This window comes from Olea europaea, chromosome 1 (genome assembly GCF_002742605.1).
Source record: "Olea europaea var. sylvestris chromosome 1, O_europaea_v1, whole genome shotgun sequence".
NCBI classification, from domain to species: Eukaryota; Viridiplantae; Streptophyta; class Magnoliopsida; order Lamiales; family Oleaceae; genus Olea; species Olea europaea.
Window position 1 is genome coordinate 33,280,561 of NC_036237.1, and position 72,089 is coordinate 33,352,649.

The window sequence follows — 72,089 nt, forward strand, 5'->3', positions numbered from 1 at the left end:
TTAAAAAAATTAAATAGGGGAAAAATTATGTTCCGTGCACAGAGTGCACATATATATATATATATATACATACACACTTTTTATTTTATTAATTTTTTGTTATTAATATTTTAATTTAAAATATCTAATTAACTAATTTACAATAATTAAATATATCTATACATTTACTTGAAAATGTTGAATTTTTTTTTTTTAAACGTATAAGTAGCTTTTAGTTTTAAATAAGTGGAAGTATTTTTTTTTTTTTACTTATAAGACTTTTTACATTCTAGATATTATAATATTTTTATTAATATTTCAATTCAAAAACTTTTTACATTTTAGAAATATTTTTTATCTTATTATTAATCGAAGTGATTTTTTTAGATAGAAATAACTTTTTATATTTTAGATAGGAATAAAGAATCACTTTTATATAAAAAAAATTATTTAAAAAAATATTATTATTAATAAAATTATATGATATAGTTGATATATAGTTTATAGCGTGAGAAAATAGAAAAAGAGTATTGTATGTCAGATTCAGATGATCAAACCAGTTCAATGTGAAAATCAGCGCGACAAAAATATTTAGATATATTTAGTTTTTTAAATTAAATATTAATAAAAAGATTACACTATCTAAAATATAAAAAATTACTTATAAGTAAAAAAAATCACTTCAAGTTATTTAAAATAAAAAAATTATAATTGTAAAAACTACTTATAGGTAAAAATCTATATTTAAAACTTGAAGTTAATATTTTTCACTTATAAGTAGCTTTTACAATTATAAGTTATTTTTACTTGTAAATAACTTTAAGAAATTATATATACTCAAAAATTTTAAGTTAACATTTTTTCACTTGTAAGTAACTTTTACAATTATAAGAGAATGAGGAATTCATATTTTTTTTTTACCTATAAGTAGATTTTACACTTATAAGTTTTTTATTATTTTATACAACTTGAAGTGATTTTTTTACTTATAAATAACTTTTTACATTTTAGATAGCGTAATCTCTTTATTAATATAATATAATTAAAAAAATAAATATATCTAAATATTTTTGTCACGCTAAAGAGAAAATTGAAAAACAATATTGTGTGTTAGATTCAAAGGACCAAACCAATTTGAAACCAGTTCAGTGAAAATCAACGTGACAAAAATATTTAGAAATATTTAGTTTATTAAATTAAATATTAATAAAAAGATACACTATCTAAAATGTAAAAAGTTACTTATAAGTAAAAAAATCACTTCAAATTATTTAAAATAAAAAAAACTTATAATTGTAAAAGCTAATTATAGATAAAAAAATATTAATTCATCATTCTCTTATAATTGCAAGAGCTACTTACATAAAAAAAAAATGTTAACTTAAATTTTTTTAAGTATAAATATTTAAATATATTTAGTTTTTAAAATTAAATATTAATAAAAAGATTATACTATCTAGAATGTAAAAAGTTACATATAAGTAAAAAAAATCACCTAAAGTTATTTAAAAGTAATAAAAAAATTGTAATTGTAAAAGTTACTTATAGGTAAAAAATATTAACTTTAACATTTTTAAGTGAGTATTTAAATATATTTAATTTTTTAAAAATAAATATTAATAAAAAATTTAAAAAAAATACGTGCATTACTTTGAACATTACTCCGTGCGCGGAGGCAAAAAAGCTCCGTTCACGGAGGTTTGCTAACATTAGTTTTTTTCTTTTTTTTTTCCTTATGTTTTTGTGTTCATTTTCAAGCTCATTACGAGATATCAAACGAAGTCAAAATTTCTTAATATCATTTTGAAGTACTCGCGGCATAATATTGCACGTCGTTAACGGTGCGTGAAATGGCTAATCGTAGCAAATGTTACGGGATGTCAAAATAGGCATTTTCAAACTATATTTCGAAATTTTCGATAACAAGCTAACTTTAAAAATTCATCGACGATTGTACGATAGTCGAATCGATAAATATTTTATATTCTCTCGAAATTTATTTTGAGAATTATATCATAAACACATCGAATGATCTAAATGAATATCGAAAATAGTTAAACGGACATTAAACTTATGTGTTAAAAAATGAGTATAAGTCGTTTTTCTTAAAAAATAAATTATTTTATTACTATTTATTATTTTTTCCCAACAATTTTCTCAATACATCATTTTGTTTAAAAAAATTATGTGGTATGACATAAATTTTTTCTCCATGCACGGAGTGAATATTTTTTTTCACATTTTATTTACAATAAGTTTTTTTATTAATATAATTTTAAAAATTTAAATATATAGGATATGATTGATAATTAATAACGTGAGAATTAAGAGAAAGAGCATGGTATGTCAGATTCAAAGTAAGGGAGAAATATTGCAGTGAATGTGACATTGCACTCAAATGGCATGTGACAAAATTTTTACAGTATTTTTGAATAAAATTTTTCCTGTTGCCAAACCAGTTCTCAAACCAGTTAAGTTAATTAAAAGTAAAAGAAGAGATTACACTATCTAAAATATAAAAAATTACTTATAAGTAAAAAAATCACTTCAAGTTATTTAAAATAAAAAAAAATTATAATTATAAAAGCTACTTATAAGTAAAAAAAATATTAAGCCCTCATTCTCTTATAATTGCAAAAACTACTTATATAAAAAAAATGTGAACTTAAAATTTTTTATGTATAGATATTTAGATATATTTAATTTTTAAAATTAAATATTAATAAAAAGATTAAACTATCTAGAATATAAAAAGTTACTTATAAATAAAAAAATCACTTCAAGTTATTTAAAAGTAATAAAAAAATTATAATTGTAAAAGTTACTTATAGGTAAAAAATATTAACTTCAACGTTTTTAAGTAAATATTTAGATATATTTAATTTTTTAAAATTAAATATTAATAAAAAAATGTACAACAAATAAAAGTAAAAAAAAAAAAAAGTGCATAAACCTCCGTGTGCGCGGTTTGCTAAATGTTAGTTTTTTTTTTTTTGTAACTTATGTTTTTGTGTTCATTTTTAGGCTCATTACATGATATCAAACGAAGTCAAAATGTTACATTCTTAATATCATTTTGAAGTACTCGCGACATAGTATTGCACATCGTTAACGGTGCGTGAAACTGCTAATCGTAGCGAATGTTACGGGACATCAAAATAAGCATTTTCAAACTATATTTCGAAATTTTCGATAATAAGCTAACTTTAAAAATTCATTGACGATTGTACGATAGTCGAATCAATAAATATTTTACATTCTCTCGAAACTCATTTCAAGAATTATATTATAAACACATCGAATGATCTAAATGAATATCGAAAATAGTTAAACGGACATTAAACATATGTGTTAAAAATGCGTATAAGTCATTTTTCTTAAAAAAAATTAATTATTTTATTACTATTTATTATTTTTTCGCAACAATTTTCTCAATACATCATTTTGCTTAAAAAAAATTATGTGATATGATGTAAATTTTTTTCTCCATGCACGGAGTGAATATATATTTTTTTTTTACATTTTATTTACAATAATTTTGTTTATTAATATAATTTTAAAAATTTAAATATATAAGATATAATTGATAGTTAATAGCGTGAGAATTAGGAGAAAAAGTATGGTGTGTCAGATTCAAAGCAAGGGAGAAATATTGCAATGGACAATGGCATGTGACAAAATTTCTACAGTATTTTTTAATAGAATTTTTCCTGTTGTCAAACCAGTTCCTAAACCAGTTAAGTGGGAAAACGAGTGTGACAAAAATGAGCAGTAAACTATCATTCTCTTTTTTTATGGTAAATCACTTCAAGTTATTTAAAATAAAAAAAACTTATAATTGTAAAAGCTACTTATAGGTAAAAAAATATATATATATATTAATCCCTCATTCTCTTATAATTGCAAAAGCTACTTATATAAAAAAAAATGTGAACTTAAAATTTTTTAAGTATAAATATTTACATATATTTAGTTTTTAAAATTAAATATTAATAAAAAGATTAAACTATCTAAAATGTAAAAAGTTACTTATAAGTAAAAAAATCACTTCAAATTATTTAAAAGTAATAAAAAAATTATAATTGTAAAAGTTATTTATAGGTAAAAGATATTAACTTCAACATTTTTAAGTAAATATTTAGATATATTTAATTTTTTTAAATTAAATATTAATAAAAAAAATACTACAAATAAAAGTTAAAAAAAAAAATTGCATAAACCTCTGTGCACGAAGGTTTGCTAAATGTTATTTTATTTTTATTTTTTTTAACATATGTTTTTGTATTCATTTTTAAGCTCATTACGAGATATCAAATGAAATATAAATATTACATTCTTAATATCATTTTGAAATATTTGCGACATAGTATTGCACATCGTTAATGGTGCGTGAAACAGCTAATCGTAGCAAATGTTACGGGACGTCAAAATAGGCATTTTTAAACTATATTTCGAAATTTTCGATAATAAGCTAACTTTAAAAATTCATTAACGATTATACGATAGTCGAATTGATAAATGTTTTACATTCTCTCAAAGCGCATTTCAAGAACTATATCATAGACACATCGAATGATTTAAGTGAATATCGAAAATAGTTAAACGGACATTAAACGTATGTGTTAAAAAATACGTATAAGTCGTTTTTCTAATAAAAAAATCAATTATTTTATTACTATTTATTATTTTTTCGCAACAATTTTCTCAATACATCATTTTGCTTAAGAAAAATTATATGGTATGACGTAAATTTTTTTCTTCATGCAAAAAGTGAATATGTGTGTTTTTTTTTTTAACATTTTATTTATAATAATTTTGTTTATTAATATAATTTTAAAAATTTAAATATATAAAATATGGTTGATAATTAATAGCGTGAGAATTAGGAGAAAGAGCATGGAGTGTCATATTCAAAGCAAGGGGAGAAATATTGCAGTGGACAATGGCATGTGATAAAATTCCTATAGTATTTTTGAATAGAATTTTTTCTGTTACCATACCAGTTCCCAAACCGATTAAGTGTGAAAATGGGTGTGACAAAAATGAACAGTAAACTCTCATTCTCTCTTTTATGGTAGTATAGAAATGAGGAATTAATTACATTTTTATTAACTTTATTTGAAAAGAAAAGTAAGCATATCTTTATGTGACTGAGCAAATATATTTTTTTAGTGAACTCTAGCTTGAATTTTATAATTTTGTTAAAAAAATATTTTTTTCTAAGTTATTTGTAAATTCAGAAGATCAACACAAATTACATTTTATTTTTCTTTATTCTACTTTCAATCACACAATCTTCCATGAAATAATATTATACATAAATCGAAAATTTTTCTTTCTTTTTCAACAATTCATTTAAAAAAAACACTATTTCACTATTTTCATTTCAAAAAATGAGAGTCAAATGGGGGCTAAGTGTGTGGTAAACTTGTTTGAGCCACATTATTTTCATAAGAATGTAAGGAAAAGTTTTGAATTTATATGTAATATTATTTTATTAAAGGATGTATAATTAAAATGATGGCAAATCACTATTTTAGAATGTAAGTCAATAGCAAATTTGAAAAATAGTATATTAGTAGCTTTTCGAATAATTCTATTTTTAGCCTTTTCAGTTGAAATGCCTTGAAACGTGAAAGCCCCTTGTTTCCGTTCTCTCCTAATTACCTAAAATCGTTGCAGGGTATTTCTTCATTCTTCTCATTGATGAATAATTTAAATTTATTTGATATCATTTTTCTATTTATGAAAATGAAGAAATTGAAAAATTAAAATTGATGCACAAGTCTAGTGTATATGAGAATATAAATATATTTGAAATATTTATAAAAAATACTTCTATTTTTGTTTTATAAATTTTTAGGTTTAGTCTTTGTTTGATAAAAGTTGATTAAGTGTGTGATTAAAAATTGTGGATTTTATAAAATGTGTGGTTAAAAATAATTGTTAACTTTGATTTGAAATTTTGATCTGATTTTAATATACAAAGAGTTGACGTTTAATGGATGCTATTAATTTTTTTTTAAAAATTATAATGCCTTTAATCAAAATTTAATTATAATGTATCGTATAATACAAAAATTAATAAATATAACATCATTATAATGCATATCCATATTAATAATTGTACATTCAAAGCAATAAAGTTCTTTTGTTTACCAAATGCTCAATTACAATAGCTATGAATAAATGTTTATCAAACACTTAAAATTAATTTTTTGCAAAGTTGATTATTTATAAGAATGACAATATCAAACTAAAGTCTTATAATGATAAGAAAAGGCTTCAACTCTATCAGTGGATATTACTTTATTGATATTGTCAAAGAATTTGATGCAGTTCTAGTGAATTATAAACAAAGCCATGATAACAACGAATTTACACCTTGTTTGGGCTCCATTATTCCACATTTTAATGAGTGGAATAATAATTTTTTTTTGGAGAATATATGATTGAAAAATAAAGAAAGATTTTTTCGGTTTATACGTAATATTACTTTAATGAAAAATGTATGGTAGATAAGAAGAGAGAAAAATGAATTTTAATTTACTGGGTGCCAAACAGGGCATTAAATTGTAATCAGTGAGTCATTTTTAGCTTCTTAAAAATAACTGCAAAACCGAACAACTTATTGAAATTAATCAAAAACTTTATGTGGGAAAAATAAGTAAAAATGATTATATCTGCAACAATTACAACGAACAAGAATAATTGGGTTACACAACAAAAAATTTCACAATCGACTCTGTGATTGAGTAACTTCACCAAATTAAATTAAAAATGAATAATAACAAACAAGAATAAGGCAAATTGGAGCGGTCTATAATCTCCAATTCCATTCACTATCATCAGCCTAGTAAAAATTAGAACTTTACAACGTATTTCTTACAAAACACTAGCAACAAACAAGAAAAAACTATTCCTCTCCTGCAAACAAGAAACCACTCACATTATTGTGCAATTGCATTTCGACTCCAGCTTTGGAGGTCTCGTGTTATCAACGGTATCTGGAACTCCAACAATATGTGTAGTAGCTACATCGGTTTTCTCATCACTTTCAATGTTCTTTTCCGGAGGAAGTTTTTTATCTGTTTCCAATTTCTTTGGTCGAGGTTTCATGGACTTGGAAGGACGTTTTCCCATTGCTCTGGAACGTATATCCCTTCTATCAACATCGCCCTTCCCGTAGAATGTTACTGTCGGCTGCAAATCTACCAATGGGACCGAGTTTTCTTTCTCTATTGCTATATTTGCAGCCTCATACGCCAAATTGTGGACAATTGAGCTGCAGAAGAGTATTGTATCCGTTGCTTCTTCTAGGGTTAGGCTTCTAGCCTTCATTCCTCCTCGGTCCTCTAGCACGACAGTCGATTCCTCTGTCATAACAGAGGAGATTTCAGTATTAACACCCAGGAATGTAGAACTGGAAGTCAAGTTATTGAACAAGAAAGCAAGATGATAATAACATAAGATCAAGAACTTCAAGGCATGCCAAGTTATGGTAAAGAGAAGCTGTGCACAGCAAGTATTCATCAAACTTGAATAGAAAATTTATAATTCATTAGACTGGCCAATAAAATTATAAAATTATGTTTACTCATAAAAAACATATGAAATTTTTTATGCAAGAGCCTAAGCGAACCTCCCACTCCACATCCCAGCGCACAGGCGAGATTTCATAAAAACAATAAAATGAAATCAAAGACCATATGCGTTATGACATTTACCTATCCAATAGGTCACTAGTCAAAATACCAATATAAATAAAATAACAAACTTGTCACAGTGAAAGCTCACTAGATCTGAAGTGGGTAAAAGCTGGTTAATAGTTAATATTGATGGGAGAGAAAGGGAAGAAAATATGAAGCTACATTAAAAACCCCTGATGAAAAAATGAATATTTCGCAAAATAATTGAGGAAAATCCTTTTTGGTATTACTTATGTGAGCAAGATAAGCCACATCCACAGGGGAGGGGGTGGAGCAAGAGAAAGAGACGTAAATTTACCCAACCCTTCCCAACTACATATGGTTAGAATTTCAAGCTTTATAAATGTGTGCATAAACTCACCCAAACAGACTGACAGCAAAATCAATTTAATATGGAAATCTCAAGTGAAAATACGGTTGTTAATAAAAACCGTCAGCACAAGCATTTATATCTTTGCTTGAAAAAGATGGTAAAGGTGTGAGAACAGTTTTGTTGCAAGGATATTCAGGGGCCCTGTTTCAGTTAAAAGTTAGTGGAAAAGTTGGTTTTCCACTAGAAGCATTAAAAATAGCACATGTGCAATTCAACACCATGAGGGTCATAAATAAGACCACAAATATTGAGAAGCAAATTGCATAGTAGGATCAAAGACCTCATAAGCATACTACAGGGCAGATTCATGCAGTTGGAAGGCTTTGCTACAGTTGCAATCTTCAGAACATTGAAAATGCCATCATTTATATCATGGTAAAAGACAAAAGCAAATAATGCAAACTGAAAAATTAGTAGATGTAAATGGTGGGAAACAGATCTCCTAAACCATTTGCAAAATGAATTTGAGTTTTTCTGCTTTAAGAAATTAAATTTAGAACATGGGATATTACTTGGTGCCAGTCAGATGTTCAGATGTGGGGGTAGACGAGCGAAAAACCTCAAAAGATAGATATATATACTTACCAAGGATGTCACAAGCATGATCTGAGGGGTCAGATTCTTTAACAGATGCTGTTATAACATTATTGGATGCCGCCAGCACAGAAGAATTCTGCAATTCATTCATGTTGCTCTTTGAATCAGTGGAATCAATTACAGATTGTGAATCAGGAGAACCAGTATCATCATTCTTAATTTCGATTTCTGATATAGCATCCGAAGAGCTTTGATTAGGAAGCTCTCCCACATCCACCCAATCAGCACATAAAGGTAAGGCATCTTCCGCTGGCGTGCAACCCTCAGGAAGGGTTGATGATGCTTCTATATTCATGGGATTACTTGACTTCTTTGACATGTTCTCACCATCCTCATTTGATGCTGGCTCTTCAAATTCCGAAACTGATACAAAGGGAGTATCTCCTAGATGGGTGTTTATCATATGTGATGACAGTTTAGAGTTAGTTTTAAAATTCTTGTTACTTTCAACATTAGAGAAGATACTTTCTTCTTCTGTAAATTCTGAAGCCAGTGATTTTGCAGAAGGATCTGTGCCTGTCACCTTCCTGACATCTTTTTCCTCGTTGACAGCAACTACCTCGAAACTATCTTCATGAGAGTTTGCTGTGACACTTCGGACTTTCAAAGCATGACTTGAAGAACCAGACAAGGAAGATATGGAGCGTTTGTGCTTCATAATCATCTCATATCTGTAATTTTCTACATCCGAATTATCACTACTTAATTGCCGTCGGACACGAGTTTCTTTTTGCCTAGGTGATCCCAAGTCAACGGAAGACGAAACAGATGTACTGCCATGCCCCAAGGAGCTTCTCATGCTGTATATTCTGTCCGTCACATGGGAGAAATCATCATAATTGATGTTAGCTGCTGAAAAACACCTGCTTTGAACAACACGTCCTTTGTCCCTACTTGATCTCTTAAGCAGCACAGATATACCTGCACCTTCTGAAACATCAACTTTTGAATTAGGGTCGTCCCTTGCATGCTCCAACTGCTGATGGCCAGTGTCACCATCAGATGGTAGACACATTTCTTGCTTCTCGGTTTTTAGCTCAACTTCCTCCACGGCCAACAGTTCAAGAGAGTTATCTAGTGAGAAGTTCAGGCTACAGTGTTGACCCTCGTCAGTAATCTTGTTAAGATGATCATCTCTGGCTTCATCAACACTTATAACTTGCAATGGTTCTGAAATTTGTGCAGAACACTCCAAAGCTTCAAATGACCCATTTTGTAAAATCTTCACTGAATTTCCTAAAGCGTTCTCACAAGCGATCATTACCTTTGGAAGTGTTGTTGAAGTTGAAGGTGCTTCCAAACTTCTACATTCTGGACAAAAATATAGGTCTCCTTCCATTAACATATCCGTGGATTCAAACTTGTGACCACATTTCGAGCAAATTGCCATATCCTCAAGACCCTCAGCATCAGAATAATCATCTTTCCTGTCCAAGACAACAGAAGATGTGGTAACATCTATAGTAGTATCAAGCTGGCTGCAAACCTCATCAATGACAAACTGAGAATTGACCAGAGAGTTGCCAATAAATTTATCATATTGACTGCTAGGTGATCCCTCGTGGATTTTCTTCCCAACACCTTCATTAAAAGCATCAACCTGATCCAAGACAAATATTTCGTCGTGCTCCTCTGGATAGCGTCCCTTTATACATTCACTGGTTAAGTCATCTTGGTTTTGCTCACTTTCTTCAATATCATGAGCACCAGTAGTCCATTGATCAGAACTGGCATTGCTGCTAGTTGTGATTGAAGAATTTCTGGACATCATAGAACGATGGGATGCACTTGCTTTTCCAGCATAGAATGTAGAACTGGGGACACTGGACAAAAGAGGCCTAAACATATTTTGACGACCTTTCTGATGATCCTGCATAAGAAATGGGAAAGCTGATATAAGCTCTACTGTTCACACGTAAAAGGTGCCATGATAAGTCTTGATTCGAAAAACCTAGCCATCAGACTTATATGTCAGAGAAGTAAATAATGAAGGCAATGGATTTATTGAGCTATAATGACATTGAATTTATTTTCCCTTTCAATGCCATCAAAAATAGCAATTGTCATATTAGAAGATTACACATTTTTACTATTAAAAAATTGTTGAGCTCATCAAACTAAGGACAGAAATATCACTTTCCTCAGTATTGATCGTCAGTAATTTATTCTTGCTCCTTTTTGCAAGGACTAAACCAGACCACAACCCATAAACCCAAATGATTATATATTAATAGTTCTATTTAATTTTTTTTCCTAACTCGTGAAACAAAGCCACTGTTTGGTTTTGCTAACAATCATATTTTTAGTAAATTTTGATAAAAATTGATAAATATGTGATTAAAAGTTGATAAAATTGGCGGTTGAAAATGAGTTTGGGGAAAAATAAGTTTTAAAAAATGGAGGCCAAATAGGCTTAAATATTTGCATCCTTTCCATTTCTGTGAAGATTTCTAATATTGGAAAGCATAAACAAGAATCAGACTAACAAATTGGCAGGAAAATGAATAATGACGGCATTAATTTTGGTGGCATTTAATAAAAAGGCATGAATCAAAGAAAAAGAGTAAAATCCAGATCGATTACATTTCAAGGATCTTGAGATATTAGTTGCAAATCGGCAAGAAAATTAATAATATAAATAAAAACTAATTGTCCTAAGACCAACATATTATTTTTGTCTTTGCCTCAAAGCAAATGCATTATAATGAAGTTATTTAGATTCAATTGTGTCGTGAACATGCAATATGCATGCATAAATGAGTGCATCTATTAAGGACAAATAAAAGTGTATAGATATTAACAACCACAGAAGTACATAATAATGGAAATAAACACCATAAAACTTTTCAATTTAGTAAATGCATCAAATATATATAAATTTTTTGGAAAGGTAGTAAATGCAACAAATATAATTATATAAATATAACAGCAGTAATTATATGCTAAAATGTGAAAGCGGACAGAAGCAAACAATGGATGGCTAGGAGGGGCTAATTGATTTTACACTTGGCCATGGTAATAGGGATGGGATCATGGGGTAGTATATTACATTTCCAACAAGTCGTTTTTCAAATTCAGGATCTACCTTATGGTTCAACACTACAAATATATCTGAATTTGTTCAAAGAATATTGAAATGAAGTAGAAACTTCTACAAATTGTTCAAGGCTAGTAATAAATACAAAACTTTGTCCAGAAAAATCTATAATGGGGCCCCAAGCATCATAATAAATGTCAGAAATAAAACTTAGAAATAAATCTCTATAAATTAATAATGTTGGGACCATCCAAAATCTATAATTAAAAGAGTTATTAATTTATAGAGTACATTTATCATTTAATACACATACATTAATCAAATAAGTAGTAATTGAGTATTATCTCATGAATACTACATTCAACGCATACATTAAGGATTCAATACACATACATTTAACCATGCAATATATTAAATGAAAGTACCAGCTTAAAAATTTATTTGTATTTTTAGAAAATCGTTAATTTATAGTATGAATGGAACCACAGATTTAGATAGATATCTCCAGAAAAGTATTACCTTATCAATTTATCGAAATTATTAACTTATCACAATAGCCAAGTCGGAGCTGGAAAATTTTATTATATAATAGAGGTTATTAATTTATACAGGTTATACTGTATTTATAAGATGGATTCCTCATTTTACAATGACTCCATAAAAATAATTTTCCTCTTCAATGCCATGAAAGCATGCATTCACACACATACATATGGTCTAATTATCAAGAAAGCATCATTATATCAATAAAAGAGAGTTATAATACCATTTGTCGAAGAGCCAAGTCAAAGGATCTTTTTGGAGCAGAACTTGACACAATTTTAGCTGGCTTCTTAGAGTAGCCCAGAGCTCTATTATTTGGGATAGCGCCTATGTTTCTTGGAGCTGAGCGGTCTGAGCTGCTCACAGGAATGGATTTTAGAGACTCCCTATCATCGTCACCAGATGATGCAGCTGAACCTTTGCTGTGGGAACTAAACAGGTCTCGGTCAGGAGTGTATGGGGAACTGACACTTCTGGTAGCAGTTGGAGACATTGATTCTCTCCCAGATCTGGAGCCATTTCTGGATGCCGGAGAGGATCCCCTCACATATGATACTGGCCTATCAGCCAGTGATGTACGAAGATTAGGAGGTGTTTCTGATGAAAACCCTGGAATGTTAGATTGCCATGCCCTTATTTTGGGTGAAGCGGAATTCCCTCTACTTGTCTTGACAGGGGAGGTGCCTTTCATCCGTGATGGGGAAGCAGAACCAGTGCTTATCCTCTGAGGATTTGGTGAACTAGATCTCACAGCAGGTACTGATGGCTTACTTGGTGGGGGAGATGGTCTCCTTACAGGAGCCAGATGATGCAATCTAGGTGGAGGACTTAAATGAGGTTCTGAAGATGTCCGGTTCCTTGATTGTGATATACTATTGCCAGACTGAGGAGATAAGCTAAGGCGATGGGGACTCGCACTACCTCTACTGCTTCTATAACTCTTCTCTATCTGAAGTTGAACATATATTTAACAATTTTTTCAAAACGAAAGAAGGGTTAGAAAAGTGAGAAAAGAGATCCTCGACGCATTTTATGGATTGTGGTAATATAGAAGTTCCCAGTTGATTTCATCGACTTTTAATTTACTTACAGTAGATGATGTTGAGATTGAAACAGGTTGACTCCTCGGCCTGCCCCTCTGTACTACATTAACTGGTAGTGTCCCGTCATCCAAAGAAGGAAAAAGTGGAGTCTCCGGAGGAGTTATTAACCTTTAATCAACGGCATAGCATGTTAGTGACAAAAAAAATACAGTCTCCATTTGGCAAAAACTGTGTATCATTTATAAATTGTCAAATTTCATTTTCAACCACACATTTCAATGGGCCCACAAGCACTGTTCGCTTATCAACCGTTCATTTCTATCTATTTATCTATTAAACTGTTTATAAATTCTTCACAAAAGGAGGCTAAATAAGAACTTAGGCCCGTTATATAGCATATCAGAAACAAACTTCTCTATATGTTTTCCCTCATAAAAGGAAATTATATTTTCTTGATTTCATTTTGAGTTTTAACAATGGCAAACTTCCACCTTCTGTTATTAGCATTACTTTGTGTCTGAGGAAACTCCAAATATTAGCCAAAAAAATTGCATTAACTGCACATACATGGATCCCTAACAATTTCTACAGGATCTTTCAGAAAGGGAGATAGATCTGCATTGAATAATTACGTCCAAAAGAAACTGAATAAAGGCTAAACTCATGAGAAGAGAAAAACAACTAACCAATCATAATCATTTTTATCTCCTTCTGCATTGAGCAGGTTACAACTCTCTCCCCGAGCAGGAATGGTGATTCCACCCTTACGATCTGAAAAGTGTCTTAATTTTGTCACTGTCGGATGCCATAAATAACAAGAACAGTTGTAAGTCAATCATAACAAAGGAATCCCAATATAAATATTATACTTCACTAGACGCCAAATCGTATGGAGATTGTATAGTGTGTGAAAACTTACAAAAGGCGTCTTCAAAGTCATCATTTGATTGAAGCAAGAAATTCTCTTTTTCTTTGTTTTGCACCTCATTGAACAGAGCAAGATCATCATCCTTCTCCTGATAGGGAATCGCACTCTCGAGGCTACGTCCTCTCTTATGATTCTCAGCCCTCAACTCCCTCCTCGGAGAGATTCTCATTGCTGGGGATGGAGGCATCTGTATATCCACAATTCAGTACGCCTAATAAACTTTCAATCAAATTCCTCCTAAATTCCAAACACTAGGCAGCACATGGTGAGAACTACATGAAACTTTTTTGTGAAAAGATAACTCGACCTGTCCATCTTCCATTTGGCCACCGCAAATTTGCACCTCATCAGTGGAGAATTCACGTCGATACCATCATGAAGAACCCACAAATCACACCTTAAAAGCATAAGATTACTCAATTTCCAAATTTCAATTAAAACCACAGTTCCACTTCAAAATGTGTAACAACAACAATCGTAATTCACACGCTCGTATAAACAAAAACAAACCCTAATCACATTAACAAAAATTCAGCACCTCCAATGAAACCAACAGAATTACTCAACAGAATCGTCACTTACACAATCAACCGAAAATATTCCCTTACCGCCGACCAAATCAAACTATTCTGCGGTAATCACTACTGCAGCTCATTATTTCACAACTAAACCTTCAAATTCTCAAAACAGGAGAACCTTGAACTAAACTATTAGTACAGTGCTGTATCTATAGAAATGGATCTGCAGTGCATTGAGTAGATCCGGGCAAGAAAAGATCCGAAAGAAAACCCGAAAACCAATTAAGAAAAAGCTGGAAAACTCACGTGAGAGGTTGATTGTAAAGAGAGGAAGCAAATTGTGCACCAGCAACTGATTTTTTTTTTTTTTTTTTTTTTTTTTTTTTTTTTAATTTTAAAAAATTATTTTTAAATTTTTTTTTTTTTTTTTTTTTTGTTAATTTCACTTAAAATCGAAAATAATAATTATAAACTTGTGATTTTGCTTTTAAGTTTTATAGTTTATTTATCAGGTTGTTCTTTTTCTATTTTACTTTTGTATTAAGAAACAGAGATACAAAGTATAAATTAAGCTCAGTTTAATGCAGTAAATTATTCCTGTTTTGGCATTTGTATATTGACCTTTATGTACTTTTACATTGACTAATTGTGATTTTGTCATCATGGATTTCAGCAATTTGACCTATGTTTTTGGATTATTTCAATACTATGCCCTTTTTCTTTTTTTTTTAAATGCATTTTTCTCTCTATTCTTTTCAACCACACATTCTTTATTAAAATAATATTACACATAAATAAATAAAAATTTCCTTATTTTTCAATCACATACTTCCCATCAAATTACTATTCTAAAATGCATTTTTACATAAAAATAGCTATCAAACATCTCATATATATAAAAAGGGACCTAAAAGCTAATCTAATCTTGTTCAAACTATAAATTTTTAATTTGTTATCTGCAAGGTTAGTCGAAAAGTGAATCTGTGGCGTCAAATCGACTTGAGGAGTAAGTTTGATGTATCAGAATTTACTAATGGAGTTTTAAATTATTTATATTTTTTTATTATAGGAATCAATAACTATTTTTTGATTAAGTTAAAAGTAAACAAAGAAAAGAGGAAAAAGAAAGATAAGTCGGGACATATGATATGGAAGAAGAACCTTAACATAAGGTGAAAGTAATGAGGCAGAAGGCAAAAGTGTGACAAAAGTTGTATTATCTTCAAAGACAAACAAACACTTGGCATAATAGAAAGATGAACTAAGAATGCTTCATGGACAAAATTTGTACATAGAAAGAGCTTGGATTGAGAAGACACGAGGTTTTCAGTTGATCAGTTCAGCTCGTACTATGATAAAATGGAATTAATTTAACCCAATGATTCTTTAGAGTCGCTTAGCCTTTATTTGACAAAGCTTTTTCAGATTATAAGTTAATCTAAATTAATTTTTAATCACATATTTCATTGAAATCACAACTTTTATATACTCCACACATTACGGAGGACCCATAAACTGATAGATTCAAAAGCTTTTAAAACATAAGCTTAATCTCTTGAAAACCTCTGTGTCATATATACAATTTCGAATTTCTTTAGTATTATGAGTCATCTTGTAAAGTTTTGTACATGGCATCGCCTAAAGTTAACATAAAAAATATATACTAAACAAGTGGAATCTTCTGAAACCATTAGAGTGTATTTGACTGGCATGAAAAAGATCACATAAAAAATAAAATATTTTCCTTATTTCGAGGAAAACGAAAATCAACTCCCCAAAGAAAATATTTTACTTAAAAAAAGGAAATTATGCATATTTTCATAAAGTTGGAAAAAACTTTTAATGGAAAAAAATAGTAATCCAACACTCCAAAGTAAGAATTTATGTGAAAAAACTGATATTTTTCGTGAAAAATAAATGCAATCAACCATACCATTAGAATGAAATGTCAATGATAGATAAGACTCACTTAAAGTGTAAGTTAATACATTATGTTGTCCTTAATGCGAAATGAAATTATTTATAATTCTTGAAACAAATGATATTTCTATCCTTGAATAATGAGTTATTTTCTTTTATAATTTAGGTTTTGGACTATCAAGGAAAAATATAGACTTTAAATAGGAAAATTAGAAAGGAAAAAAAAACCATTTATATCTCATACAATATTGGAAGAACTTGACAAAACCCTTTTAATTGATCTACACCAGCCATCCATGCATCGAATAATTTAATGAAGCGTATTAAAAAAACAACATGGCATATTTTGCGTTAAGTTAGTTGTTGCAAATAATTGGTTAATTGAAGGAACAGAAGACTTTTATTAAACCCCTGTTTGGTTTTAATTATTTTCTCATTAAAATGAAAAATACGATCGTTATTCATTACATCAAGCCATCAAATTTGAATTTATATATCTTGCGTGGGGCCCATAACAACTATATTTTTCATTCTCATTCTTCCAAAAATGAGAAACAAACGGGAGGCTAAAATTTGGTTTCACTTTCTTCGAGAATTAGTTGTCACCAAAACCAATGGGAATCAATATCAAGTTGGTATTTAAATTTTAAATTTTTAAGTTACTTATTTTGATGATTAAATTTTTCAAAGTTACTTTTCTATAACAAAAGCTTAACCAAATATCCTATCATACAATAACTAAACCTATGGTCCACCAATAATTCACATACACAAAATCTCCGACTTTCATTATGTCATAATAATGAATTAAACTTTATGTACAGAAGAGAAACTCACAGAACTCCTACAGATGAGTTCCATGGAGGTCGGGCCCACGTGGGCCCCGATGTATTCAAAAATGACCAGAAAAATGTCAATTCCACCACTGTAAGTAGTCTATAAAATATCTGTGGGTTTTCTTTCTGTACTTGCAGCTCGATTCCATAATAATAGCAATTCGTACATTATCTTTACATCGTTTGTCATATTCTATTGTACAAACCTACATTTTTACTTTCAAAATATTAACAGTATGCACCAAATCTCAGAGCCTGTTTGGGAGTGATTTTGAAAATTAATTTTTTGACCGTTGAGAGAAAAGTAAGGTCCACCTGTAAGAGAAGAAGTCAAATATGACGGTTGAAATAGTGAAATAACGATCAAAAAATCAATTTTTTGGACCAAAAAATCACTCCCAAACAAGCGGTCAATGTAAGGTACGTCCAACATTTTTCAAGATTTTTTTTTTCAAGAATAAATGAAAAATATAGAAATTGGGCCAGTAGACTGTAGACAACAACTAGAAAAAAAAAAGAATATGATCAACATGGTTTTGTCCACTAGTGTCAGCAATTTTAATCCTGTCATTTTAATTGGTAGGTGATTAATTAAAGTCTCATCATAATTAGATGAGCCAGTAGTCTTTCTTCTTCAAGGATGTGGATTAGCAATTTTAATCATTGCCTATATTATAAATGTTACCTATTCATTAAGCTTTAACCAACCATTTTAGAAGATGCGGTTTGCGTACAATCGAACATCAAGTATGATATGCTTTAATAAATCAATGTCAAACAATAATAATAACAACAAATGAAAATATCTAAGATTTAAAGAGAGAAAAGAATAGCGAAAGGTATTTAGTATTAGGGCTGGACAAAACTCTCGAATCGAACCGAATTCAACGGTTATTCTCAAATTAAATATCCGAATGGATATTTAAATCAAGAACCGACGGGTATGGTTTGGTTCTCGATTCTAGGCCAAGACCCGAAGAATCGAATCTCCGTAATTTTTTTAATCAATTTATTTTAAATAAGTAAAATTATTTTATTTTTTCTAAATAAATTGTTAACTAGTCAATTTAGTTCAAACCACAAAATATGATTTTCCTATTTCTAATTTTCAGTTCAAAATCAATTTAATCAAATTGACCTCAATTTTATCAAAATCTGTTATTCTACTGTAGTGTTATTTCTACCGAAAAAAAATCGAATTAAAACTCCACAATATTTCTCTTAATTATTTTGAATTCGCTATCTTTCTCTTTTTATGATTTTAATAATCAAAATTATAAAGAATTCAGCAAACAGAGACGTGAAACACATAAGATTGAACTACATTATTTTGTAAGAGCTAATATTGAACATATCATTAATTAAATTAACATAACTTTCTATATATTAAAAAATTTAATTATAATACAGAATCGAATGGAACCGAATCGGATCGAATGGAATCGAACCCGAACTGCTCCGTAATTAAATTTGGACTCGACGATTTCACTTACTAAATGCCCAAAAATTTCGGGTCGGTTCAATTCTCGTTAGAACCAAATCGAATCGAACCGGATCATGTCTAACCCTATTTAGCATCGCCTACAACTACAATCGAGTATGTGATTTCATATAGTCTAGTTGAGCAGCAAATTCACGTGTGAGACGCTTATCAGCTCATTCGAGTAAACTCAAGAGCTAGCTCGTTAAGGAACTTATTGGCTCGTGTGCGAGTATGATCTACAAATTGAGGGAAATTTGCATTTTTAGTGAAAAGGAATGATTAGTTTTGCCTAGCCCAGCTAAGAGCCAAGATGAGCTGAGGGGAGCGGAGCCTGCTATACTTTGATTGAGCGACCAAGCAACCTGGGTCACTTGACTTATCCCATTTTACACCCTCAAACAAGGAAAAAAATAAAATAAAATAAAATAAAATTTGTGCGTCGCATTCAGAACCCTGTTCTTGTTTTTGGATTACGCCATTTGTAAACTTGTTTCTTACATTGTAAATGATATTTACTGTGTTGGCAAAAAAAGATTGGTAGTAAAATCTACTTTTTTTAACTGTCTAATAAAATGATGCCATGGGATAGAGATAATGTACACCAAACATGGTTCTTGTTCTTTTAGTTTTATACCCAACAATAAGGTGCGTTTGATTGTGAACGTGAAATTTCCATGAAAAAAGAATAATAAATTATAGGTAATTAAATTGCCTAGAAATTATTTGTATGAAAATTGTTAATTAAATGTGTTTAATTGATTTTATTTTCAACCAAGAAAATGTTATACTTGGCTAATTTTTATTGGTAGAGATATGAGACAGAGAAGGGTTAAATAAGAGAGAGAGCAAATTACCTAGAAAATAAAAAAATATTTTTTTAAAGAGTTTTTTTTTTGTTTTTAAGAAAAATATGGTCATGTGATTAAAAGTAGAAAAACTAGGGTTGGCAACGGTTCGGTTATGGGTCGGTTCGGTCAAAACCATAACCGCACTACTAATTTTTTGATCATACCATAATCGCACCATAACCACGTAAATCGGTTCGGTTCGTATCTCGATTTGGCACGGTTCGGTTCAGTTAATAACCACGAAAATAAATTATTTTTTATAGGTTCATCCATCAAATTGATATAAAACAATTTATGAAAAAAAGTCAATAAAAACAAAAACACAATATTTCAAACGAAAATGCAAATATTATGAAACAATATTCCAAACGTAAATGCAAACATTATCCTAATTTTCAATTGTAAAATACAAATTTAACAAACAATATTATAAATATAATAATACTAAATTTTTCCTTCATTCTTAATTGTTATACATCGAAGTTACTTGATTCATTCTTCCCTACAAGTCTTACTCGCATAGATCAGCATTCAAAGTTGATTCCTATTCATCCTTGGCAATACTGGCATGTTTAGAAAAACATCGAACTCTGTTTTTACATGATCAACAGTAATAGAATGGCTAAAAAATGTAACAAATTTTCGGAGGCGATGACGACTTGGACTGTAAAGGCAGTGGAGCCGTGCGTGAGTTTGTGGTTTGTGGAGAGTAGGGTTTGCATTTATATACTGTCATATTAATGCTATTATGGGCTAATGGTAAGTGAGCTGGTCGAATGAGTCAGGTAGATGTAATGAGGAGGGGAGGGATTTTGTTTTGGTCTGGATAGAAAAGTAGTGTAAAACCCAAAATGAATTCAATTGTTTTTTTTTTTAAGCGGGTAATCGGTTCGATTTCGGTTCGACGACGTAAATACCATACCCACACCATTAAGAACCGGTTCATTAAAATCAAAATCATATCCGCCCCATTGCACCATCGGTTCGGTTTTTTTCGCCTCATTCGGATCGGTTAACTGCGGTTTTCGATTTTGACGGTTCAAATTTCCATCTCTAAGAAAAACGTCTTTCATGATAAAAAAAAATATATCAATCAAATAACATAAAACTAAAAATTTTGATGAAAAATGATATTTTTCAAAAAAAATATTGACGCGGTTTTTTGTCAATTTCCAATAAACAAACGGTCTTTTAGCGCATTAATATTCATTTTGGGCCTGTACACGATCCCCTTAGCTTAAAAGGCCCTGAAGTACTCACGATCCACGCATCTTCACAGTCGAGAAACAGCGGTGGCGAGTGGTGGTGCAGCGGTGGTGATTCCATGTGGTCGGTTTTAAGGTCTCGAGCTCTATCAAATGTTAGTCAATGGAAAATTATAAGTTCATCAAATTTCACTCGCACTTTCTGTTCCTCTGATATTGATAACATCGAAAGAAATCGAGAGATGTTGAGCTTGAATGAGGTTGAGAAAATCCTGACCGACGTGAGAGCAGACGACGTTAAAGTACTTCCAGTCCCCAAACACGTTGATTTCGCTGATTACATGGTTATCGCTACTGGTCGGTCTGCCTGGCACGTGCGTAATATAGCCCAAGCCCTAATTTACAAGGCAGGTCTGTCTATCCCCTCACTTGCATATGTATATATGTGCTGATGTTTATATAATAATGAATTTATTATGTATATGTGCATTCCCATGTTTTACAAATATTCAGTTTGTAATTACCGAATTGGATTAAAGATTTTATTTTTCATAACTAGTTTAAATGTGAAAAGTGATTCGATGCTGAATTTTAATGAAGAATTGCGAATGGATAAACTTGTTGGACACGGGTTTCAAGTGTAGAGAGCTCTCCCTCTGTTTATCAAACACTGATATAGTCAGAAATGCTCCTATATTTCATAAAAAAAGGTTCAATTTTGATCACATTTAATGTTTCGTAGTGGCTGAAGACTTAAAGTAGCTTCACGGAGAATTCCAGAAAATGCAAAATATTGGTAACACATTGGGTTTCATGATTTCATATATGAACTTGCCACGATAACTGTTTGCCCAAACATTTTATTTAATAATAGTTTTTTATAAAGGTTGATTTTATTGAGAAATGCTATACTCTATTGGCGAGGATTATCTTCTTTTTGCTACGCTAAAAGCATGCCACTTCAGTTAGGAAACATTTTGTCTCAATGTGCTGAAACCATGTGTATGGTGGGTGTACTTTTAGTTATTTTATTATATGTATATTCAATTTTAGTAATTTATAATTACGTAAGAGAGAACTACAAGAAGGGATTGTTAGCAAGGAGAGTGATGGATTTTAAGGTTTTGGCCTCTGAATCAAAATGTACTTTATGGAATCGTTACTTGTTAGACAGTGAAAATGTTCTAAGATGTAATAAAAGGTTTTCTTCTCTAGATACGGAATGTTCTAGTGTGTATATATGCAGATCACATGCATCCAATGGCTCATGCATTGCTTTCATGATTGTATTCAATGAGATATTTGGCGAATCATATAGTTATATACACTAATTATAGCTTTTTTTACCGTAATTAACTAGGTGATATTCGGAAGTCATAAATATTGAGTTCTGATGAATTGTGACCTTAGCATATTGATTGATTTTGGCTTACAAATATAAAGGTTGGTCCTTGATTTTGTATTGATTGATACTGAACAGGTTAAGCAAAAGCAGAGAGGAGTGAAGAGAATGTTGTTACCAAGTGTGGAAGGCCAAGAGGGGGGGAAGTGGATTGTCATCGACTCCGGTATCCAGTTTTTTCCATTTCCCTTTTGCTCTTTTCTCAACATAATCGTATTGGTTTTTTGTCGACTTTTTCTTCTTCTGCTTCTGCTTCATTAGTTCATTGCTGTCAGTTTGTCACACTGCTCTTGCTCTGGACCCGTGAGTATTAGTTTATTGATCAAAACCTTCATGAGTAATGCATTGCTCAGCAATTAAACTTTTTTTGAAATAATGTAGATCAACGTAAAGGTATTGAACAATGATGGAAGAGGAAATTGAGGGTTTGAATTTGTAGGTTGTTTTATCAAAACGACTCATTGACGTTTACAGCCTAAGTTTTGGTACCAGGCACATTAAATAATCTTCTCCTATTGCGACTCTTTTGTAGCATGTTTCAATATTGTTAACAAATGAGAGTAACTTGAAAATTTTGGAATTGTATGTTAGCAACAGTTTGTGTTATTAGTTGACAACTTGTTCTTATAGGCCCAATAGTCATTCATGCTCTCGATGAGAAGGTAAGAGCTTATTACAACTTGGAGAAGCTTTGGTCGACTGGAACATCCAATGAAGAACACACCCAGGTGAACCCCTTTGCTACTTTTCTATGGTACACGGTATTCCAGAATCCAAACTTTGACATAATGATGTGTAAAGTAATTCAATATTCAGAGCATGTTTGGCTAAGCTCAAAATGTTCACGTACAAGTATAAAAGTAAGTTATAAAATAAAAATAGTTTTAATGGACAAAGTTGGATATATGTAAGTTACATGTTTTGACACAAGGTAAGAGTTTCATAATTAGTAAATTGTTTACTTACAAATACAAAAATAGTAACATATCTCCACATGTTTTGACTTCTACAAACATGCTCTTGCTCATACTGCTTGAGTTCTCAAACCCATAAAATACTATTTGTAATATAATGCAGGATTTGGACAAGGCTTTTATCAAGGTTCGTCGGAAGAATAACTCAAAGAAACCTGCACAAGCAAATGCTTAGTTTGGCCTTCGGTATGCAGAATCATTGTTCTCTGTTCCCGAGAATGGCCTCAAGCTGTGAGGGCAGTTTCTGATCTTTGAAATGGTCTCGTCCTTTGTTTTTCCCAAGTATCGTTAGATATTTTGATCTTTTTGTTAGTTTCGTTAAGTGCCGATTTGTACGTATTTGGTTCAAGACTATCGACTAGCCTATAGGTCTTTCATTTTGGTGGACATACCTTGCATGGACAACTAATTCCCCGTCTATTTGTGTCTTTGGGATGACTTGACCATCTATTTGAATTCATAATGTATCATCTTGTTTCTCGGAGTTGCTGTCTCTTGCCAAATTAGGATGATCATTTGAGCTACACATTGGATCCCATTGGATCCGTTTTTATGTTGTTTGTATTGATAAAGCATTAGAAATTGAATTTTTGTGTGCAAATTGCAGAAATAATGATGTAAATATGATCCCCGGCGTGGGGGCGGGGGGACCTGAAGTAGAACAGAGAATGGACATGATGGCAAGAGAGATTTTCCTTGTACAGAAAGCAAGAAAATTTCTTCGTTTGCAATTGTTGGACCCTGCTTGGTTAAGATAAAAATTAAAATTTTGGTAGATTTTGATAAAAGTTGATAGAATGTGTGGTGAATAAGTAGTGGATCTAAGTAGTTAAAATTAGTTGTTGATTATGATTTCAATTTTAATTAAAGAATTTAGGTGAACCAAACAGAGGCTTGATGTGTTTTAAATTGCTGAAATGTCATGTCGTGTGAAATTTGATTACGGAAGGCACTTTATCAAAATAGAATCATGTTCCATGTATATTACTTTTTACATCATTGTTTACATTGTGTCATCTAATAACACACCATTGGATAATTTATAAAAATAAAAAATAAAAAATTCGCCTACGATTATTTGAAAACAGAGAGGAATGTACAAGTATTGATCAAAGTATGGGTCATTATCACATTTTCTAAAAAAGTTATAATATATTTTTATGCATTGAATAATAGGATGGTTTAGTTAAAGTTTATGATGACGGTTTAGTTGAATTTTATGTAATCGATAATCAATCAAATGACATTATTAAGCTATACGTCATTTTGACGATTATGATATTCATTTTCACACTTTAAACACTTTTATAAGTTAACTCATTCCAACAACTACTAGTGACTTGATTAAAAACAACTTATAACAAATTTTGTGACCATAGCTATTTATTAAAATAATAATAATAATAATAATAATAATAATAAAAATAAATGTTCGGTGACTAAGGTAGCACATGTTTGAAAGTTCGGTGACCAAATAGAAGTCCCCACTTAGAGAGAGGGGTACTTTTAATTTTGACTCAGTCAAAGGACCTAAATTTCACTTTGACTTTCAAAATCATGAATATTATGACATTGGCCTCTTGTATGTTAAAAGACAAAGATGCCCTTAAATGTTTTGTACAATTACAAAACAATATATTGTTGAAAGGATTTTACTACCCTTTTAGTTAATAATTGAAAATCAAACACTTCCCCACTTATAAAAATTTCAAAACGAGCTTCCAACACAGAAAAAACTCTTATCTTTTCATCTGCTTGAACTTCAAAATCTAGAAAAACTTTGAAACGTTGAAGACGGAAATTTTTTTCATCAATTACTTCAAATCGGTAAGTACATTTACGTATGTTTAATTTCGTTTTCAGTAAATTAGTATACGTTTGAATAGAGAAATTTTATGTCAACATAGTAGTTAGCATAAATTTTTTTTAATAGATCTTACCTATCAAAAAAAATGAACAGATGTATAATATTTTTCTTTAGAATCGTAGAAGAATTCCTGTGCAAAAACAGCCAAACAGTCCGACTGTTTAACAGCCAATTAACACCGACTCTGCACTGATTTTTGTTGGCACTGATTTTTTCTTATAATGAATAAATGAAGTTGATTAAATCTATTTCTTCATGTAGATATGATAATTCCCGTCTGTTATTTCGGTGATTTCGAATTAAATGAAAATAATCGGTGGGAATGAAGATGGATGATTGACAGATGTGGTTGTGTTGCAATTCCCATAACAGATAGTACATCATACTTAGAAATGTACAACGATTTACAAAATAAGCTGAATGTCGATCAATCTCAATACGATATGCAATTGAGATATCTATTTAACGATTATGGGGGTTCATCCATTCCGATTCCACCAATAGTCGTTACTAATGATGCTAAATTGAATTATCTATTAGAGTTGAATAAAATGTATCGAATTCCGACTGCTCTTGGTGTGACTTTAGTTATGAATGATGTTATCGAAGGTGAACGCGAAGATTCAAATAGGGCGGATAATAATGACCGAGGTTTTTGGGAGACAGTGGAGATAGTTCCTACGAATGATGTGGTTATTCCTGAGACAGTTGCTCCTGATCGTGATGTCGCTGTTACGCATAGAATTCCGTCGACAATTGAAGACAATGAGAATATAAATGAGTTTATAAATGAGAATTTGATTGCTTTATCCCAACAGAGACATGAGGTGGGTGGGAGCTCACAGGTTGGAACAAGTGGACCGTCCTCCAATTCTTCCCATGTGGCTCTCGATGATGAGGACTTGCAGGATGAGCAACTGTTTGAAACCAAGAAAGATTTGCAGGAAGCTGTGCACCGGTTGGCATTAAAATATAATTTTAAGTTCAAGGTAAAGAAATCAAACAAGTCATTGTTGACAGTTGCCTGCGTCGAAGACAGTTGCAATTGGCGCTTGAGAGCAACTAAGATGGACACAAATGAGTGCTTCGTAATTCGCAAGTATTCAGGGGAACATACTTGCGAAGTGGGAATTCTTCGAAACGATCACAGGCAAGCTCGAGCATGGTTTATTGGTTGACAGATAATGCACAATTATCAGGCCCCACCGACGATCTACAGACTTTCGAACATCATTAACGACGTCCGTCGAGAGTATGGTGTGGTCATGAGCTACCAGAAAGTCTGGAAGGCCAAAGAATGTGCGTAGGAGGATTTAATGGGATCGGTTGAAGAGAGCTATGCTAAATTGGTTAGGTATTGCCATAACATGGGGACAACTAATCCTGGTACAGCATTTTTTATTGAGACAGGGGGCGATAATTGTTTTAAGTATTTTTTCATGGCTCTCGGACAATGTATTCGGAGTTTTCGAAATGCAATGCGACCCGTAATTCTAGTTGATGGTATAACTCTGAAAGCTAAATATCAAGGCAAATTAATTATCGATACATGTCAAGACGCCAACATCCAAATTTACCCTATTGCATTTGGCATAGTCGACAGCGAGAATGATCTGTCTATGCGTTGGTTCTTTTCTACACTGAGGGAAGTGATCGGGAGAGTCGAAGACCTTGCATTTGTAACCAATCGGGGACAGTCTATAATAAATGGTATCGCTGAAGTTTTTCTCGAGGCACATCACGGGTATTGCATGTACCATAAACAAGGTAATTTGAAGACTAGGTATTGGGGCACAGATATCGTTTCATTGTTCAGGAGAGCAGACGAAGCTTACAGTGCTGAAGAGTGTAATAACGCGGAGTCTCTCAATGCATTGTTTAAGAAGGATCGAGAGTTACCAATTCTCGCAATGATTAAAAACATTCGTAACAAGCTACAACAGTAGTTTCATGACTGACTTGCGGCATCACAGAGTTGCACTAGTGTGTTGGCCCCAGCTCAAGAGGAGAAACTGTTTAAGGTGGCAGAGGTTGCGAGGAAGTTGAATGTGGAAGCACTAGATAGTTTCACTTCTCCGTGCAATGTGCAGGTAACACGACATATATGGTGGACTTGACTAATAACACATGCACTTGTACGAGATTTCAGTTGGAGAGTTTTCTATGTGAGCATGCAGTTGCAGTGGCCATGTATCGAGACTTTGCTGCGAGAACGTTATGCTCTTTGTATTATACGACTGAGTCTTGGAGAACAGCATATGCTGAGACTATATTTCCTCTGCCGAATGAAGTTAAGTGGGAAGTTCTCGAGCACATTATCCCATTTCATAATTTGTTGCCACCGGTAGTTGAACCGCGTGGTCCTGGACGTCCAAGTACATCTAGAATACCATCTACTGGAGAGTTTCCTCGACCGCGTAGGTGTGGCAGGTGCAGAGCCGTAGGGCATACTAGACAATTTTGTACTAGTCAAATTTTCCTAAATGACGATTAGACATATACGTTAAATGAATAATATTTCCTTTTACTTTATACTGTTCAATATTTGTTCTTTATAAATCTTTGATGTTCAATATTTATTCTTGATAAATGGTATTTATAATGATTCATATGAAAAAAATAGTTCCATACTCGGCCTACGTGTAAAATAACAAAACAAAAAATATAATTAAATTTCCAATGTGAATGTTATATACATTGAATACAAATTTACAATTATTTCATAATTACAAAAAATAATTTAATTTACAATTGAAATGTTACATATATTTAATACAAATTTACGGGTCAGCATTAAATTCGAACAAATCACATGATAGCTTCTTTCTTCAATTTTGTATCCACGATTGGTTGATTCTATCAGCCTTATACCCTATACTTAAAAATTCAACGTACTTAATGACAAATATGCCGCAGTCGTCGCTGCAATTGAACAAGAATGAATCAATTCAGTACTATGTAACTAAAAACTAAATTTGAAAGATAAAAACAACAAAGTTCAAACACTTACCTTACGGACTATCGCGATGTCGTCGTGTTCCGAACAATCCGCAATCTGTCCTGTACATTTATCCCCGCTTGTCCGGCCATATAGGAACAATTACAGCCACGGACTCCAGGTTTCGCTCCAACTGGCCTTGTGTCAAACATGAATGATATGGGTCGTACACACATATAGTCGAGTCAGCAAAAACAATTTCCAGTGTAACATAGTGTTTATTGATACACGCTGGAATGTACATATGTGTACAACCCTCCCATGATTTTCCCCCCGACACTCGGTGACAGTCCTATCACCCACTCGAGCATATATTCTGGTACCGTGTACTCGTTACCCATAAGTTCGAGCGACTGATACTCTATGGTAACGGCACGCAAGAACTCGGTGTTTAATATGACTCGACCATGGACATCAAATGATTTTGGATGTCTTTGAGCTCGATCTCGCAGCAAGTCCATGGCCAGGTCGATGTGCTGCAGCAGGAAATACCAAAAAAGTATGAGTTATTCATTTAATAAACACAAAGTGACGTATACATAAAATACCGAAATGAATACTTCACTTACATCGTCGGCGAGCCAAGCTCCCGCAGTAGTGATATCGTGGAACCACTTGTAAGGGCCCGAGACCGTCCTTTGACCTATCGTGCAGCTAACTCTGTAAAAAATAAGGAAATGTTAAAATAAGCGTAGACGAGTTAGCGTACAGTGCTTTATTAAAATCATACAATACTTACCCGATGATACTTTTCCGCCACTCTGTCTTGAACGCTTTCCACTTGGCATTGTCCACCTCCCTGAATAAGTTCGGGTGCATCTCATCGATGAACGTCCTCCTCTTGGCCTCAACCGTGATGGGGGAAACAACATACTGTGACGGCACTCTCAACCTCTTGCCGACCACTTGCTCCATCTCGTCAACAGCATGTCTTTTACCCTCAATCACGCCGGGCTTCCTCTCGACGTCCGGGGCCACCTCCTCCGCCCCTCCCGTCGGGGCCTCCCCCTCCTTCGCCACCTCCTCCGCCCCTCTCGTCTGGGCCACCCCCTCCATAGACAGCCACAATGACTCCAATGTCTCATCACGCAAAAATGGGGGTGACCCCCCTCTCCATCACCATCTCTGCCACCCTCTCGATCATGATCTCCGCCATCCCCTCTGTCCCCCCATCTTCTGCCGGCTAAATCTCCTCTAAGCGTCGCTACTGTATCCTGAAGGTCGACAACAGAAGACTATAGTATTTCAACATCATGGGATAGATCGTCAACCCTCCCTGTCAACTCTCGTCCTAGATCATTGACCCTCTCCGTCAAATCTCGTCGTAGCGCGCCGACCTCCTCCGCTATAAATCCAGTCAAACGAGCATATAAATTATTACTGTGTGCCGGAGACACACGGGGGAGGTGTCTGGACGGAGGTGATGCCAATGGCAGCGGTGATGCCCTCGGCGGAGGTGATGCCACTAGCGGCGGTGATGCTCTCGACGGAGGTGATGCCAATGGCGGGGACGATACTCTCGGCGAAGGTGATGCCAATGGTGGCGGCGATACCCTCGGCAGAGGTGATCGTGGATTAGCTGGACCGCCCTCCTACATAAATAATATTACAAATTATTCAATAAATTTATACGTTGACGATATTCAATAAACTATATTTCATTCACATACCCAATCTCGATCCAAGCTCGGATCAGACATCTCCTCGTCTGGGGTGTGCAGAACGCCTAAATCCCGCACAAGACCCCGAGCCTCCTCTTCCATCGACGACGTCAGCTCAGGTATGACATCAAGCTGACATATTGACATTTCAACTACTTAACGATCATGTAAACAGAATTTTAAACTACGTATAATATAAATCACAAATGCATAATACTTACCTGAGAATCGTCGAGGAGGGCCGATAACTGTTTCCCAGTGGGACATCCCTTCGCTCACAATGATCTCCAATGATGCATCCGAGGGCAGCGTGTCTCCCCTCGCTGCGCAAAGCGGGCCCCCAGTACAGGGACTGTTTCATACACTCAAATCTGTAACACATACACTTATTATGCACAAATGTAATATGCTAAAACTTTAACTTTGATTATATTAAATATTTACCTGCACCGCTAAGGGCAATCCATATGTATCTTATTTACGCATCGACCCCCTGGGCCTCGAGTGTGCTTTGGTGAAGACATGTACAATGTCTTCGTAGCATCTCCGGCCCCATGGATAGTTGTTGAACGCATCGATGTCGTCAACAACTTGCAAATGAAAAATGTCGATGGTAGTCTTCTTGTGATGACACCTCATCACACTCTCGAGGATGTAGACCAGCCCAAGTTTCAATCTATCTAGCATCTGGTCGCACCCCCTAATTGCGACCATCAAGTCGAGTAGAAGCACCGACCCATGTCCCTGGGAGTACATCTCGTACAGCCTATTGCTTCTCTCAATGGTTGTATCGTCGCCCGTAATCCCCAGTCCAGTGATCAATGTAAACTCAAACGTCGAGAAACTGACGACCTTGCCCCCTAGGTCGAATTGGAGGAAATCGCCATCGACTGTGCTCAGAAGCTGACATACAAGTGCATCGATGTCATGAGTATTGCACCTCTCGCAACTGGTACAGTGGCCACAAGAAGGACCGTCGTAGCATATTTCTGTGCTGATCATCGAGCAGCTCCAACACAGTAGTAAAACTCTCAAAACTACTGTTCCAAGTAGCCTTCCCCGCCATCCGTCTCAACTCCCCATCTAAATGATACTCCATCCTACAAAAATTCAAATGTTAGAGCATTGAACAAGAGAAAATAAAGCATAATCTCACAAAATCAAGGGAACCGAATTCTAACTACCATACAATACACATTAAAATAAATTAGTTATAAAGAAAATTAATCACAAATATTACATTTGGAAAATATATTTTTTAAAAAAATCAAATTAAATACATTTTTCAAAAAAATTAAAGAATATAAATATTATTTAAATAAATTAGAAAAAAAATCAAAGGTGAAAATAAAAGAACAATAAAATGAACAAAATAAATTGTTAATTTCGGACAGCATTATCTATTCAATTATTAAATTATATAAAAAAAGCAATTATAAAAATTACTTAAATAAATAACATCATTATTATTTAATCAAATTAAAATAAATAAATTATAAATAAAATTAACCTTGTAATCATTTGGAAAATATATTTACAAACAAAAAATTCCAAATTAAACACATTTTAAAAAAATGTAAAAAATATTTATATCATTTAAATAAATTTGAAAAAAAATTAAAGATTATTTCATATAAAAAAAAAAAGGGAACAACACCCATGACTGTTTCCGGCGAGTTTCGTGCTCATCGAAAATCGCCATTGTCGACGCCATAGAGGTCTAAAAATTACAAAAGAATCACATTTTTCACCCCAGCATGCCCACAATCTAACTACTCATGCTCATAAGATCTAATTAAACCCATTAAATGTCATATTATTCAATAAATTAATCAGAACAAAAATGCAATATTATTCCATTTTGACAAAAATCTGCGAGAAAACTAATTGGTATCGTTCTTTTCGGTGTAGATCGTGCTTCTGGTCGGCGATTTAACTCACTATGACGTTGGTGTAGTTGGCCGGTGGTGGTCGGTTAATTTTCAAGCGACTATTCGTTTTTTGGTCGGTCGGTTAGAGAGTTTTTGTTTGATAGTCACAGTCTTGAAGGGTAAAATCGTCCTTTTAGTGTAAAGTTTTTTTTTAACTTAATTTTTTTTAATTCATTTATTGGGTCAAAAGCCAATGTCAAAATTTGCTATAGTCCAATCGGCCGCGCTATTCGTACAGAAGGCCTTGACAGAATGAGGTGTAAAAAAAAAAAAAAAATGGAACCAAAACTTTGGAGTAAATTTGAAGTCGACCCGACCTAGAACTCATTCCCATTCTCCACAATCCCCAACGTCAGAAGCCTGTAACAGAGGCGAAAAAGGCGATACCGACGAAGGCGATCTACTCTGCCATCTCTCCGCTCCGACTTCAGCCATCTCCCCCATCGTGAACGTATAAATGTAGACATCTGACGAAACCGAAGCCGTTCAGTCAGTGTAATGTGAAGGCGTTCGTTCAAATCCCTAGAACCACAATTTTCTCTGGCGAATTTGCATCAAAAATCAGGTGAGCTTGATATGTGATTTACATGGGTAAGTCGAAGATGTTGATTTTCGGTCAAGTCAGTGTAATTATGAAGCTGTTTATCTGTCCAAATTTTGGTTGATGATTATATTTGTGTTCTTCTTAAGAACGCAGAATTTTTTTCAAAATTAGGGTTATCTAAATCATTTAGATTTTTCTCTTTGCCTCAGCACTTTTACGTGCAGTGAATTTAGCTCGTTCCCAAATTCTGGATTTTACAATGAATTATAAACTTTTGTAGCTTGAAATGCAATTGAATGGATTATCATTGTATTTGTCAGTTTCTTTCATATTAGTGTATCATCCCTTTGGCTTTCCAAAATCAATTCATTTGGAACAAAAATTACCAGCATCAGCCAAGGAATCATAGAGTCAGCAGAACCAAAATTTGGATTAAAATTTTCTACAAAGCAGATTCCGAACCAAAACAATATTGTGAAGAATGTAATTATAAAACAAGTGTTTGGCTGATTGCATTTTATGCCCTTTCTTGAATTGTTGCATCGTGTGTAATATAGAGTTTTTTGCAGCTTCTAATGGTAGGACCGAATGATGGAGTCTGCCATGGTTGTACACAAAGCGGTCACTTTTTTGCGGATTGTGAAAATAAGGTCCGTTGCCCGTGGTGTAAAGCTGCGTATGTCAAGTGTTTTGCAGTGGTGAAGAACACGAACAAGAAAGGTAAATTGTTCAACCGTTGTAGCAAGAAATGCGATTTTTGGGAGTGGATAAAAGAGGGTGAAACGTCGGGCGAATCAAGTTCTGTTGGCAGCTCCTCTACTAATGATTTGGCAACTGGATTAGAGAATAATGTCGCTTCCATGTTTGAAACGATGTGTCGACTAACTCACGAGAAAGACGTAGAGATAACCGTGACAATCCGCAAAGGCAATGCAAATGTGGAATGTGATAAAGGAAAGGGCCTGGCATGATGTGTAGTTGTTCGGCTATGAGTTCTTGCTGTGACATGTTTGTTTTGAGACTTTTGCAGTTAGTTAAATGATGTTGTGCAATGTTGATGCACTTAGGCCTAGTATGCACAATGTAATCAGTTTCTGCCTCCTTTTGTAATTAGTTTCTGCCTCCTTTTGTGTAATCTTAGTTGTGGCATTATCTTAGCTTTTAAACAATTAATGTAAATCAATTATCTTAGCTTTTCTCTCCTGTGTATACTCAGATGTGGCAATGTGAAGTTCTAATCAATTTATGCCTCGTTTTCTCTCCTATGTATTATCAGCTGTGGCATTAATGTATTATCAGCTGTGGCATTCTCTCCCATAAATAGCAGGTGATACATACTAAATCCTGTAAGAATTATTCGGATGTTGTCAGAAAAAATGTAACATAGAAGCCCACAAATAACATATGCATTTTTACTACAAACGTCATTTCATTCAACAATATACAATTTCATAGGTTTTGTGGTTCCAATTTGACTAGATGAACACAACAAACACTGGATGGACACAAAAAAATGCTACAATATTGGATGTCCATCATCATGACTGGGATAAGTCATCTTGGTTATCATGGATCAACAAAAAATGCTTAGGAATCTTTCGATCCATCGCTCCATCATTAAGAAGAGAGGGCAACTGATTTGTATTGAAGAGCCAAAAGACCTGATGCAGGAAAGATAGAGAATATATAAGCACAAATTTAAAAGTCATCATACTACAAGCAAACATCATCCGCATACATGAATTGAGGAAATTGTGTAAATGCTCTACATCAAAGGAGATCATCAAATAAAGTCAAAGTTCTGGTGCAAAAGAAACTGCTACAAAATCAATGTACTAGCTATCATTCCAAATAAGAACACTCATAAAAAAAGGTGGGGATGACTGGTACTCCTAATGGAGCGGAAATGATTTATGTAGCCGACCTCTTATTTATTAGGAAAAATAAGTTGTTTTCTGTTGTTTTGTAGAAGAAAGACTTTGTTGGAAAGGCAATGAAGAAGAAATATTGTTGGAGCTGAAGGAAGAACTGAAGTTGAAGGAAGAAAAAGGTGCAGTTCTACAAGCAAAGTTAGATTCAATGAAGCAGCAAGAACGCAAGAGGGAAAGAGAGATTGACATTTCAAGACAAAGTTTGAGAATTATTAGCCACAGGAAGAAGGCAATGCTAGCTCAAGGTTACGATCAATATCGTCCCCAACATCGAGCCTGGACAAAGGTCATTCCATGAATTTTACACATGTAAAACAGCATATATTTTATCTGTTATATGTCATTATAAGAAGTTCATATCCTTATGAAGTCCTTTAGGCCATTCTACATTGCAGAAACTTGTATTATGATTACCTCTCCTAATAGGAGTAGGAGTCCTTGCAATCAAACTACTGATCACTTCAGTGTCCGATGTGTCGAACTTAGAAAATCAATGGCTTCCTCCATCTCGGTCCGGTGAGCATGGGTAGAAATACGGCGTTGCCTGAAAATCTGAACAAGAAAGTAATTAATACCCGAGCAAGACATAAAATGGATGACGCATTTTTTGCGTATAATGTTTAAACCACATAATTACCTCGATTATTGAACTGAACATGGTTGCCGGTAGAAGTAAAAAAACTTTGTTGTGTGAATGCAACACTTTCGTGGTCACCCTACATAAATGAATTTCATATTTTGATAAATATATTTTTTTTGAGATAACTTCGTCTTATATATGTACTAACCATTAAAAGTTGCGAATATGTTAATGGTGGTACATTCATGCAATGTTGGGACTGTTCATGTACTTGAACGTCGTCGGCCTCTACGCCAACATTACTTGGCTGGGACTTCGACCTATTTGGATTGGATGTACGCGAACGCCCCTGCATGACATCGAAACATATTACTTGCATTAGGCAAACAACTCAAACACAATTAGCTTTAATGTTAAAGTCAAATATACCTTTCCCTTCTTCGAATTAGATTCTAACGGGCTCTTCTTCCGAAATTTCTTTGGTGCACCCTTTCTTTTCACACAATTAGGATCACGTAATCCACTGGTGACAGTTTCTAATGACGGCCCACATTGCGATGGTACTAGTACACCATGCGGAGATAGGACATTACTCACAATATTGGATTTCGATGCCGTTACCAGTTCATATTCATGGTCGATCCATTTTTGCAAGTTTTCTACTTTGCTTTCATCATCTGCAACTAGGTCGGCCAATGGAGCAAAAGATTGACACAATTTGTCGTACCTCAACTGCCCCGGTGTAGTAATCAACCCTTCGTAGTTAACTATGACCCTCGTATGGGCTCTACTAACATTTCTCCGCCACCTTCGTAATATATACTTGTCCGGTATTTGTTTGACGCCATTACGGATCAATATTGAAATCATATGCCTGCATATTATTCCTTGAAACTCAAATAAATGGCAACTACAAACAATGTCACAATCATCTTTCCGAAAAGAGACGAAGAACATTTTTTTCTTCGATCGTTCATCGTTTATCTCTTCCTTGCATACCTCGTACGTTGTCCCCGAACTTCTCTCCGAAGAAGATATTAGGTCACAATAAAGCTTCCCAGTGAATTCTTCTTGAACTTCTCGAAACTTTGAAATGGTGTAAACGGCTTGAAATTGCTTTTCCATTTCATACCTTGTTGCACATGGTACCATCTGTGAGAAAGACCTGAAATCTGCTTGAATCTCCTTCTCAACTTTACTCCGCAAAGCCCGTTCATATTGGTCGACGAATTGCTTTAATGAGGTCTTCGAATGCACATACCCATCGAAGAATGCATTCATGCTCTCATTGCGTTGCGTTGTCGACATACCTGCCCAGAAACTGGTTTTGAAAAAGCACGAAACCCAGCGACATCTATTTTCATACAATCCTGACAACCAGATGTTTTCATGCAAATCATATGTATCGATCATTACCCTCCACCCTTCTTCAAATTCTTGAACAAATTGTGAATCGTAAACCAAATTGTGAATAGTATAGAAAATAGAACCTTTATTGACGTGGTATCCAAACTTTTCTGACAACTTTTTCAATATGTGCCACAAACACCACCTATGCTTCGTATAAGGGAATACAATTTCAATTGCTTTTTGCATAGCTCGGTCTTGATCGGTAATTATACCCTGAGGTGCTTCGCCATGCATACACTGTAGCCATGTCCTAAACAACCAAACAAATGTATCCGTATCTTCATTTGAGACCAACCCACATCCAAGCAGGGTCGATTGCCCGTGATGATTAATACCAACAAATGGGACAAACGGCATGTCATACTTATTGGTGAGATACGTGGTATCAAATGTTACAACATCAACCAAACTCCTTATAAGCCTGTCTACTCCTATTATCTGTCCAAAACACGTTCTTTAGCCTCAAATCTTCATCCAAATCCATACTAAAATAAAACCCGGAGCAACTAGCTTGCATCTTTGAAAAGTAAGATTGTATTACTGCGGCATTTCCTTCTCCAAGTCTAAGACGCCGAATTTGTTCAACATAATTTTGACAATCCTTTTCCACACACGTCATATTTTCGTATCCACCTGTTTCGACTACTGCTGAGTTGAAACTTTTCTGTAATGGAATTCCAGCCATATCATTCACTTCTAGCCGCCATTTAACATGTGCGTTCAACTATCGATTACATCGATATAGCCTAGATTTTGATGGACTTGTCTTATGATTATGCTCGAGGTTTACCGTGTTAATTCTCCATATTCCACGACTATCCATAGATGCAATCAGCCGTGCTTTACAACCTGTTTGAATGGTTGGTTGTGGTCTTAAAGAACCGATTGTAGTACTGTTTCTTTTTCCCTCGCGACTACATGTCAATGTAACATATCTTACAACACCGTCATCATCCTTTTTCGAGTTCCTTTTTCTGACCGGAAACCCTTCGGCGTATGCATATTTTTTGTAGTAATCAAACAATTCGTTTTCGTCATTGAATTTCATACCAACCTCGGGTGCTTGTAAAGATGCATCATCTCTTGCTATGTTGTCATCACCCAATACGTTCACATTCTCTGCCACATTCCCAGACTCAGATTCTACAAAAATAATGTCATCCACATTGTCCAAAATATTTTTTCCTACAAAATCAATTTAGCAGTTTCAATGCCAATGGCGTAAAGTATTTGGTAATTCATAGAATGTACTCATTCCAAGTTATATGAAACTGGTATATGTATTCAATGTAATATGTACATAAACTAATTCATCTTAAATCATTTTAATTCTACCCTCTGGGTTTCTATTAATTTCAGCTCGACTTTCATCTATTCAAGAAAAGCCATTTCAGGAATGAACTAAAAATGCGGTTCTTGCGATCTTTCAAATGAAGGCATGTTCAACCTAAACTTCTTTTATTGAAAACATTATTTCTCTAAGAAGACAGTTTCAAAGGCAGAGTTGATGCAACTTCAACTTCTACACTTTCTTTCCTCAACATGGTTCAATGAACGAAGCTAAATCTTGCACTCATTTTTTTCTCAATGGAAGGAATTGGAGTACGAAGAGGGCCATTTCGAAGTATAGTAAATGGAAAATTTCAGCAAATAATGATGCAACTTCAACTTCTACACTTTCTTTCCTCAACACGGTTCAATGAACAAAGCTAAATCTCGCACTCATTTTTTTCTCATTGGAAGGAACTGGATTACGAAGAGGGCCATTTCGAAGTACAGTAAATGAAAAATTTCAGCAAATAATGCATCTTTTCAATGACGGTTCAAGAATAAGGTGAACAACACCCAACACATCGTATTTTTGACAAAATGATAATAGACCCATTACTTTTGTCTGTCATGTTTTCGGCGTTGTGAAGAGTAAGCTGTCTCAACTCATTTTTCTTTCAATGCAGCTTTTTCTTTCAATACATGACAGCAGCTGGAGTCTTTTTAAAACTGCAACCGAGATCTTCTTCACTCCTTTAGTGGTTGAGGCAGCCGTCCAAACAGAATGGAGGGAAATTTGGGGAAGAAAGGTCTTTGGCGCTCGAAACATTTGTGAAGAGGAAAAACAAGGGAAAAGAAAATGAACGGGTCAGGCAACAAGGGAGTCTTGTATTTGGACCATTTCAAAGGGCTCGGTGGACCCGTATCTCAAATGGTAGCCAAATGAAGTTTTTTCATTTTTTAAGCAAAAATTCTTGCCAGCTCATTCTATATAATAGCAGGTCAACCAACATATACAACAAGAATTTTTCATAGTCCAATAGTCATTTTCGTGTATTTCCCCCTTAGAAGAGGAGACACATTTCGTACCTATCGCTGACACACATAGTGAGCCTCCGGAAATTCCAAAGCATTTTTTGACTAAAAAACCTGTTCAATCTATAAGAACCATTTTTCTTCATCTTCCCCGTGGCGAATCTCATTTCCTCTCGTTTTCTTCAATTTTCGTTACGTACGAGGCTCAATATGGCTTCCTCCGTCTCCGGATCGGCCGCTGTCACCTTCAATTCCGCCGCATTTTCCGACAACTCCTACCGGGAAATGGGTCATCTCCGGAAATTATCCTCTTCGGTTCAGCTCCCACGTTCCCTTAACTTGCAGTGCAGACCACTTTCCTCTTTCTCTTCCTCAGGTATCCAAGCATTTCAAATTCGCTCGTAATTGTACCAGGTGTATATAAAGTGTTATTTGCTCATATTTTAAATTGTTTTTTTTTGGTATATAATTGGAAGGTAGAAGATGGAAATTTTCTGCTGTATAGATTGGGGTTTATTCCAATTAATTAGCTAGTAACTAAAATGAAATCTAATGGTGGTGGAAAATTAAAAGACGTGAAGTCTTGATATGCTTCATGTTACATCTGTAAACACCAGCCGCCCCGCCCCTACAGCATCATGAGGGAGGGAAATTGCGGGACCTGCTCGAGCAGGTCAGGAAACAAGAGCTTACTCGTACACTAGTGTTCACAAAGAGTCCAATTTCATTTATCAGAAATCAAATCCTCACATTGCGACTGCCGGCAAAGTTGAGACTACCTCACTCCTATCCTTTCTACAACTGGATTATGCCCCAAGGGGCTCATTATGTATTATATAGCGTGCACTAGGGGCGGAGCTAGGATTCTCATTCGGTGCAGGAGCAATTTTGTCCACGCCAAAAGTCGAGTTTTTAGTCATGGATGTAATGATTATAAAAATATAAAATAATATTACGACAATGCTAAAGATAACATAGTTTAGATAATGCACTTGTTCCTTCCGAGTTTTTATACATTGATATTGTTGTACAATAATTTCATTATCGAGAGGCAACATTAGCATTTTAGCAACATGGAATGGCATCAGGCTTCAGTCACAGAGTAAGCAAACTCACAGAGTCAGTGAGTACATTGAGATTTGAATAGGCAGTATGCTTCGGGAATCACCGAATCAAGCTCGAGGGCTTCACAGGCCTGAGGCTTCTAGGTCTAATTTCAAGAGCCTTCAAAAGCAATTCAAGACTTCAAGCCATTCAAACATAGTGAAGCCCTCATCTGACTGGTAACTCCAAAGTTATCCTTCAAAAAGAACAAAATCAGGAGAAAAATGATATTATTTATGTCAGACAGGAGACATTTTCATGCTCCCAAATCAGTACAAAATGCAAAAAAAAAAAAAAAAAAAAAAAAAAATTTAAATTTTTTTTTTTTTTTTGAAACTATAAAAAAAAGAAAAAAAAAAAAAAAAATTTAAATTTTTTTTTTTTTTTTGAAACTATAAAAAAAAGAAAAAAAAAAAAAAAAATTTAAATTTTTTTTTTTTTTTTGAAACTATAAAAAAAAGAAAAAAAAAAAAAAAAATTTAAATTTTTTTTTTTTTTTTGAAACTATAAAAAAAAGAAAAAAAAAAAAAAAAATTTAAATTTTTTTTTTTTTTTTGAAACTATAAAAAAAAGAAAAAAAAAAAAAAAAAAAAAAAAAAAAAAAAAAAAAAAAAGAAGGGCCACTAACCTCTATAATAGTCAAATTTGAAAATTTGAATTGAGAGAAATGTAGGAGATGGTAATAGAAAATTTTAATGTTAAATATCTACATATAAGGAATATAACATAGAAATTCACTTTTTGCACATTTCACCTTTGCCGGGGAGCACATAGCCAATCCAACTCTTCCATTTTTTTCTCCATATGTATTCACATAAATGTTTATATTACTTAATATTCATATGGCGAAGGCATAGTCTTCTTTTTCCTCTCTGGATAATGCAGACAAAAGTGAAGAATGTAAAAGGCTAATGATCATCAAGCAATGAATCCCTAATAATTTAATAACCAAATAATATCTAGGATAAAAAATATTAACCTATTGAAAGGGCTTTCAGCATCCGGTGCTCTTCCTTCCTTCATTAAAAGTCAACACATAAAAACTTAAGAAAAACTTGAGTAGGCTTCAGGAATTAGAATCAAGGTGCTTCAGCTTCTTCTTTTGCTGTGCTGGTGCTGTTGTGGAAATGCGGAATTGAATCAAAGGGTTTGCTGTCGGCTTCCGTGTCTTGAGAAGTACAAAGGCTCGAAGGTACTGCTCTAGGGCTCGAAGGTGTACCTGCTGCGGTGATTGAGAAGTTCAACGTTGAAGGCCACCCCGGTGGAAACGTGGAATCATCCCAGAGCGGCAGATCGAGAACAATGTCGGAGGTTAGCGGAGACGGGAGGAGTGGAACTGTGGAAGAATGAATTATGAATGAGACAATGAGTTGAAAATTGGGTTGGAATGAAATGTATTGTGTTGGAATATTGACGGTATTGGGCATTTGTTGGGCTTCTTCACTTTTTGGTTTTGGGCATTGCCAATGTGTGGGCTTTAGCTTAAAATAAAATAAAATTTAAAAAATTGGGCTGGGCCCAGAAGTTCAATGCGGGCATATCTTGAATGGGCTCCGCCCCTAGCGTGCACAACTGATTATTCTCGGTGAACAATACTTCATTCCGTTACAGTTAAGCTTTTCATCAGTATTTGGGATTTAAAAATTCTTATATATTCAAATTCTCATGCTTTGTTCAGTGTTTATCACTTTTAGAATGCCTGTGATAATAAACCATTTTAATCAACAAGAGATTCACTATTTTTTTCCCCCTAAATACTTAAATCTGATAAAAAGCATCTCATGCTTCTTCATAATCGTGAAAATCCTTGAAAAAAAAAAAAATATCATAAAGATACCAATAATACTCTAAATCGTATCCCAATTGTGTTATAAATAAGGAGTTTCTCTGTTATCCATGAAATTCTTCTTGTGATTTAAATTATATATTAATGCATCTAAAAGTAACTCCTACATAAGATATGTTTCTAACCCTGAACCTTTATTTCCTTTATACTATAACCGTATGGTACTCTCTCATATTTTTATGCTGTGCATATATAATACCGCAAATTTTCATTTTTAAAACTAATATGCCTTGAAATAGTTCTAGAAGAAATTACTTTCAAGTCCTAGATTTAACCAACTTTCATTAGTTTAATATGACGTGATTTTATTGTAGCTCATCTTCATTTTGATATTGCTGCTATTTTTATTTATTGGTGTGTGCAGGCATAACAGCGCAGGTTGCCACCATTGAACAAGCAAGTACTGATGCACCACAACAGGCAGAGGCTCCTGTTGTTATTGTCACAGGAGCCTCCCGAGGAATTGGTAAAGCAATTGCTTTGGCTATGGGGAAGGCTGGTTGTAAGGTAGTTTCTGAATCTTATCAGCAATCAAGGCTTCTGCTTAGGTTATACACTATGTAGGGTATATATTTCCCAATTGTGTACATAATCGAATTCTTTGAGTTTGACTTGAATGGTACCTTTTTATCATATAGCAGTGCAGTTCCTAAAAGAAAAGATGAGTACTGTCACTTTTAATCTATGTTCTTATGTTATATAAATATTTTGTAAAGTGACTTAAAGGGTATCTTGTTAAAGCTTTTTGGGGGTTTAGTCCATTGTTGTTGTTGCTGTTGCTGTTTCTGAAGACTCCTTAGACATTTTGTAATTCCCATTAGCTTAATACTAGTGAACTTATATAATCACTATTTATACCACTATGAAATGAGAAGTTGTTGCTCTGGGCTAGAAGTTAGTCCATAGGCACGTAGCGATGTACCATTTGTTTTTCTATTAAATCTTTATTACCATGCTGTGCATTTATAGTGTGGCGATTTCCACTTCACCTTTCCTTTTGCAAAAGTTGATTTTGATTTTATTGCAGGTTTTGGTGAATTATGCAAGGTCATCAAAGGAGGCAGAAGATGTCTGCAGAGAGGTAATGCATTTGATATGATTAAACAATTAAACTATGGGTGTTATATTATCATAGTTATTCAGAAGTATATTTCCTGCATTGCTTTGAACAATTATTGTCGAACGATTTTCTCACTCTAAAAAGATAAATAAATAAAATAAAATAAAAAATTATCATTCCCTCAATCAACCTTACACTACGACCATTGCCACTCCTAAAAGGGCAAGAAGGAAACACTGCAACTTTTCTACAGCTATGAGGACTTTCAAGCATAACAAAATTGTTGCACGCCTCATTTACTAAAATTGATATCACATACTTGAATTTATTGAAAAACATAGAACAAAAAGTAATTGTGATAACATTTTCAATTGAAAATGAACATGAATGAAATTTTATTTTTATTTTTTTATTTTATGACAAAAGAAATATATATATATATATATCCGATTTATGTGAAACATCTTTAGAGCCTCCTAGTTTAGCTACTATTACAAAAGATGTGTCCCTTACCATGCCAGAGGTCAAGTTTGACCAAATCTTCGGGGTTAATTTTACTGGAGGTTTCTAAACTTTTATCCCACCAGCAATTGGGTCTCTAAACTTCAATGGCCAGCAATCGGGTCAATGAACTACATTTTCAAAGCAATTAAGTCCCATTTGCTGACCTGGCAGTTACAACTAACAGCTGCTGAAGTAACCCCCCCCCCCCCAATGTAGACTGTTCCAATACCCATTCACATCCAAATCAGCAGTAATGTTAAAAACCCAATACCCAGTTCAGTGTTCTTTTACAAGAAAGGTTGGATTTTTTTGCTTGGTCTTACATAGAAAAGGGGAAAAGCACCAATTCAATTCATTCAATTAATTCCAACCCAAATTTCTAAATCATCACCGGATTCAATTTTTTGCTGGGTTTTGTGTTTCTTGAATAAGCCATGACAATGGCTGGTGCTGCCTTTGCTGAGGTTTATGAGAAAAGGCTCCACAAGTAGAAGACAAACTGAATAAGGGATCAAATCAGAATGGTGTTGCTTATAGTCAAGGCAAAATTACTCATTGTGTGGGTTTCTTCTCCTTTATTTTATCCAAGAAAATCCATATTAATGCAGCCCCTTCTTCTTCGATGTGCCAGTAGAGCAGTGTTATATTTAGATTGATTTTGCATACCTGCTATATATGTGTGTGTATCATATGTTTAGCTTTCTAGGTTCATTTATGATCTTGAACTGATTTTCCCTTTTTTGTGTAAAAGAACTATGGCTTCGTGGTTTCAATAGGGTATTGGATTTTTAATTTGGTGTTGATGTGGATGTGAATAGACATTAGGATAGTCCACGTGGAAGGCCATTTCAACGGCCATTAGTTTTATCGTCCATATCTGAGAACTTTTATTACGTTGTTTGACATCATACAAATGAAGTAAATTGCTATTAAAATTGAAGTTCAGTGACCCACACGATTTGTACCTACTACTACAAAATATGCGTCCCCGTACCATGTCTGAAGTCAAGTTTGACCAAATCCTCATGTCTTACATTTAGATTGCTCTTGTACTCAATACCCCTGCTCAAGTCTGAGCAACATGACTATTTTTTATTTTTTAATTTTTTTGGGAAAAACAAGAGCTGAAAGCAAAAGGAATAAAAGAAAGAAAAAAAATAAAGGTCATGCGTCAATGAACTTGTCAGCATTTAACAATATGTTTGTAACACTAAACACTGTTCATTTGTATTATTAAAAAATAAATAGTGATTGGGAATTGCCTACTATACTATGTCTTGCAGATTGAGGTACTTGGTGGACAGGCTCTTACCTTTGGTGGGGATGTTTCAAAAGAAGCAGATGTTGACTCAATGATTAAAACTGTTAGCAATCGCTGTTCCTAGTTTTTAAGTTTTTATATCACATGTCATGTTATTATGTTAATCTTATGTTATTGGGACATTTGCAGGCAGTTGATTCATGGGGAACTGTTGATGTTTTGATTAACAATGCTGGTACCAAAAGTTTAATCTTATATGGTGGCATGTCTAGTTTTTGAGTCCATTATCTTTTAAGTTTTTGCAACGGTTTTAGGTATTACAAGGGATGGTTTATTGATGAAAATGAAGACATCGCAGTGGCAGGAGGTTATTGATCTAAATCTTACCGGGGTGTTCTTGTGCACGCAGGCAAGTTATTAAAACTCTATTAATATGAAGACAGAGATAATTAAAATCACATATTTGATCTAAGATCTTCATTCTCTGCAGGCAGCTGCCAAACTAATGATGAAGAAGAGAAAGGTACTCCCGTCTTGTGTTCTGTCATTTCTAATGCTAGTTAGAGCTTATTGAAGCTTAAACAGTTTATTAAGTTTGTTCTAGGATGCACAATTCTTTTTATTGATCAAAATTGGAAGTAAGCACATTACTGATTTAGACGGCTATGTTAGAGTTACTTTCAAAATATTTAACATTTTACTTAAAAGTAAGAAAAAAGTACGTTATCCAAACATATTGAAAGCATAAAGTGACTTTAAAATAAATTTTGATTATTTTTTCAGCTTAGACAAACATAGTCTTAGAGCATGTTTGGCAAACAAAGCTGCTAGCTTTCCAACTTTTCTGGCTTATAAGCTGCAGCACCCACTGTTGTGTGGATTTCGGTTTACACAAGTTTATGGTTCCTCCGCTTGTAAGCTAGCAGCGTTTTTTGCCAAACATGCTCTTAGTCTAGGACCCTAGTTCACAGGCGCTCAGCTGAAGCTTTTACATCCCTGTTCTCCATTTCTTAATCTTCATCATGGATTTGTACCACTGATGTTCGTTAATTAATTGTTTGGAATCATGTGTGACTTTGTACCATTTCATGATAAGTTTTCTGGTTTGGTTCAAATCTGGTTCATTTGTACCAATTGTCTCCAGTTTTAAGATGGATTGGTGTAGTGCCAGTGGGGAATGAATTTTGCAAACTTGTGGTGGATATATTGTTGCGACTGCCGGAGGTGGTTCTTCCGCAGTGGTTGGTGGCTTTAATGCAGTAGTTGGTGGTAGAGGAGAAGGTAGCGACTGAAAATGGGGAGTTGGTGGGAGGAATGAGGCTGGCAGAACTGGTGGTGGTGGGAAGAAGACGGTTTCTTTTTTATTTTTATTTTTTTTAGCTCTTTTGGCAGGAATATTTCTTTTTCTTTTTTCTCTTATTTTTATCTATTTTAGAGTATTTTTATCTATTTTAGAGTAACAGTATAATAGTCATTCTAATAAAAATATTGACAGTTGAATAAATAGATTCCCTGAACTAGGGACTCAATCACAGCGCTGTATATGTTAGGGACCTAGAATCTCACTTTTTAAGTTTGGGCTGTCGGGGACCAATTACTAACACTACTTGAAAGGTTGGGGGAGCCTAGCCCTAATATTCTTTTTATTTATTATTTTGTGGGAGAGTATACAATGAACATTTTTTTCAATTACAAAACTGAACTTTTCTACATTCAAGCATCTTGGCTAATTATATGTGCAGAATTCTCTGAACCCACTGTTATAATTTATATGTAGACCAAAAAAACTGGATAAATTTGTTTTTTGTCTTGGTCTCAAGACTAATATAAATGGTCAACTGATTTTGCAGGGAAGGATTGTCAATATAGCATCAGTTGTAGGTCTTGTTGGCAATGTTGGGCAAGCCAATTACAGTGCGGCAAAAGCTGGCGTTATCGGCTTTACAAAGTCAGTTGCCAAGGAATATTCAAGTAGGAGTATAAATGTGAGTTTCGAAATAAGTTGATTTCATTTAGAGATGCAACTACATTACATTAATTTGGGACGCTTTAAATTTAATTAAGGCTTCAATTGACAGGTAAATGCTGTTGCTCCAGGGTTCATTGCATCTGATATGACTGCTAAGCTTGGGGCAGACATTGAGAAAAAAATTTTGGAGACTATTCCATTAGGTTGAGTAATTTATCTATTTGATCATATATAACTCAATCCATCCATTTGGCTGCGGTTTCATTGTTTGTCATTCACGAAATTGCCTTTCTTTATAATATCAGAATAGATAGTCAACTATCTGAATAGATTTTAGTTGTTTATAGACAACTAATTTCCGCATCCAAGTTACTTTATGATACAATCTACTTGGCATTTTATCTGCCTTGTAAAATTCATTCTCTTTGACGTGTTAGATTGTATATAATGTTGATATTTGACTGTTATGATGAATAGCCTGTTACTCTTAATTCAGGAAGGTATGGCCAACCCGAAGAAGTTGCTGGACTCGTGGAATTCTTGGCCCTTAATCCTGCTGCCAGTTACATCACAGGACAGGTTTTTGAAACATTCTAATCTCCCGAGTTCCTTTCTGTCATGACGCTCAAAAGAAGCTTTAATTTCCCCAAGTTCATGCGATTTCATTAGGAGTGGAAATTAGCTTCCTATTGTTGTTTAAATGTTGGAGAAAAAAGAGGAAGGAAAAGACTTAAAACAACCATTCCTAATCTCTAGAGCATTATTGGAAGTGCTTAGATTAAAATTTAAGTGATTATAGGATGTGGGTCGTACAGAATGCGTGCATTGATAGTAGTTGTGATTTCTACGAATTGTGTGGATAAAAAGTATGTTTAATCAACTGAATTATAATTTAAGCTTTGCCAAACATGCAACTACTTTCCGTCTATCACAAAAAATATGAGAGAAATGAGCATTTGACCCATAAAAGGATGGAAATGGGTATTTTCTGTCTCTCCCTTCTGTTCCTACCAAACACTACTTTAACGATCATTCTTGTAGACTTGACTGCACTCAAACTCTCCTCAACCTTTTGAACTTGTTCTAAATGGCTAGGAATTTTTCCGTCCCCTCCTAATTGTTGTTTGTTGTTACATGCAGGTATACACCATTGATGGAGGTATGGTGATGTAAGAGGTATGGACGAGGGAAATGCACAAACCAGCTCCACTAAATTTGTACGCAGTTCTTGACTATGAAACAAACTAGTCGTAGGCGAGTTTTGAGCTTCGTTAATTGATGTTTATACAACTCTCTTTGCTGCTGCATTGAATACATTTACAGTCCTAGTATCTAGAATATGGGCTATGAAGGAAACGATAAACCAAATGATATTTTTTCTTCTCTTGTTCTATCTCGAGAACAATGTAAGCATAACCTTCACTTCGATTGATTGTGCTGCATGTACATTTCAACTTACACATTTGTTTATCAACAAATGACAAATGATGTGAAATGATTTAATTATGACAAAAAAATAAAAGAGTTTTTCCACTCCACTTTCTTTTTGACGCATCATCAATTGGTAGAAGATTATGTAAATGGTGATGACAAGAAACATTTTTCATGGTACAAAGCACCAAAAATGATTATTTATTTCTTAGAACCAGTATCGAACCACCGGATTCTGGTCTGATTGGTTCTGGTCTGATCCCGTTGATACCGTTAATTTTGCCTGGGCACTTGCTGAAGAATAAATAATAATCCTCCAAAGCATTAAAAGGAGAGGAAAAATTAATCTAGCATGGGTTAAGGGCATTTTTGAAGAATAAATGATAAAGCATTAAAAAAAAAGGTTAATCAAGAGAATAATTTGGGGTTTTAGCCTGCAATAATTCTAGTTCTACAGAATTTTTTTGATAAAAGCCTTATAGAAGTCTCATATGGGAGTGGGTTTCATGTGGAACAAAATAGTGCCAAAAAATGAGTTGTGTGTCGTCTGTAAAGTGTCTATATCTGTATATACAACACCTCTCTTTAGTCTGTTCTAAATGGCAAGAAAAGACATGATATGCCTATGCATGAAGAATGAGTTTACACACATGGAAAAGGCACGAAAAAAGGGTCAATTTTATTAAAAACCACCGCAACTAATGCGGCCTAGGCATCAAAAGGCGCGCGACTTATTTTAATTTTTTTTTTTCATATTTCTAAGTTGAATAAACTATTAAATAAAAGTAATTATTCTTAACAATAAGTAAACGCCTTGGCTTTGACTAGACGGGCCTAAGTTCAACTACAAGCATAGTGGGAGGAAGAAACGTCTTGAAATATTAATTACTGGAAAGAAAAAACATCGGAAAAGATAGCCTTAAACCAGCTAACATGCCCAAGAATCCACCTAAGAACGATCACGAGTCATCCGTGCCTTGAAAATTCACATGAAACAGAAAGAAATTCTTTCCTATATGCTAGACAGGAAAATTTTCTAGTAAAATTTCATTCTCAATTCACAAAAGAGAGAAATTTTTTCACAATGACTCGGAATAAATCCACGAGCTATACCCTAGCTGCAGTACAGGTGCATTTGTAAGTGTTCTGTCCTAGGTCCAAACAATTTTGAACATCTTTTAATATATAATTGATGCATTTTATGACAGATCTATTTAATTAATATTCAATTAAATTAAATAATTGAGTCCGTAAATTCAAATCTTGATAATTTGTTAATCACAAGGAGTTGAGATTGTGAGATACAAATTACATCTGATTGAATCTTAAATCCTCAGTGGTCGTAAGTAATAACGAGCTACGTATATTGATATTACCAATAGACCATCATGTGTGACATTTCTTATAAAGTAAGTAGCTGATTTCATAAGTTAAAGTGTGGTGATAATTAAATGAACATGTGAATGTCTTGTTATATAACAAAACATTGGAGATCCGTCGAGAAATTTCACATGGATAACTATTTGAGTGTCAGCGGTTAATCTCTAATGTTCGGTAGTGGGATTGGTTACCACAAGCTAAAGTGTGATGACAATTAAATGAACATGTGAATGTTTTGTTATATAACAAAATATTGGAAACCTGCCGAAAAATTTCACATGGATAACTATTTGAGTGTCAGTGGTTAATCTCTAACGTTCGGTAGTGGGATTGGTCATTTGACTTGAAGTCATCATAGTACCTTATATGAGGACAGTCATGTTTTGAAGGTGTTGGATGTTGCTCAACCAAGAACCGCTAATACGACATCGTTCGGGTATATCAAGAATCATACGAAGGTTGTGAATGATTAATATATGATTCGTTACTCTTAGATAGTAAGAGATTATGATCTGCATTTTATTCAATTAAGTCGATAACGAAATCCTTGATCAAGGTATACTCATAAGTCGAAAATGAGTTTACTACTTATATTGACTTAATAGTTGAGTGAAAGATATGATCAATAATCGAAATTGACATACTTTCATATCTCGTAATTATCGAATCATATTGACGAAGGGATTATAGTTTCACGATAAACGAACGAATTTGGCTTTGTCATATTACGTGACATTTTTCGTCACATGTATTGCTCTGACACATTGCTAAATGTTAATCTGGGACGGCAAATGTGAATTGGTGATAAATTAAAATAGTGTTTTAATTTATCAATTTTGATTAGATCAAAATAATATTTCATGTCGTTAGGCATCGTGATCGGGAGCCTGATGGGTTGCACACAAAAGGAGAACTGAAAGATTATAATTTGTCAATTAATTAATTTAACTAACATTAGATAAATTAATTAATTGAGTTGCGTATTTATATGCCTGAATTAATTAATCGGATTAATTTATTCACTGAGCGAATTTAATTAAATGGGTTAATTAAAGTGGAAATTGCACATTCTAATAGATTAATTATTCCAATTTCATAAATAAGATACCATGTTTAGTATTTCACATATTAGAAATATTTCTAATTAATTAATATATTTAAAAATTAATTAATTTAACAATTTCAAACCCATTTCACAATCTATCTCACGTCTCTCTCTCTCTTACCTCTCTCATCGTCGCAACTGTGCCATCACCGGAGCACCGCCGATGCTAGGCTCCCAATGCCTCTGGCCATCAACATAGTCGATCTGTAGTCACCGAAGGGGAAGAAGGACTGTGGCTGGTCACACCTCGCCTCTGCTCGTAAGAGGTGGTGTTGTCGCTATTTAAGGCGCACAGCAGCGTCATCAACGTTTGTAGCTCAAAGCGCCGCTGTGTGTGGCGGTGGAGATTGATTGTGTGGTTTGTGGTGTTTCTTTTTCTGATGAGTTTGTGGTGTTTTATGGTGGTTTTGCGATTGATGGTTTTGAGTTTGGTGTGTGGTGGATCGATGGTGGTGATTACAGTGGTGGTGTGGATCAGTGGTGATTTTTTGATCAGTGATGGTGTGATTAAAGTGGTGGTGATTTTTTGATCGGTGGTTACAGGTGAGGTGGTTTTATTGGTGATGGTGTTGGTGGATCTCGTGTTGCTGGTGGTGGTAGTCTTCGTAGCGGTGGTACAGAGGTTGTGGTAATAGGTGAAATGGTGCTGGTAGATCTCGTGCTGCAACTAGTGATGAATAAGGCAGTGATGCAAAGGTGACTGTGGTTGTTGTGGCGGTTTGGTTGATTTTGTGACAAATAATTGGACCCATGACTTGAAATTGTAACTCACAATTTGGGACTCATAGTTGGTTGTGGCAGTTTGATTGATTTGTGACTCATAATTGGATACGTGACCTGAAAATTATAACCGTGACTCACAATTGGATACGTGACATGAAAAATGTGACTGTGAATCGTAAGTGTTGGTAGTGGTCACAAATTATTTGGTTGACTGTATATTAAATTGGTTAATCTGTGACAAATGAAAAAGATAAATTGTGATCGAAAAATAATGTGTGACCTAAAAAATTGTTAATATGTGAACGAAAATTCGATAATTTGTTGTAATATTTGTGATTTGTGATTAATAAATAAATCGTGACTAATAAATTTTTCGATTTGTGATTGATGAACAAATTGTGACCTATAAAATTTTTGAACTGTGATCGTATAATAATTTGTGACATAAAATTTCTGATTTGTGATTAAAAAATAATAAGTGATAAATTAAATCGTTAATTTGTGACCAAAATATATAAATCTGTGACTTAAATATATTTAATTAATAAAATAATTAATTAATTAATTAAATTATAAATAATTTTTAATAAAGATCTGATTTTTGAAATTTGAAACTTGTTTTTTTTTTTTTAAATGTGCTATAATTAATCTCTTACTTATGAAATTTTTCCTTAATTAAATATTGAAACGGGTCACGCCAAACTTGTTTGGACTTATGTAAATATGACTAGGATTTTCAAAATTTGTAGAAAAAATTCATTCTTCTTGTTAGCACAAGAAAGAAAATCCTAATCTTACAATATTGTTCTCTGCGTGGATCACCATTGAAGGCTGTACAATTGGACAGCTGTAGGTGGCAGATCAAGGTTGTTGGGACGAAAGAATTACAAAGGAGTTTGCAGAATCAAACTAAAAAGTTTGCAGATCTCGTAAAAGATTTAATTTTTTATCACAATTTTTATATAAATACAGAAGGATCCTTGGTGGAAATTGAAAATTGTTTTAATTTTTCGCTACTCATGTTAAATAGATTCCCAACAACATCTAGATTTTATTCAACATCAACTAAAACAACTACAACCTTGAGAGGCCAGAAAGGAAATACAAGACTTGACGAAAACTGTTATGTTCTTTTAACATCGTTCTGATCCCGTCTCAAGCTTGAACAGAAGCCATGTGGCGGATCAAATCAATAACGCGAGAACTGCAATGAAATATAATATTGATGTCAATAAAACCATACACAAAGATTGGCACAAGTTTAGACGAATTGAATAAAAGAAAGATGGATATTTACCTGTAACCCCGTTCATTATCATACCAAGAGACAAGTTTAACGAAGTTCTTGCTCAAAGCAATCCCAGCCTTGGCATAAAAAATGCTCGACCTGAATAAGAATGATGGATCAACAGTAGGGACTCGGAATGCCATCCCGGTCAACTTTCCGTTCAGGGACGGAAGCACTTTGCCAACAGCTTGCACAACAACAAACAAATCACTCGACTGAATTCATGTAACTTACCTCCAAATTTATTGAGAATAAATGTTAGTTTGTTGTTATTGTATTAGCGGAAACAATATAACAAAGTTAGAAATGAAACATAGTGTACCACCATAACTTCACACTTAGTTATTGATTTAATTACCTTGGCAGCTCCGGTGCTGCTAGGTATAATATTGAACGGGGCCGCTTTCCACCTCTCCAATCCTTGCTTGACGGACCATCGATTGTCTTCTGAGTCGCTAAGTGACCATAAATTACACAAGTCAGTCGAGAGAGTCAAGACTGCGAAACCTTGCAACTGATATTTCAATTAATACGATGAATAACCAAATGTGCAGCCACTCACCGGTAATGGAGTGGAATGTGGTCATGAGTGTAAGTATTATGCCCTAGGTCCAATCAACTTTGGACATAAATACTTTTGATATATAATTAATGCAATTTAATGGCAGATCTATTATTTAATTAATAGACAATTAAATAAATAATAGAGTTCGTAGATTCAAATCTTCGTAATTCGTTAATCACAAGGAGTTGTGATTGTGAGATACAAAGTACATCTGATTGAATCTTAAATCGTCTGTGGTCGTAAGTAATAACGAGATACGGATATCGCTATTACGGATAGACCATCACGTGTGGCATTTCTTATTTATGAAGTAAGTAGCTGATCTCACAAGCTAAAGTGTGGTGACACTTATATGAACACGTGGATGTTTTGTTATAAAACAAAACATTGGAGACCCGTCAAGAGATTTCACATGGATCACTATCTGAGTGTCAGTGGTTAATCTCTAACGTTCGATAGTGGGATTGGTCCTTTTGACTTGAGGTCGTCATAGTACCTTATATGAGGACGGTCATGCTTTGACGGTGTTGGATGTTACTCTGCCAAGAGTTGCTAATACGGCATTGTTCGGGTATGTCAATAATTATATGAAGGTTGTGAATGACCAATAGAGGAGTTGTCACTCTTAGATAGTAAGAGATTATGATTTGCGTTTCATTCAGTTAAGTCGATACCGAAATTCTTGGCCAAGGTGTACTCATAAGTCGAAAAGGAGTTTTCGACTTGTATTGACTTAATAGCGAAGTAAAAGATATGATCGAGAATCGAGATTGACACACTTCCATATCTCGTAATTGATCGGATCATATTGACGAAGGGATTATAGTTTCACGGTAAACGAACGAGTTTGGTTTTGTCATACCACATGACATTTCCCGTCACATGTATTGTCCTGACACATTGCTAGATGTCAATTTGGGACAGCGAGTGTGGATTGACAATAAATTAAAAGAGTGTTTTAATTTATCAGTTTTGATTAGATTAAAATAATATTTCACGTCGTTAGGCATCGTGATCAAAAACCTGATAGGTCGCACACAAAAGAGAATTGGAAGATTGCAATTTGTCAACTAATTAATTTAACAATCGTTGGATAAATTAATTAATTGGTTTGATTATTTATAGACTCGAATTAATTAATTGGATTAATTAATTCACGGATCGAATTTAATTAAATGGATTAATTAAATGTTGGACCGGACCGGACCAGGCCCGTTTGGGCTTTTATAAATACATGGCTAGGGTTTTCAATCCATGTGGTTATTCTCATAATTATTTTTGCTAGCACAAGATGAGAAAATCCTGGTAGCTGTAATCTTGTTTTCTGTGTGGATCACCGTTGGAGGCTGGACAATTGGACAGCTGTGAGTGGCAAATCAAGATTGCTAGAACGAAAAGAATAGTTAAGAAGTTTACAGATCTGGAAAAGGTACAATCTTATCACAATTTCTATCTAAACACAAAGGCAATTCTTGGTGAGAATCGAAATTATTTTTAATTTTTCGCTCGTATATTAAGTAGATTCCCAACAATGAGACCCTCCACAATGCCGAACCTATCATGAATAACTTGACAGATATTCAACCTAATATAAGTTTAGCATCGACAAATAAATCACAAAAGCTGCGAGAAACGACGTAATGCCAACAAAACCTTGGCCAATGGAGCTAGACAGTTTGTGGTGCAGCTAGCATTGGAGACGATGTTTAGCTCGGGCTTGTATTCCTTCTCATTCACACCCACAACAAACATGGGGGCGTCCTTGCTTGGAGCAGAGATGACGACCTTCTTAGCACCGCCCTGATTCCAATAAATCAATGGAAATCAGCACATGGTAATTATGAGAAACATCATGTGCAATAGTTCATAATCTGTTGATAAGTGTATTTTATACACTTGTTCGGAGCCTTAAAATAGCAATATTTGATAATTTTTTTGGCAAATTATATTCTCAATTGTTGTATTTTATGTTTTATTAGGTAAACTCTATAAATGAAAAGGAATTGAAGGAAAGAAGCAAACAATGACGAAAAATGGCAAAATCCAAAGTATGGGAATTAAATTGGCTATTGGATGCAAAGTTTGGAGATCAAAATTTACACTACAGAAATTGAAGAACTTAATGACTAAATTGCATTATTTTGAAAAGATAAGTTCTAGGTAAAAATATTATTTTACTTGGGCCATGGAATTGCAATTAGAGTGGATTTCAAAGAAAAGACCTTGGACTTTTTTTGGTGGGCTAGGTTAATATGTATATGTATACTTACTCATGCTGGAGGAGAGGGGATGATCATATCATATACAGTATACACATTTGACGGCTGAAAGAAGAGGTGGCTGAAAAAAAAAAAAAAAGGGAAACGGCAGCTTTGGAGATACTATTCGACGGCAATTAAAAGAATAAGGGCTGCTGAATTTGCTAAACAAAAACGGATGCTGAACTATCAAAAATAAAAGACTTGTAGGCTGCTTATCAATATTATATATACATACACAGACCGCACGCATTGGACAAAGAAAGAAAATTGAATATTAGAGAAAACGAGCTGCGTGCTGGAAATAAAAGTGTGCTACCTGTTTATATATATATACATACATTCACGCATAGAAGAAGCAGACAATTGAAGAACGAGCTACCTGCTGGAAATATATACATTAAAAACATAGAAAACAAGCTGGTGGCTGGTGAAATTAAGGACAGCTTTGAGGAGACAAACACAGGTTGCTGGAATACAAGTCGGCAGTTGCTGAATTGGAGAAAAAAAATCATTCACGTGCCGTAAATTTTTGGTAATGTCTTTTACCTTTTACGTGTTTAATTCCGACATCTTGCATGGCTAATTTATTTTTATTGCTAGGGTGTGATGAACCCACGTTATGAAATTTTTGGTTTAAATAATTAAATTGACGTTAAATTTGTTTGAATTCTTGGATGTTTATTATGGTTTAACTTGTTTTTCAATTGCTTGGTCATTAATTGAATTGTTTGTGAATTTTATTATCATCAAGAGAGGTAATAAGATCGTTAGCTCATAATAATAAATATTGTGAGGTTCGATAGAGGATATAGATATACATCTATACTTCATATGATTTTTATAAGATGTTCTAACTCGTTTAATGCATTTATCATGTTCACATCTTTCATCGAGGGATAGGAATGTCGTATGAGGGGAATAAATTTGATAACTATCAAGAGAGGTTTTCAATTAAAATAGAAATATTGACCAACAAGCATGATTTCAAATTGTCAAACTAAAAATGGATTAGCAAGGGAGATTCCACATTTAGCAACACTTCTCGCGAATTTGATAAATTTTTACATTCTTTTCAAGTTAATTAATAGATTTAATAGTGTTAGTTACAACTCGACTTTGCTATTTGATTAAGGGAATTATTAGCTTTAACTCGATCAAACACATAGTTCTCGTGGGTTCGACACTCTACACATCACTTTATTATTTGTTCACGATGTCGTTCACTTGCAGGTAATCAAATGATCAAATTTTTGACGTCGTTGCCGGGGAACTATAGTTTTTGATAAGTTTTTAACTAATTTACCTTTAATCAAAATTTTATTTTAATTTTAGTTTTAATTTTTTTTATTACTTTTAGTTTAGTTTAGTTTATTAATTTAGAAAAAAAATTACGGGGTTTCTTGCTTTCTTTTTCAGGACTTTGTATGCGAAATTCGAGAACTGGTGATCTTGCTCAATTTAACCCAGAAATCGAACGAACATTCAACTTTCGAAGAAAACAACAGCTTGAAAAAATCCAAAAATATAAAGAGGAAGACATGGCAAACGAAAATCCGAATCAAATAGCCATTGGGACTAATTTAAGAGTAGCACAACCGAATATCGCTGCGGTGAATGAAAATGTGCAAGGCTCATGGGAGAGTATATGGTTCCACCGATAGTGGAACGTCAGTCCAGTATCGTATATCCGGCGTTTGATCAGGCAAACTTCCACTTGAGGACATATGTCATCAACATGTTCCAAAATGCGTTACAATTTTTTGAAAAGCTACATAGAATCCCGACGCTCATATATTAAGATTTCTGGACATGTGTGCAACAATTGAGTATATGGGGGTTTCAAGCGAAGCAATTAGACTAAGGCTATTCCCATACACATTGAATGATTCAGCAAGGGAATGGTTAGACATTTGCCCACCACAGAGCATCACAACATGAAACCAATTGAGTCAAAAATTTCTTAACAAATATTTCCTATCGAAAAGGATTGCAAAACTAAGGGACAAGATCACTACTTTTCAGCAAATGGACTCAGAATGCTATTCAGAGGCTTAGGAACGATACAAGGGTTTATTTCGCCAATGTCCACAACACGGATTGCAGAAGTGGCTTCAAGTGCAATACTTCTATATTGGTTTGAAACCGATTAGCAAGGCTAACGTAGACTCTGCGTGTGATGGTTCTATCACAAAAAGAACCGCGGACCAGGTCTACCAAATCATGGAGGATTTGGCATTCACCAATGCACTTTGGCCTACTGAAAGAACGAGTGGAAAGAAAGCTGCTGGGGTATTCGAAGTTGATTCTTTAACAGCACTTTCAGCACAATTGGCATCATTGGCATAGAAGGTAGATCAGATGAGTGTAGCCCAGACAGTGGGACCGAAATGCAAACATTGCGGAGGGAACCACGAGAGTGTTGATTGTAACGTAGGATCTCCTTTTGCTCAGACAGTAGAAGACGTAAACTACACTCAGAATTTTCAAAGGTAACAACACAATCCAAATCCTAACACATATTACCCAGGCTAGAGAAATCACCCAGGTTTTTAGTGGAGCAACAATCAGGGAGCTCAGATTGTGCCACAGTAGACTGCACCGCCAGGTTTTCAGCAAGCTGAAACTAAGTTTTCATTTGAAGATCATGTGACTACGTTGGCGAAGATTTCTAATCAACATATGCAAAGAACAGATAAGACTTTACAAATTCAGGGAGCTGCCATCAAGAATTCGGAAAATCAGATGGGGCAAATAGCAAAAGCACTCTCAGAAAGACAACAAGGAGCATTGCCAAACGACACTGAGATAAATCCTAAGCAGGAGGTAATGGCAGTACAAGTTGTAGAGAATGAGGAGGTTGGGGCAATCACTACACGCGGTGGGATTCAACTTCTAGAAATCACAGTCGAAAGACGGGTGAAAGTAAATGAAAAGGTACCTTCCATAGATGAGGAGCAAGTGGATAAATCTGAACAGCCAGATAAAATAGTTTCATATCAAGAGTCAGAAAATCTACAGGTTAAGACAACTGTTCCTGTCAAACCTTATGGGCCTCCTGTCCCGTTTCCACAGAAATTACAAAAGAGGAAGTTGAACGAACAATTTGCAAAGTTCTTAGATATCTTCAGGAAGCTTCATGTCAATATTCCATTGATTGAAGCTTTATCTCAAATATCAAACTATGCAAAATTTTTGAAGGAGATCCTATCGAAAAAGAGAGGGCTCACAGATTTTGAGACCATCAAGTTAAATGAGGAGTGTAGTGCCATGTTACAGAATAAATTACCTCCTAAACTACAAGATCCAGGGAGTCTCAAAATACCTTGCTCAATAGGAAAAGATTTGAATTTTAATTGCTTATGTGATTCGGGATCAAGTATAAACTTAATGTCTTTCTCTGTATACAGGAAATTAGGATTGGAAGAGTTAAAGGACACATCCATCTCCCTTCAATTGGCAGACAGATCAATTAAATACCCACGAGGAGTGGTTGAGAACGTGCTCATTAAAGTGGGCAACTTCATATTTCCCATTAATTTTGTTGTCCTAGATATAGAGGAGCCATGGGATGCAGCGTTACTTATCTTGGGCAGATCCTTTCTATCAACAAGCCGAGCTGTCATGGAATTTGAAAGTGGCAAATTGACATTGAGAGTGGAAGATAAGCAAGAGAAGTTCAAGATCTACAACACTATCGAGAATCCATTACATGAAGAGATCAGTAAAAAGACTAAGGAAGAGTGCAAGTATATTGCTACAAAGGTACAACAAGTCTCGAGAGAGATGGAGCCTAAACATCTAGTTAGCGTTGGACGAGAGAAGAATGGATGGTTCAAGGTTTGGAGGGCAAAACGAGGATGCAAGGTTGGAAATTGTAAGGAGTGCAAAAGCTCAAAACTCCTATTTAAGCCACCTAATCAATTCATCCGTACAGTCTAGCTAAAGACTATAAATTAAGCTCTAATTGGGAGGCAACCCAACTTCTAACCCTTTTATTTATTTTACTTTCTGCATCGCATAGCATATATGTTTGTTTTGATTACTATGTTGCATTAGATTTATACAAGTTTTAATCTGTAGGATATCACCATTTTTAATATTCCCCTTAGACCATTTAATTTATTGTTGGTATTTTGATTATTTGGGCTAAGTAACACATGTTTTAGGTTATTTGAATTTTAAAGTTTGATTTGAATTGCCATATGCAGGAACATGACATCGCGGAACACTCAAACCAACATAAACCAAGGGAAAAGCATAATGGAAAATTTGCCTAATCGTCACACATAGGGTCTCACACATTCAAAAAAAAAAAATTTGGGGAGTGCCTTCTTCATTTTCTTCCCTACCCCTTTATGTGTTTATTTATACGTTATGACATTGAGGACAATGTCGATTTTATGTTTGGGGGTGAAAAAAATTTTAATTTTGGTTTTTTGTATTTTTTTTATATTTTTGTGTGTTTGTTTTAGCTAGAAAAAAAAGGAAAAATTTAAAATTTAAAAAAAAAAACTCTTTTATTCAGTTGTGCATTGTGTGAGTTAGACAGTCTAGGACAACAATGATGATTAAATTTGAGATTTAGTGTTGATTTATGAACTATGGATACATTGCGTGATAGACTGATTGAAACTTAACTTTGCAAAACTTGATATTACACGTACACTAGAATTGAGTTTGACATTATGATGAAATGAGTTGTTTCATGTTCTTGATATGTTGATTTAGAAAATAGATGTTTTACTCAAATCATATTAAACTAATTATCCTTAGACCAAATTTAGCACAGTTTGGAGTGATTTTACTATTGTAGGAAGATACGGATGTGACCAGAAATTCCTCGTGTGAAAAAAAAATGTGTGGATTGTCTGAAATGAACAGGATAAAATTGGGTGAAAGTCTTGAATTGGAGGTCAGTTTTCTTGAATAGATGTATGATAAAGGACATTGCACTAATCAAGGCATATATATTTTAAAATTTAAAACTCCTCTTTGAAGCCTTTATGACTCGAGCAATTAAGTCTACAAGGGTATCTTAAAATCTGATATCCTAAAATCATCTGAATTGGGAGTCATTGGCCTAAAACTCACTACAGAGTGTTTAAAAATCTGGTACCCTAAAGTCGTTTGACTTGGTAGTCATCAGCCTAAAGCTTGTTACATGGGTCATCTCAAAAGCTTAAAGAGGAGTGAAAAAAAAATTTTAAAAAAATATATCATTCAATTTCCATGGGAAAGATGCAAACTCTACCACTAAAGACACTAATTGCACGTATTAACTAAAGAAATACTAACTAAAGTTGTATCCGTAAGTATCAAACACATCCTAACTGGTGTGTTATTATCTGACAACCTCATCTAAGGAACTCATTTACTGATTTAAAGTTCGCCTTTGATGCGGCTTCCGCTTGCATGCAAAAACCTATATTTTCATTGGAAACACAAATGTTATTTAATTTCCATAATTCAATGGGAAAGACTTAAACCCATAGCCTCTGTCTGCTATGCTTAATATTATGTTGAACCATCCCGTCTATAATTACTCAACAATCATAGAGTGGGAAAACTCTACCTGAACCCAAAGACTCTGATTGGGTTATCGCCAAAAAAGAAGGGTCTTTTCATCCTTGACTTTAACCTGATGGTGCTTCCAGTGCCCGTGCACACTGTCATACTTGAACATGTATGTCTACACATTTTGCCCATCAAAAATCAATTAATCAATCTCATAAACATGCACATACACACGCACACTAATTACATGTACATTTGCTCAAAAAATCCAGTTAAGGCTTACCCTTTGAGTTCTGCCTCATGTGAGAGTGCCCAACTAAGCTTTTTCTACATTATGTATGTATAAATATGGGGGGTGTGTGGATAAAAAAATGAAGTTATAATCTTAAAAAAGCTTTACCAAACATACTCGTAAGACTTATTGATTGCATTAATCTTCCCTCGCATTGCTAAAATAAGAACCTCATTAAGCTTTTTCAAACATTATATATGTGTAAATATGTGGGTTATCATACCATATAATCAGTAGTGATGAATGGATCATTAACAGCAACAAGCTCTATATCATCCCGAGCAACTCTTGCAACCAAACGACCAATTCTTCCAAATCCTGATAAAATATTAACACAAAACACAAAAAAGATCGAATCTTTAATAGATATATGCAAACTCCATTTCACAAAATTACAGAAAATATATATAAAAAGGCAACATTGTTAATCATAAACAACAGAAAAATGAGAGAAATCAACAGAACAAAAGACACCAAAAAGATCCAATCTTAAAAGACATTCACAACCCATTTCATAAAATCACAGAAAAAGGCCAATAAAAAAAAAGTACAATTAAAAGCACAATTGATAATTATAAACAATACTAGTCTTTGACACGTGTGTTGCATGAGTTTTGTATTTATTGTATTTTTATTAGCATCAAAATTGTAGATTTTTTACTTCTAAGTAACTTCTTACATTTTACAAATATTTTTTGTCTGTATTTTTATTTGTTAACAATTTCTTACATAAAAGTGATTGTTGGAAATAAATAGTAATGGCAAAAAATATCAACAAATAAAAATATTACTAATAAACAAAGTCAAAGAAAAAAATTAGTCTCCATGCTTGGAAGTCTCAATCCTCCGTAATACGGAGGCTTGATCTCTCAATAACAAAAAACTTGATCTCTCATAACAAATCTCCGTATTACGGAGGAAAATCCTCCGTGATACGGAGGCTTGATCTCATGGAGAAATCAAGTCTCCATAATAAATATGGAGAGATTCCTTTGACATATTTTTTTTATTTAAATAATATTTTATTTATAGATCATCTATTTAATATATAAGTTAATATTTAATTTTAAAAATAAAATATATTTAAATATTTACTCCAAATTTTTAAGTTAATATATTGTTAAGTTACAAGTAATTTTTACAATTATAAGTTTTTTTTTTTTTTCTTTTAAATAACTTTAAGCGAATTTTTTTATATATATTTATGGAATTTACACTTTTGCTCTTGAATTAACCCCCTCAATAAATTATTATTTAAACGGTTCGTAAACATTTTGATTGATATTATTTTTTGGTCATCCAAATGGTTACTATATACCTTTTACGTACATATATAAAAATAATATTTTTATTTATTAACAAATAAATATATTTATTTTTCAAGAAATGAGTTTTTATTATCATTTCATTTTTATCATTAAATGATTCGAATATTAATATGTTAGATTGTGCTTCAAAATTACATAATTTATCAAATATAATTTTTAAAATTAATTTTTATAAAATAATATGTTTTTATAATTTTTTGTTTTTTGAAAAGTGAAATATAATAGTACGAAAAAATAAAAAATAATTAAATTTTTATTAATTTTATAATATAATATGTTATGGAGGCTCATGCTTGAGCCTCCATAACATGAGCTTCCATAATTTTGGAGGCATCATGCTGAGCCTCCATAATTGAGCCCCCATGATATAATAATATATATTAATAATATAATTAATATTATATTATTATAATATTATTACTATAATAATAATTATAATATTATAAATTTATTATAATTTTATAATAATAATAATATAATTAAAATTTTAATAATTTTAATATTAAAATTTCATGAGCCTCCAGAATTTTGGAGGCCAACAAACATGCTTGAACCTCCATAACATTACTTTACTAAAAAAAAAAATTCATAAAAACAAATTACTTTATAAAAATTAATTTTAAAAATTATATTTGGTAGATTATGTAATTTTGAAGCACAATCTAACATATTAAAATTAGAATCATTTCACGATAAAAATGAAATGGTAATAAAAACTTATTTTTGAAAAAATAAATATATTCATTTGTTAACATGTTTGGTCTTCATTTTTTAAAATTTATTTTTCTTCAAACATATTTTCAATTATATATTTATGGAATTCCATATTTTCAATTATATATTTATGGAATTCACACTTTCGCTCTTGAATTAGTGTGGAGAAATAGAAAGGTATGACTGTAGCGTGTAAAAATGGAGCAAGAGTAAAGAGAGCTCTATGACATAATCCTTCACGTCGTGTAAATTGAGGAAAAGCAACGAAATAACTGTATCAACATGTAAGATAAACGACGTCGTTGCTTTCTCTCAATAAAAAAAAAACTACAATGAGACAAAATGAAAGAATCTATTGTTCTTTCTACAATAGTGAAACATTACCATTTTTATATAATAGTGATAAAAATTGTTGGCTTCCAGAATTACAGAGGCTCAAGCATGAGCCTCCGTAATAATTCCATAACATTACTTTACTAAAAAAAAAAAAAAAAAAATTCATAAAAACATATTACTTTATAAAAATTAATTTTAAAAATTATATTTGATAGATTATGTAATTTTGAAGCACAATCTAATATATTAAAATTAGAATCATTTCACGATAAAAATGAAATGGTAATAAAAACTTATTTTTCGAAAAATAAATATATTCATTTGTTAACATGTTTGGTCTTCATATTTTAAAATTTATTTTTCTTCAAACATATTTTCAATCATATATTTATGGAATTCATACTTTCGCTCTTGAATTAGTGTGGAGAAATAGAGAGGCATGACTGTAACGTGTAAAAATGAAGAAAGAGTAAAGATGACTCTATGACATAATCCTCCACACCGCGTAAATTGAGGAAAAGCAATAAAGTAACTATATCAAACACGTAAGATAAACGACGTTGTTGCTTTTTCTCAATAAAAAAAAAGCTACAGTGAGACAAAATGGAAGAATCTACTGTTCTTTCTACAGTAGTGAAACATTGCCCTTTTTATATAGTAGTGATACAGAGGCTGATAGACCAATTTTCTTGAAAATCCAAGAAATGAGAGAAATCGTACCATTGATTCCGATCTTGATCTTTCCCATTTCTTTGGTTATTGTTGGAAGAAAACGGGTCGCCCATGTGAGTTGACCCGACCCGATCCGATTTGCATGTAAGTGAATTTTGGAGGGAGGGGTTGAAAATTGAATTTGAAAGTTAACCTCTCCACCACCCATAACTCTCATCAACTTCCATTATTCATATTATTCTAAAAAAAAGCAAAAAATAAGAAAAAATCGGGTTAAGAGAGTGGAAGAATAATACATGAGAAAAAATGCTTGATTTTTGGAAGATAACATCTCAAATTGGGTTCTTGGATTGTAAACAACAAACTTCTTCCTTGGTGATCGAGTTTTTGACCAAGAAGCGTAATACAAGGATGTGTTGGAGTCAAGCAATCAATAGGCAAGTAATTCAACCTCGTTTTTGGGATTTTCAAGTAAGTTTCACAACTTAAATTCGATTAAAAGTATGAAAGCATGTTTTACATTGGTATCAGAGCCTGAATAGGTTGTTTTTTTTTGTTTAAATACATGTTGTATATATTTTAGATTGAATGAAATGCATGAATTCCCGTTTTCTTTGAAACCTTGAATGTCGTTAAAGGAAAATTTTGATATACTTCATATAAATTCACGAAATTTATACTGTATGTTCATGATATTATGGAGATCATTTCTGAAAAATTTCGTTCTATTTGACTTTTTATTTTGAGAGTAAAATCAAACCCTAGTTGAGAAAATTGAAATTTTATCACATGATAATTTCTTGTACGTTAAGTTCCATGCTGCCTATTTTATATGCTTGGATAGATCTTCTCGAGGCATTTCCAACGGTATAAAGAACATAAAATTTGGCCTTGAATTGAGGAAGTTATGCCCTTCCAAAGTTTTAACAGAAAATTGCCAATTTTGAAGACAATGAACAGTAACCCGAAATTTAAAAAAAAAAAAAAAAAACTGAGACTGTAGCAGTGAGGATGGGAATTCCAAATTTCATTTTAAAAAAATTGCATGTTGGTCCCTAAAATATTGCAAGTGCAATTTGGAAAATTGCATGTTGGTCCCCACACTTTTGAATGTTAAATATTCCAAATGTAATTTAAAAAATTGCATGTTGGTCCCTCAAATATTACAAAATATAATTTTTAGTCCCAACACTTTTTTTAATGGTGTTTATTCCAATACCAATTTGAAAAGTTGTGTGTTGATCCCAAAATGATATTTTTTTTGGAATTGATTATTCCAAATTCAATTTAAAAGATTACAAATTGGTCCCTTAAATATTCTTGATTTTTTTATGCAATTAAAATAATTTTCAAATAATCAAAAATATTTATACATACAATATTTTGGGACTTGATTAAATCCTGAAATTAAAAAAAAAAAATCAAGAATATTTTTGTTAAGTGTTGTTAAGTGGTATTTGCCTAGTATGAGGTTTTTTTTTTTTTTTTTTTTTTTTTTTTTTTTTTTTTTTTAATGAAAAATACTCCGAAAGTATTTGATATACCATATTTTCTATACATTCATGAGTGGTCAATCTTGATTAGGTTTAAGCAATCCATTGTAACTAGTTTTTCAATTATTGCGCTTGATCAATATGGCTGGATCAACACGCATTTTTAGCATCCTTAGAGGAGCAGCTAGTAGAGCACGAGCCATGGAACGTGTTGAAAAATTACGTGCTTATAGAAACTATGAAATGGATCCACGAAATAACCTAGTACAACACATAAAATATCTCGAAGCGATGCGTCAAGAAGTGATACATTTGGGATAGCATATATGTGAGGTGGAAAGAATGTATCATCTAATGAGGACTCTTACTAAATATTGGCATGATGTTGCTATTGAAGTATTGGATAATTCATCATTTCTATGCAATAGTTATTTGGTACGTGCTGAAGGAACAAGATTGCCTTGAGAGCATTAACCACGTGATGAAAGACCCAGGGTTGGGTCAAAATGCTCAACAAAGAAGGGATCGGGAAACTTACTAGACATGGAAAAAGAAAAATTCCACTGCTCGTGCAATTTTGGTAAGTTCTGTGGTGGATGATCTCACACATGAGTGTGAGCAATTTCCGACTGCTCATGACATATGGACATATTTGAGAGAGAAATACGGTGGTACTATTGTGACTAGATTGAAGCAGCTGGCTATTAAATTGGACACTTACAAGAAACTTCCTAATCACAATATCACACAACATGTGAGGATCATGTCTACTATGATTAGGGAATTGAAATCAACTGGTCATATACTCTCTAATGAGCAACAAGTTGAGGCTTTGATCCGCTCTCTTCCTAATAATTGGGAACATCTGAAAGTCAATTTGACTCATAATGATAGTATCAAAACATTTGCTGATGCTGCCCGCCATGTGGAACTAGAAGATGAGCGCCTTAGTGCAGCTAAATCTCTAGGATAAGATTTTGTAGCTAAATCTAGTTCTGGGAAAGTTTCAGGCTTTAAGCGTAAGAAGAACTGGTTCAAAGGCGGGAAAGGGAAGGGAAAAGAAACTGAACAAGGACCTAAAAAGAACAAACACAAGCACAATAAGAAAGGTAAATGGTTTGGAAAGAAGAAAGATAAGAGCAAGCTGAAATGCTTCAACCGTCAGGTGCTGGGTCACTTTGCTCGAGAATGCCCTGATCCAAATAAGGTAGCTCTTATAAATACTTCTTTTAGTGCTTTCAAGCACTATTATTCTCACCGAATCTTATCCTATGTAGATTGTAGAATTAGGAGCGACAAACCATGTAACTAGGGATCGAGAAGCATTTGTGGAGTTTCGTCAATTTTCAGCATGTACAAAGTGGATATATGTCGGCAACGATGATAGAGTGAAGGTGAAAGGGACCGGTACATGCAAGTTACATCTGTGTGATGGCCGTACTATTTTCCTTCATGATGTCCTATTTGTAACGGGGATACGAAAGAACTTAATTTTCGTTGTTGTTCTTTTAAGATTAGGTTTCAGTTTGAACTTTTGTGGTAATTCTGTTTGTATAAACAATCGAGATGTATTTTATGAATTTAGACATTTAGAAGGTGGCTTTGTAGTGTTGGATTTTCATCCAAACATTTATAATTATTATGTTGATCGTTGTTTTTCTATGAATGTATCTTCTTCATCTTCTAAAGATTTAAATGTTGATACATCTGTATGGCATGCTAGATTATGACATATTGGACAAGAAAGAATGAATAGGTTGGCAAAAGAAGACTTGCTAGGTTCAACCTCTAAGGTTTCGTAACCTACTTGTGAACATTGCCTAATCGAAAAAACAACACGAAAACCGTTCGATAAAGCTTTAAGAGCTGAACTTCCATTGCAGTTAGTCCATTCAGATATATGTGGCCCGATGAATTTGAGGTAAAGACATGGAGCCTCTTATTTAATTACTTTTATAGATGATTTTACGCGGTATAGTTATGTCTATTTGATTTCTCATAAGTTGGAGGCACTGGAATGCTTTAGACGATATTTAAATGTGGTAGAAAATCAAATAGATAGAAAGGTGAAAGTCTTGAGAACTGACTGAGGGCGTGAATATCTATCCGAAGAGTTCAGAAACCTATGTGATGATAAAGGAATCATTAGGCAATTAATAATTTCTAATACACCTCAACAAAATGGTGTTGCTGAGAGGAGGAATAGAACGTTGCTAGAAATGATGATGTCCATGATGGCGCAGGCTAACTTACCTATTTCCTATTGAGGAGACGCTTTGTTAACTGCAACCTACATTCTGAATAGAGTTCCTTCTAAATCAATACTTACCACACCATATCAGCTTTGGACAGGTAGATCCCCTGATTTAAATTCTCTTAGATCCTGGGGATCAGCTGCCTATATCCATGATTCCTCAAATAAGTTTGGAAAATTGGGTGCTCGAGGTAAGAAGTGTATCTTTATCAGATACTCAAACCAGTCTAAAGGATATGTATTCATAGGTGAAAATCAAGATGGGACTATAATTGAGATAGAGTCACACGATGTGACATTTCTTGAGAGTGATTTTCCTAGTAGGGGAGAAATTAAAAAGGGAGAACCTTATATGAATTAGATGATAGAGTTGTACTTGATGGATCAACTGAGGTGTAAGAGGAAACACTTCCACCTGTCGATCCAAGTGGGAGTAATTTATCTCCAACTCCAAGTGACAAGGTCACATCGGAGCTTTCACTTCGTAAGAGTATTAGAAAAAGTATGCCTAAATGTCATTTCGAGATTGAAGGGCAAGTTTTCCTAGTATCTCCTGAAGATGGTGAAGAACCAAGTTCCGTACAAGAAGCTTTATCATGTCCTGCAAAGGAAAAATGAAAGAATGCAATGGAAGAAGAGATGGAGTCTATGAAATCAAATCAGGTCTGGGACTTGGTTGATCTTCCATCTGGTCGAAAAGCCATTGGGAACAAATGGGTTCTCAAAATAAAGTGAAGAGCTGGTGGGACTATAGAGAGGTATAAGGCTCGCTTGGTGGCAAAATGTTATACTCAACATGAGGGTATAGATTATGAAGAGACCTTTTCATCAGTAGTGAGATTTACTTCAATTCGTCTACTCTTAGCTATCGTGGCACGTTTAGATTTAGAATTACATCAAATGGACGTGAAGACTGCATTTCTCAATGGAGAATTGGATGAAGAAATCTACATACAACAACCAATAGGTTTCATTAAAACAGGTCAAGAGAATAAAGTTTGTAAATTGAATAGATCAATCTATGGCCTAAAGCAGTCTTCTAGACAGTGGTACTTGAGATTTGACATAGTGGTTATCTCGTACAACTTTGTCATAATGGATGAAGATTACTGTATTTATTTGAAAAAGTCCAACCAGAAATTTGTAGTTTTATCTCTTTACGTAGATGATATCTTGTTAGCTGAGAATGATAAGGAGTATATTAAAATCATTAAGAAATAGTTCTCCTCAAATTTTGAAATGAAGGACATGGGTGAAGCAGATTACATAATAGGTGTTAAAATTCATAGAGATCGTTCAAAGAGGCTTCTTACTCTGTCACAAGAGCTATATATAAAGAAAATTCTTGAACATTTCAAAATGAAGAATTGCAATCCCATTGACACTCCTGTATCAAAAGGCGAAACTCTAAGTCTTCGCATGTGTCCTAAAACTCTCAAGAAAAAAGAAGAAATGTCTAGAGTTCCATATTCCAGTGCGGTTGGAAGCTTGATGTATGTTATGATGTGTACTCGTCCCGACATTTGTCATGTCATAGGTCTGGTCAGCAGGTATCAATCCAATCCTGGAAGAGAACATTGGAAAGCTGTTAAAAGGATATTGAGATACCTGAAGGGTATTGCTAATTACTCACTATGCTATCAAGGAAATGATTTGTGCTTAAAAGGATACACAGATGCTGATTGGGGTAGAGACCTAGATGAGCGCAAATCAACTTCAGGATATGTATTCTTGCTTAATAATGGTGCTATCTCTTGAAGTAGCAAAAAACAGACATGTATTTTCTTGTCCACAATGGAAGTAAAATTCGTAGCATGTGTTTCGGTAGTACAAGAAGCTGTTTGGTTAAGGAGATTCTTACATCATCTAAGAGTCGTTAGTGGTGATGTAGGACCTATATTGATCTACTGTGATAGTCAGGCTGCTATTGCATATATTAAAGATCCCAAGTATCACAATAGAACCAAACACATTGATACAAAATATTATTTTATAAGAAACATCATAGGCAAGAAGAAAGTAAGTTTGCAGTATAATTCTACGCACCAAGTGGTAGTTGATCCACTTACAAAACCCATCCCTAGAGATATTTTTATGACATGTTAAATCTCTGGGATTGCGTAGAATTTGAATTGTAGACTATGTAAACTTTTTCATATATGTCCATTAATAAACAATGTTTTAAGTTCGCATGTTAAAAGTAATCTTTTATTGTGATTTTTTTATTACAATTGCATATGCACACATAAATTATGTCAAACAGGTTGAGATTGGTTCACTCACACGAACAATCGCCTCAGACACTTTGAGGTGTGCTGAGATGAGACACAGTGATCATATTGTGTACATGATCCAATCGCCTTGATGTGATATCAAGATGATATTACAACAAGTAATTGGTATATTTTTTTTTATCCATTAGACCTGCTTTTACAGCCAGATCGAGTTCTCGATTTGAGATTATCTAGAGGAATAAATATGAGGACAACTCATGTTAGATATCGAGGAATATCTGAACTATGATTTGTACGATGTATTTGATTTGCAAGATTTGACATACACTCTAAGAAAGAGAGAAAACATCGTAACACATGTGCTTTAACGACCAATGAGAAATGAAAGAATTGATCCCTACTTCTTCATTGTGTGAGTCTCTGAGGCACATTTGACCTCACTTATATATACCCTTATAACTTTTGACTGTTTTTCGTAATTTTATTTCAGTGTTGCTACTTTAGCATGTTGTCAATAATTATGGTTGATTCGGTTTAATGAGACATGTCTAGAAAAGCAGCTAATTTGAAATGAAGGGATTCAAGTAGGAAAGGAAGACTATTTAATTAACACCTCAGCTTGTATTCACCGACCGGACAATTGTGTTGATTATTTGAGTTTTGTGACACAATTGTGAATACAATATAAATAAGAAAGTTGAATATGTTCTAAAATAAATTGAGGGGTCAGAAATACTCGAACTAGTGTTACAAAATATGTCTGGGGTATAGCGAGAAATATAATTCCTCTTTCTAAGATGATATATATCCCTTACAGGTGTATAGTGTTGTGTACTTTTAAATTAACTCGCTGGTCACACGATCCATTTACCTGTATGAACTTGGAGATGTTGAGATTAATATAATTGATTAGAATCAGGTCAAACCCATCATGTGCAAGTAGGAGATGTTGGAAGAAAACTGGTCATCCATGTGGGTTGACCCAACCCAGCCCGATTTGCATGGAAGTGAATTTTGGAAGGAGGGGTTGAAAATTGAATTTGAAAGTTAACCTCCCCACCACCCATAACTCCCATCAACTTCCATTATTCATATTATTCTAAAAAAAGCAAAAAATAAGAAAAGTTCGGGTTAAGAGAGTGGAAGAATAATACATGAGGAAAAAGGCTTGATTTTTGGAAGATAACATCTCAAATTGAGTTCTTGAATTGTGAATAACAAACTTCTTCCTTGGTGATCTAGTTTTTTTACCAAGAAGAGGGTACAAGGCTGTGTTGGAGTCAAGCAATCGATAGGCAAGTAATTCAACCTCGTTTTTAGGATTTTCAAGTCAATTTCACAACTTAAATTCGGTTAAAAACATGAAAGCATGTTTTACAGTTATAGAGACAGAAAGTATAAGATTTGTTTTCGATAGAGACAGAGAGTGATGAAAGGCAATTTAGAGTGGAAAAAAAATGAGAGATCATAGGGATTATTTAATGGGGCTAAAGAAGGTTTAGTGAAAAACAATAGGTAGATTTCAACCATTGGAATGAGTCAAACTGATATTTCATTTTTTGGGAACTTTAGGAGATTTCAAGGTAAGAATTAGTTACATATTGAAACATGATCCATGAGTCCATGACTTGCTTCATTGCACTTCTCCAACACATGCTTTATGTCTCCAAACATTGGATCTTTAGAAGTTAATTAACTTCTATATATAATTCGGCAATTCATTTCAACTTTAATAGAATGAGAAAAAATCTAATTAATGATGTACGAGTACATTAGCTTGGACCCTTTATCGTGAAAGGACAATTACTCAATCATCAATGTTCCATCACAACAAGCCACCATATTTGAATTTCTATCTTTTTGTGTGAATCTTGTAATAACTATATTTTTCATTCTCATTCTTACATAAATAAAAAACAAACGAAGCCTTTATAGAATGAGAAAAAAATATAATTAATGATGTACGAGTACATTGGCTTGGACCCTTTATCGTGAAAGGACAATTACTCAATCATCAATGTTTCATAGTCAATCCAAACATTACATACAACGTGCAAATATATTAGCCTTGTCATGGAACTTATAAATGATATAAGGCAAAATTTGAAGAATAATCTTAATGAACTAAGAACAT

At 33.6% G+C, this 72,089-nt stretch overlaps 4 protein-coding genes across 6 annotated transcripts; 2 read left to right on the forward strand and 2 right to left on the reverse strand.

The window, feature by feature from the left end:
• Window positions 1-6,710: 6,710 nt before the first annotated feature.
• Window positions 6,711-15,096, reverse strand: LOC111401881. 3 transcript variants are annotated; one of them, XM_023029855.1, is made up of 8 exons: window positions 15,034-15,079; window positions 14,517-14,606; window positions 14,201-14,396; window positions 13,968-14,076; window positions 13,329-13,449; window positions 12,462-13,187; window positions 8,647-10,528; window positions 6,711-7,355 (listed from the first exon to the last, which is right to left on the reverse strand). In XM_023029855.1, exons 2-8 carry the CDS (start codon window positions 14,529-14,531, stop codon window positions 6,925-6,927), a joined length of 3,480 nt encoding a protein of 1,159 aa, XP_022885623.1. In that variant the 5' UTR covers window positions 14,532-14,606; window positions 15,034-15,079; the 3' UTR covers window positions 6,711-6,924. The 3 variants fall into 3 exon arrangements, with proteins under 3 accessions (XP_022885623.1, XP_022885632.1, XP_022885615.1); XM_023029864.1 differs by having other exon boundaries at window positions 13,968-14,052; window positions 14,517-15,096; XM_023029847.1 differs by having other exon boundaries at window positions 14,517-15,096.
• A 5,369-nt stretch (window positions 15,097-20,465) lies between these two features.
• LOC111407609 (protein Iojap-related, mitochondrial) lies at window positions 20,466-23,982 on the forward strand. Its single transcript, XM_023037216.1, has 5 exons — window positions 20,466-20,501; window positions 21,010-21,426; window positions 22,500-22,587; window positions 23,052-23,149; window positions 23,499-23,982. The coding sequence occupies exons 1-5, from the start codon at window positions 20,466-20,468 to the stop codon at window positions 23,568-23,570; spliced, it is 711 nt and encodes a 236-aa protein (XP_022892984.1). The 3' UTR covers window positions 23,571-23,982.
• A 9,817-nt stretch (window positions 23,983-33,799) lies between these two features.
• Window positions 33,800-38,555, reverse strand: LOC111401897 (protein FAR1-RELATED SEQUENCE 5-like). Its single transcript, XM_023029874.1, has 4 exons — window positions 35,116-38,555; window positions 34,965-35,043; window positions 34,742-34,879; window positions 33,800-34,057 (listed from the first exon to the last, which is right to left on the reverse strand). The coding sequence occupies exon 1, from the start codon at window positions 36,672-36,674 to the stop codon at window positions 35,286-35,288; it is 1,389 nt and encodes a 462-aa protein (XP_022885642.1). The 5' UTR covers window positions 36,675-38,555; the 3' UTR covers window positions 33,800-34,057; window positions 34,742-34,879; window positions 34,965-35,043; window positions 35,116-35,285.
• A 134-nt stretch (window positions 38,556-38,689) lies between these two features.
• On the forward strand, window positions 38,690-47,823 carry LOC111401907 (3-oxoacyl-[acyl-carrier-protein] reductase 4-like). The gene is made up of 11 exons (XM_023029884.1): window positions 38,690-38,997; window positions 41,936-42,078; window positions 42,599-42,652; window positions 44,419-44,499; window positions 44,586-44,631; window positions 44,711-44,805; window positions 44,887-44,919; window positions 46,247-46,381; window positions 46,475-46,568; window positions 46,862-46,944; window positions 47,506-47,823. The coding sequence occupies exons 1-11, from the start codon at window positions 38,832-38,834 to the stop codon at window positions 47,536-47,538; spliced, it is 963 nt and encodes a 320-aa protein (XP_022885652.1). The 5' UTR covers window positions 38,690-38,831; the 3' UTR covers window positions 47,539-47,823.
• Window positions 47,824-72,089: the final 24,266 nt, after the last annotated feature.

Excerpts from the sequence above, each read along its gene's own strand:
- LOC111401907 (XM_023029884.1), top strand. The coding sequence starts at position 38,832 with ATGGCTTCCTCCGTCTCCGGATCGGCCGCTGTCACCTTCAATTCCGCC. Across the intron at positions 44,920-46,246 it reads TAATGATGAAGAAGAGAAAG|GGAAGGATTGTCAATATAGC; the intron begins GTACTCCCGTCT and ends CTGATTTTGCAG. Across the intron at positions 46,945-47,505 it reads CCAGTTACATCACAGGACAG|GTATACACCATTGATGGAGG; the intron begins GTTTTTGAAACA and ends TGTTACATGCAG.
- LOC111401881 (XM_023029847.1), bottom strand. Across the intron at positions 13,450-13,967 it reads GATAAAAATGATTATGATTG|GTTAATAACTCCTCCGGAGA; the intron begins GTTAGTTGTTTT and ends CGTTGATTAAAG. Across the intron at positions 13,188-13,328 it reads CAATCTCAACATCATCTACT|ATAGAGAAGAGTTATAGAAG; the intron begins GTAAGTAAATTA and ends GTTCAACTTCAG.
- LOC111401897 (XM_023029874.1), bottom strand. The coding sequence starts at position 36,674 with ATGCCGTTTGTCCCATTTGTTGGTATTAATCATCACGGGCAATCGACC.
- LOC111407609 (XM_023037216.1), top strand. The coding sequence starts at position 20,466 with ATGACGACTTGGACTGTAAAGGCAGTGGAGCCGTGC. Across the intron at positions 21,427-22,499 it reads CCCAAGCCCTAATTTACAAG|GTTAAGCAAAAGCAGAGAGG; the intron begins GCAGGTCTGTCT and ends GATACTGAACAG. Across the intron at positions 23,150-23,498 it reads CCAATGAAGAACACACCCAG|GATTTGGACAAGGCTTTTAT; the intron begins GTGAACCCCTTT and ends AATATAATGCAG.